The sequence below is a fragment of the Dermacentor albipictus genome, chromosome 1, assembly GCF_038994185.2.
Source record: "Dermacentor albipictus isolate Rhodes 1998 colony chromosome 1, USDA_Dalb.pri_finalv2, whole genome shotgun sequence".
NCBI lineage: Eukaryota > Metazoa > Arthropoda > Arachnida > Ixodida > Ixodidae > Dermacentor > Dermacentor albipictus.
Genome location: NC_091821.1, coordinates 240,115,516 through 240,179,190, shown reverse-complemented (window position 1 = coordinate 240,179,190; position 63,675 = coordinate 240,115,516). Strand labels below are relative to the sequence as shown.

At 44.6% G+C, this 63,675-nt stretch overlaps 1 protein-coding gene, 1 long non-coding RNA gene and 2 pseudogenes across 2 annotated transcripts; 1 reads left to right on the top strand and 3 right to left on the bottom strand.

The window, feature by feature from the left end:
* The first annotated feature begins 10,721 nt into the window (after nucleotides 1-10,721).
* On the top strand, nucleotides 10,722-35,642 carry LOC135901635 (kinetochore protein Spc24-like). Its single transcript, XM_065431489.1, has 4 exons — nucleotides 10,722-11,101; nucleotides 13,523-13,775; nucleotides 15,264-15,340; nucleotides 35,475-35,642. Exons 1-4 carry the CDS (start codon nucleotides 10,990-10,992, stop codon nucleotides 35,588-35,590), a joined length of 558 nt encoding a protein of 185 aa, XP_065287561.1. The 5' UTR covers nucleotides 10,722-10,989; the 3' UTR covers nucleotides 35,591-35,642.
* A 1,502-nt stretch (nucleotides 35,643-37,144) lies between these two features.
* On the bottom strand, nucleotides 37,145-41,439 carry LOC139056433 (uncharacterized; annotated as a pseudogene).
* Nucleotides 41,440-41,478: 39 nt separating this feature from the next.
* Nucleotides 41,479-42,138, bottom strand: LOC139047836 (uncharacterized; annotated as a pseudogene).
* A 14,335-nt stretch (nucleotides 42,139-56,473) lies between these two features.
* On the bottom strand, nucleotides 56,474-58,065 carry LOC135901634 (uncharacterized). The gene is made up of 2 exons (XR_010564203.1): nucleotides 57,747-58,065; nucleotides 56,474-56,680 (listed from the first exon to the last, which is right to left on the bottom strand). It is a non-coding gene; the product is annotated as an uncharacterized lncRNA (long non-coding RNA).
* Nucleotides 58,066-63,675: the final 5,610 nt, after the last annotated feature.

Below are 63,675 nucleotides of genomic sequence, written 5' to 3'. Positions count from 1 at the left end.
CGAAACTCAGGACATGATCCGCGCGCTGTTCGTTGAATTCCATACGGCGCCGGAACGTTTCCTGCGCCGAATGAAATCTACGGTCGCCGCCGATGAAGCTACTCCCCAAAGCTAAAGAAATTTAGGAGCAAGCTGCAAAGTCAGTACGAAGCAGGCCTAAAGTTGACGTGCGGTGAAACAAAGAAACTTTGTTGTTCCTGTGTCCTGTGTTGTGTTGAATTTATACGAGTTCATGAGTGAAAAGAAAAAGCAGAACAAGTGGCCTGTCTGGCTTTCTTGTTTTGAAGAATGCTGCAAACTCGACAGATGTTACGTACGTACAATGCCCAGCGACAGAAACGCGATACTCGGACAACATGGCAGCCGGTGTATATATATATATATATATATATATATATATATATATATATATATATATATATAATCAATATATAAACATGCGGCCGGTATATATATATATATATATATATATATATATATATATATATATATATATATATCGTTGTTTCCGTTTCTATTCTTCGTCTATCTTTCCTTCCTCTTTTCCCTCTTTAGCGTGATGAGTTCCTCATACTTTGTTTGCCCCCGCCTTATGTAATGCCTCCGGGCCTTTAAGGCTTCAATAAATGAAATGAAAAAAAATATATATATACACATTGCCACATGAAATAACGTTTTATGTGTCTTAACTGCATTCTGCCTCAACGATCACCGGTGGCGCAAAAAGCGCCGGCCGCCATGCTGTCTGAATATCGCGTTCCAATGGTTGAGCACTACATACAATGTGTAGGTCCCTTTACAGATTACTAGATCGCTAGGTAGACCCATTGTGTCGGCAGCGGCAGGCAAGTGGGGGGCCCGCGCCCAGCGAACGCGCGGCGAGCGCCCGACGCAGAGAGGGAGACACGGAGCCAACTGCTCCTGATGAAAACTTTTATAAGGCTGCGTTCACAGCCCGTTCGCAGCCCGTTCTAGTGTGCCCATATGTCCGAAAAAAATTCCTGCCTTAGGCACTGTGTCTGCCTCTAACCTCTTTGATGCCAACTTCAAAGCATGTATGTTTCATGGAACAGTGCTGTGGAGAAGGTTACAACCCTTATTTTTAAACTGCATTACGCTCGGGATAGCCAACATTTCGTTAGACAAAGGTAATGGCAGACCGAAAAGTGCCTGAAGTATTCAAAGAATGATAACCGCAATAAAAAGCTAATGTATTTTTTTTCTCACACGGGCTGTCTCTGTTATGAGTGTATGTACATACAAGCGGCCATTTGGTTGATCTCGAAATCGGACATTCAAACCTACTGACACCTGAAAATGGCACTGCACTCATCAAATCCGCGGCACATGTTCCGCTGAAATCCGCAAGCGCTGTAGTACCAAGACGTCTGCTAATGCTCCTGGACATGGTATTATATTTAGTGCGGAGTGAATTGCTCGCCTTCGTCGATGCTCAAGACAGCATTCGTGTAACGAATGTTCAGTTACACTATATTCAATTTGTCATTATCCAGCCTAAGTAAGTAAACCGCATGCATCTAACGGAGATATCTAGTTACGTATTTCTGTGCTGCCTGGACCGAAAAGTTCTAATAGCACTTCATAACGAGGCGCTATATGCCGCGGCGAGGAGTTACGGAGTCGCCACCTATCGGAAGCGCCTCGCTGGCGTAGTATGAGGGATCACGTGGCGCGCTCCTCATAGGTTTTGCTGTTAGCGCTCACTGAAAACACCACGCGCGAGCTCTCCCGGACATTTCTGTAAGTACTTTAGAAATGAGAGAAGTTTTTTACTGCCTAAATAATAATATTGGGCAAACTGAAAGCGCACAATCGTTTACAGACGCTTTCTCTTTACCGAATACGTACAGTGAACGCCACTGCGCGCGGTCGCCGCGATGAAGTATCCCAAACCAGCTTCTTGCGTGAAAGGTAGGTAAACGCTGAGAGAAAACTATGTGAAATATGTTCTTGTAGTGTTTGTGTAACTAAATGGAGCGTAATAGAATGAAGCCTCAATGCAGCGATCGCGCAGATTCGCAGCGACCGACTGCGCGTCTGCATGCTTGTCCGCGCACTGTTTCGCTTTCTCCGCGCGCGCGTTTTCGCACCATGCCATGAGCTTTAGGCCGAAGAATATGAGCATTTGACAGTATGCAAGCAACCATTGTTGCGTGGGCGCTATCAGAGCTGTTCAAAAATAATTTCATTGTACAGACTTCGACGCCTACAAGGACTGTGATGTGCCGTCGCGACGATTCAATATTTTTTTTTCTTCTAAATTCTTTGAACTTTCAATATTATTTCTCGAGTTGCGTCGCACTGTATGTTTATCGGTGTTCACAGCGTGCAATTTCCCGCTGCTCCTTTTTTTGTAATCCAGTGCATTAATTCATAACATAAACATGACCATATGTTATGCTTTCTTTAAATGTGCTTCTTACCGCTGCCTTTCCACTCCACTGAACTTGCCAGTATCTATAGCATCGACAAGTTCGTAGACCAAACCATCATGACATTAGTCGGGCAGCGGACTGGGGCGAGCGTCTCAGTGCGCGTTGTCAGAACATCGCAGACCGGGCGCCGTAGCAGAAATATTCCTCGCGTCTGTGCTTGCTGCATACCCGAGTTGTAGCCGATGGCTGTTTGCCAGTTTTATGTTTCGCGAGCCAAGCTTCACGCAGCTTCTTGTCCTGCGGCTACGTGTGAATAAGGCTGACACCGGCCTCCGTTACGTGCGTACGGCCCCGCGGCATCGAGCAGTAGCCTACCATGTTGCGCGCCTTCAAAGGCAGCCACTACCTATTGTAGTGCTTGCAAGCGTTGTAAAGGAGACACTCGAAGGGGGAAAATTTCGCCACTAAATGAGGACCGCAGCGTACGAGGGAATTTAAACTCGTTTTCAGCTCGCTTCGGCGCTCCCGAAGCAGCCGACGTGGTCGCTATGTCCACGTGATCCCTCCTAGCACGTCACGCCGACGGTGGCGCCAGCTTTTCCAGTGGTGGAGCTCGAGGCCAATAGCTAATGTAGCACAGCAGACCTAGCTATATATGCGCCAACGTACTTCGGGCTGCCTCTCGCTTCAGCGCGTCTCAGAAACGAGGTTCTGCGACCTCCAACACAAGGCACGCGGGAATACGGCGCACACGAAGCCGCCACCCATCTCGGCTCGCCTCCGTTTGCACCCGCAGCAGATTGCCTCCGAGATATGGCGCGCGGGTCACGTGTTCGCGGGCACATCCATGAATTAAGACTGAAGGAGTATCCCGTTCCACTTACATGTAGGCACCAACATCTTGAAAACACATGACAAAAAAAAAGCGAAGGCTTCCACTTCGCGGCGTCTTTCATGTTGCAGGTTTGCGAGAGTAAATTGGTCAAACATATCAACGAAAGTAATCCTCCCAGGATGTTCATTTCCTGGGTGCGACAGAGTGCGCCACCGGCAAGGTCATCGGAGGTTATTTCCACGGCCTATGGATAGAAGCATAGCTGCTTGCACACGTGCGCCTGGTCTTTTGCGACGTGGTTTCGATTCCGCTCAGCATCGGAGAACAGGGATGTTTTTTTCTTTTTTTTCGTCATCGCAGGGCGTCCCATTCCCAGTGACACATACATGTAGCGACCCAAGTCGGCGTCAAACACGTTCGTTGAAGAACGGCACACACATAATGGCACACCTGTTTTTATCCAGCGGCCGTGGTATTTCTATGGTCAGTCGTCCGGCGTTGTTTTGTCGCATGGTTCAGTACGCACTACATATACCTTGCCTCGTCAATGCGCTGGCATCAAGGGTGTGGACAAAGCGATGGCGTAATCGCTAAGGAAGGAAGGAAGGAAAAAGTGGAGAAGGAAAGGCAGGGAGGTTAACCAGTTTAGATTAACCGGTTTGCTACCCTACACATGGGAGAGGGATGGGGGCGATGAAAGATGGGGAAGGGGAAGAGAGAGAGAGCACATAGCACAGCACACACACATCGTCTGTTAAATGGCTAAAATTGGCACGGTAGTATATGAGGCACGCCCTCGCGGTACATGCCTTAATTTGGCATTGTAAGTGAACGATCACAGCGCCTCTATATAGTTCTCTATAGTAACTTTTGATTGATTGATCGATTGGCGTTATGGCGGAAGGGCACAGTTCTGAGCAATATAATAGCTTTTCTAGAAAGCTCTGTGAAGCCAATGCAGTCTCTCCAGGTGGCGTTTGTCAAACGTGCGGTGCTCTTTCTACTCCGCTTTCGTCGACAACAGCCCATTAGAACATCATCGCCGCTTCGCGCGAGACCGCTCAATAACACCCGCACGCTCGCCCGCAAGTCCGGCGTCCTCTTCTTCTTCCCAATTTAGCCTCGCTTGCTCCAGAGCATGATGACGCTAGATTTACGCAACGTTTCCTCCGAGCGAGTCACATGTAGCTGCCTCGGTCTAAATGTTCGCCCGGCGACGCCTTTCACTGGACGAGCGCTCGGCCTGAAGCAGCCCGCCATCGGTGCTGGCCATGTGCTGTGCTCAATTCTTCCCCATTTTACTTTTTAAATCGCACAGATTTTTTGGCTCTTTGTTTATTCTCTTACCTCATAGATTCCCGAAGGACTATTGCATGAGAGGCCCCCGGATGCAAAGGAAAAAAAGAAAAGATGCGTCGTGGAAGTTGGAATCAGTTGGCGCGGGACAAGAGCGGAGGGAGGGACCTTCATCCTGCGGTGGACATAAAAGATGATGATGATGTGTTTTGGCATATTCACCCCTTTCGCGGCTGCGTGCGTCTGTTTGTCTATCCTGTGGGCGCCGCCATGCTGATCATGTGGTGACGCGTCCATTGCTTGCCTCAGCTGCCTCTTTGTTTAAAATGGATGTACTACATGACACCGGTGCGGCTCTGCCAACCTCTGTTCCGGTGGATATCGTATACGGTTATTGGGTGGACGACACGCGAAGGCTTGGCCGCACCTTCAAAGGACACGTGAGCGATTTTGGAGCTCATCACGCTCTGTCCAAACGGCGCGTGAAGCGTACACTGAGCTTGTAATAAAAGCAGAGCTTAAAATCTATTCCTAGCTATCCTAACTTTCCGCTTATGAATCGAATCAGTATCAGGGTGTTAAGCTCTTTCTCCTTTATTTAGCAAACACTCTTAACAACGGCTTGTCACGTTTCTCACGCAGTAAAGTTCTTCTGGCGTCACTATCCGATTGTTCATTTTCTGCCTGATCGCTCGCGTTTGTGCTCAGTTACGATAGATTTGTTCCTGCTGGGCACAATGCTTGTAACGTACATGTCGTGTACGTTGTGATATCTTGTAGCAAATACGCATTATCGCTAGTCACTAGCTTACTTTGTGGACTGTTACGAAACGTTCAGCTTCGAACATTAGTGTTCTGTCGGTGTAGTCTCCGTCACCTATGCTTCGGTGAAATGATTCAAGTGTGCGCCCGTTCACTTATTCTTGATATGCTTCGTGAACTTGGGCACGCACACATTCCATGCCTGAATGTGCCGCTTACAATTTTTGCATTGAACTACTGCGCACGTCTTCACTCCACCGCTCCATATTTTCCAACGCAAACGCAGCACACTGCGTTAGCGAAAAACCCAGTTGTATTTCCGACAGCTGATCGCATAGTAGGAGGGCAGAAGAGGTAGTGGTTTCGTATTGGTGCGCTTTCGCTGAGGCAATTAACGTGCGGCGCGCCGCCGAAAGCACCATCTCGCTTCTCTAGAACAAACTACCCCGCGAAAAGTGTCAATAGGTTATTCCAATGTTGGATGGCCCGTGGCAAAGCTGACGAATGGAATGGATCGGCCAAAGATCCGCGATAAGCGTAAATAATTATGCAGACGCCGAGTTCATACGAGGTAGACGATTGAACGAAAGGGTGGACGGGTGCTTGCTGTGGGGATCGTTTTGAGAAAAAATTGGAAGACGCTTAAGCTTCGCCTTCAAGAGTGGAACGCGATAGCGTTATTGTATGCTTCGCTCGCACCGCCCACTCATTCGCTCGGCATGCTCTTGAGTCACACGAAGACATAGTTTTCATACACAACACTTCTAAGTGCACAGTACAACTTTTTTCTAATTATTTGTTCAAACAAGTGCTTCTCACAATCTACATTATGGCACTGTGTTGTGCACACTACAACGTTTCATGCTCCCCTGTTCCTTTAGCGTTCACACGCACTGAGTATGTCGGTCAGTCAGCACACACATACACACACCACACTGGCATTTTCACTCATCGTAGTGTAAGTCATTGTGGACTCCTTCAAATCGCTCTTCTGACATGACACACCTGGATGAATGTCGTCCCCTGTCTTCAAGAGCACTGTCATCACGCTGTGATTTCGGTAGTGTCAACAGCACCCGTATCAGCATCATCCGCGTTGGCATCCCCTCTGAATTCGTCAATTGGTGCCTCCTCTGGTCTGCGTTCTATTCCTTGTTCTTGCTCCCCTTCGACTTGTCGCTCTTCTGTTGGCTTCTTCCGCCCGACCGCAAGAAGCATCGCCTTATGGTCTGTGAAATGGCAACTGCAGTACTTGACCTCTTTAACCGTGCCCATGGTTATGGAACACGAGATCTATACACGTATTGCGGTTGGTCGAAATTGCGTTCATAGTAGTAGCCATCTGCAAACCAGCCCGCACGTGTAGCAGTAGCACGTCCGGAAATGTTCTAGACATCCGAACGTTCTGATTGAAATCTCCGACAACCAACAACGTCTCCTTCCCAATCCAGGGCTGCAGCTCTCTCACGATAAGGTCTGCCGCTGCCGTCTCACCGGTTCCGGGCGCGATGTATATACACGCAATTACCACACTGCCAAGTCGCACAGCACAAACTTCACCGTACTCGTAGACCCGTTGGACCAGGAAAACGTCCTCCGCCTGCACCTCTCGTTTGACATAAATGGCCACACCGGCAGCGCGGTTGTCGGAGCGCTTCGCCGCGCTGATGCAGCGATACCCACCGATGTCGTAGGGAGGCTTCCGGTACATCCAGGTCTCGGTGAAACACAGTACGGTAGTGTTTGCGAGAACAAAATCCTTGGCGACGTCCAGAGAGTGTGCACCCAGGGAGCGCACGTTGACACAGCCCACGATGACAAAGTACTCTGCCATGCTGGCAGAGTACGTTAGGTCGCAGAAAAGCCGGTGTCGTCGGCGTTGGCCGTGAGCGATAAATCCCGGGAGGCACTTCATGAATAAAACACAACGTGCAAGATGGGGTGGGTGGGAAGAGTGGAAGAGTACTCGGCAGCGATGGTCTGGAGACGATGGTTGCCGAGTCTCCTGAACTCGTCGGCAAGAGCGCGATCAGGGTTGTCCTTGAAATGGTGGAAGCGATGGTCGTTGTCCTTGTTCGTCAGGTACAACCCGTCGATGGAGGTAACCCCGCTAAGAGCGACGTACACGAGCGACGGAGGTCTTTGTGCAGGTTCGACATGCCTCAGTTTGCCTTGTTCACATATTCGACCACGTATGTCGCACACGCGTACACAACTAGGACGATCTGTAGGTCCATAATAGAGTTCAGTACGACGCGTTCAGTACAGACGCTATTCACGGGTTAAAGAAATTGAAGTGAACTTGATCATAATTCCTGTTCAACATCAGAGTCGGGCGGGAAATGCCGGCACGTACAATCGTAATGTACTCTTCGGCATCTGCGACGCTCCTCGATCGATTCACAGACTTGTTTCAAGAGCAGCGTGAATGTTGTATATCTCCTTCAACTTTGTGCGAGACTCCATCTTCAGTATATATTGGCAGGCGGAAGTGGGATGATCACTCGAGTTTCTTCCATCGGCCAGAAAGGCGCTTTAAACCAACATTTTAACGCGGCAGCGTTAAAGAGCTTGTGTCGCAGAAAAGCCGGTGTCGTCGGCGTTGGCCATGAGCGATAAATCCCGGGAGGCACTTCATGAATAAACCACAACTTGCAAGATGGGCTGGGTGGGAATCGAACCAGGGTCTCCGTAGTGTGAGACGGAGACGCTACCACTCAGCCACGAGTTCGATGCTTCAAAGCAGAACAAAAGCGCCTCTAGTGAATGCGGTGTTGCCTTAGAAACGAGCCGTAGAAAGTTATACTGCGGTGTATATCGGTAATTATGAACATGTAACTTATAGAAGTCGCAGTTACACGAGTAGCGAAGTGCGTTATTTCCGCTACATTTCTTCTGCGCTTTCCGCACACGCAGAGCCATCTTGCGGCAAACACAGAAGAGCCCCTCCTCTCAATGTACGGCTCTGCCCCGACAGGAGGCGCGCCACGCGCACATTGGGGCTGTGCGGGGACCGGTGCGAGGCGCGTCGCGGCCCGGACTCCCTCTCCCCTGACGACGCTTCGCCGTGCTCCCTCACGGGTTGCAGAATCAAGCGTCCTTCCTTTCTTTAGATCACTATCTGTCTATCTCTCTGGCCGTGCCGATCACGACGCTTGGCAGCTGTACATCGTTTCCCCCTCCGAGACACCGAGTTCTTTGGTTTGTTCCGCTTGCTCAGGCGCACGTTTCGTTGCCGCGCCGAACGCTGCGTTGCTCGACGCTCACCGCGTGATTGGTGGGTGCAAAGTCCGATGCGGGGCGCCTCGTAAGTGATCGCTGCGCCGTAGCGCATTGTCTTACGCCCCTTGGCGGGTCGACGGGAACGCTGTCGCGTTCTACTCTTGAAGGCGAAGCTTAAGCGTCCTCCAATTTTTGTTCTGCCGTTCTTGTAACACGTCTGTGTGTGCTGGTGCGTCTGACAGCGACGTCTATGAAGGCTTTCGGCGTCCAGAGAGATTAAATGTTCGGCCATACGGACTGTTTCGGGCATTTGCGGGCCAAGCTCCTCGTTGGGCGCATTCTCGAGCCAGAGCAACAGATGAGCGTGAGCACTGCCCCGATGTTGGAATTCAATGCGTTTGAAGTACTCCTTGACCACATGGGGGCGAACGGAGAAAGTGTCTTCTGTTGCAGAATCTGCATTATCACCCGCACTATGTGATCGAAGTACACTGAGCACACTACCGGGTCATCGCTCACGAGCATGGATTTTTCACAGAGGCGGAGCTGTTCGAATGGCACTTGCGGATGGTTTGGATCTATGTGAAGACGTTGTAGGAGCCTCATCAATCCGTCCCAGTGTATTTCAGAGGCAGACAGAGTAAGGAACGCAGTTGGCTTACCGAGCTGGCGGATCATGGCAAACACGTCCTGCTTGCGTCGGTGCCAGTACTGGACCGTGTTTGGCACACCGTTCATGAACGCCATGTCATGATCCACCGCGTTCTCGACAAATTCTCGGTCGTTCAGCTGCGCCTTGGTTACAACGGCCATGACAGATGTATTCCTGAAGAAGACGTTTACCGACGATGCAACTCGCGTGCGCATAACTTTGACTGCCATATAGAGCACGTGGTAAGCTGTCGCACCCCTGCGGTCAGTTCTCCGACATTCGCTCGATGCCATGGTGTAGACACTATAGGCTTGCTGTCTGGGCTGATATTTCGAGGCTCACCGAGGTAGATTTGTGGAAATGACAGCTCCTCCGCGTGTTGATCATAGACAATGCTGACGGGTGTTATTCCTTCCCTTGGCGCCACAACCAGAACATTGCTGTCGTCGATGACGAGTGTCTGTTGACCGAGTGACATGGCCAATGCTGTCTCCATCGGATTATGGTGGTCTATAGGATCGTCTATACGTTCGGCATTCTCGTCGCTTGGCTCTACCAGGTTGTCGCACAATTTGTCTGCCTTCTCTCGACTGATTCGGATGCCATAGTAGCGATACAACGTAGACTTCTCCAGGAACACAAGCCAGGGAAGCAACTCTTGACCATGCCACGAATGTACACACTCTTGTATATCATCCGGCGCTTAATGTGATCACACAACGCTTGATCTTCTTCGACATCTCGAGGCAGTATTTGGACCGTTGTGTCGACGTTGATAGGCACGTTCACAATCGGACCTCTGATGGCGAACTGGCCGCTGTTGCTGTACAGCAACCTCCGAATCTGCATAAAGGAGATCTGCGGTGACACAAGTCGCTCACTCACGAGATCAATGTTTGGTAAATGCGCCGGCTTTGGTGGGTACGCATAGCTATTCGTAGTGGAGTAGTTAGGAATGCGATTTCGCCGGATGGTCTGCATGCAAGTGCGACACACCTCGAACCCAGAAACATCCGTACGAAATGCGTCGGCAACCACTGTGGCATGCGCTTCTGGAAGAGGCTTTAGGTCGTTCTTGTGCCAAAGCCGATCGCACACAGAGCAAGAGTAGCCAAATGGACTCTGTGTGACATAAGTTGCCCACAAAAATTTTTGTAGGTAACTCTATGCTGTGGGAAGCGTTTGTGAAACTTGTTTGTCGCACTTGCGTGCTGGCTTAACCTTTCCCGCGCACGTTGTTCTCCCTCGGCTCGTCGCCTAAGCCGCTTGGCTCGGTCTGCGTTTCTGCACTTGCGCTTGTGCAGCATCAGTTTTCCGTGCCGCATGACATCCGTGACGAATGTGCGCGGAGGTCATGCGTGGAAAAACTAATATGTAGGTATTCTTGCCGAAAATTAATTCTATATGCTTAAGAAATGACTTCACAAAAATACAAAGCCTTTTGGCTACTTTTGGGCTACCGAAAAGTTTTGCTTTTGGCTACATTTGGGCTACTGCGAAGGCCAATTTGGCGACCTGTGGTTGGAGCGATCTGGCAACCCTGCCCCACCGCCAAATAGACGCACTATAAAGGCTAGAAGGCAAGAACATAGAGTTTCCTACAATTGTAGGAAATTCTATGGGCTAGAAGACTAGAAAACCTTCTAGCCTCTGTAGACGCACGCAGACGCACGCTATGGCACGCTTCCCAAAGGGGGCGCTCATGGCGTACGGCGCTCGCTAGCATATATATATCGGCGCTCGCTACGCGTGCGACCGCGCGACAATTCGAACTCTTCGAGCAGCTTATGTAACCTTCTTCAGCAGGCGTTGATTCAGTTTATTCTATGGCTTCCGAGGAAGACCTTAAAGCTCAGCAAACTTTACTACGGGAACAGTTTGCAAAGTCTGAAAAAGTTATGGAACGTTATAGGCAAACATGGACAAGTCTGCATAACGGTGAGGATTGTTTACGCCACTTGTTTATTTTGGGGAAAAACATGCCTCGTGCACTGCACTGAGTTTTGGTGAAACGGCATAGAATAATTAAAAACCCTCGCAAAACGTTCACAAATTGCAATTATTCTGGTTCTTTTGCTTGGGACGGTCAGATGCTTTCTTGCGTGCGACAAGCGTCATGCATGGAGTAGTGAAATGTCCTGGACCTCCGCGCATTGGAATGAGTGCGAATAACCGCTGCAGAGTGCTAGTATATCCTTCGTGTACCAAGAAAAAAAATTTAGCAACCCGCAAGGCTGTATCTACGAATGCAGGCACAGCACAGCCGCTACTCTCTGCACATGTTTGTGCGACGCAGTGGGAAAGTGACGCGCAGGAGGCGAAAGAAGCATACAAAAATAACCCCTAGCCATGTATTGTGTACATATCTTACATACTACATTATTTTAGCTTCTAGTAATTAGTAATCAATGCACACACTGCCTTGAAAGGGCAGAGGTTGCACAGCATGAGCAGAATTATTTGGTTTTTCACTCGTCTAGTGATGTCAGACAAGCAACTGTTCAACTGCTGACTCCAACGTGCTGAAGTTCTTCTAGATAGCCGTCTCTGTTCCCATTCTGAGAAATTTGACACTGAATTGCTAAGTAGTGCAAGGTGTAAAGGAGAGAATATTCAGGAGTAAATGTTTCAAACTGTCATCCTGAGTTAATTACTATATTCAGCTGGGCTTCTTGGACAGCATTCATGTTTCCAGCCTGAAGAAGAAACAGTGTTTCCTAATCCTGGCTTTGTTCTGCCTCATTTATGCCGGAAACATGAATGAAAATGTAGCTGTCATGTTTCGGACATCCAATTTTGAGGTCGCAGCTTAATTTTCTAGGGGTGTCAGCTGTATTATACCTGAAGGAGAGCGGGTAACGCTCATGTACCAAGCATTGAATACATAACAAACTCCAGGGGGTCAGAAGTAATTCAGAGCCCTCCACAATGGTATTTCTTGTAGCCACTGTGTAGCATTGGAATGTTAGACCCTCTTCACCGAACACTCAGTTTGTGTATGGTTCCGGCCTTTGAAATTCAACTGAGCAGCAAAAGGCACTTGTTACAAATAGTACACACCCAAAATGGCAGTATATGCTTTTTTTTAGACACACATGCAATAAAGGGAAGTTAGACAGCCGCCCTAATATAGCACAGTACTATTATCTCATACGAGTTTAATAAAAGACAGCTGCACTGTTGAATAAAAATTATGCAGATCCCATGCACTGTGGGAGTCAGTCTAAGTAAAACTGTGGTGAGCCAGCAAGACAAAATGGCGCATCTCAACAAGAGAAATGCACCAGACTTTAGCGATGTGTTCCCTGCAACTGTCGGGCCAGGCAATGGAGAAACGCAACACAGCGACAGCATAAACATCACAAACACCTAAAGTGAGTGTTCACTGATGACTGCACCTCGCAACTTGGCTGTGCAAGAGCATATGCCTTCAGTGAAGTAAGTGCAACTACGAAAACAGACAAAAGAGCCAGAGAAATCAGTTTGCTTTATTAAAGGAGGGAATCACTTGAAGACATGTATTTGTTTCAGTTGAAATATTTATGTAGCATTTATTGTTGTATAATTCCATAAAGAAGAGAGCCGGTGACCGGCATCTCTCTAACGATAGTGCAGATAGCTATAAGCATACACCAACTCATCACATGTGTGCTGACCTCTGTTGAGTTAATCGACAAGGTAGCAGCAGTATCCAGGTTCTGTAATGTCCATGTGGGTTTGGTAGAAAGCTTCACTTAAATATTTGTCCTTGCCCAGGGGATTGAAACTCTGTCCAGGTCATTAGGCATGATCCTGCTGTTCAAGTTGATTCATTCACCTGCATGTGCTGTCAACTTCTAGCATTCTGGTTGGCTGAATTGCTGGAATGAATAATTGCTGGTTCAATTTCCTTGACCCTTTCATGAATCTACCACCACCATGCAGGTTTTCACTGAATTCATTCATGAAACATGCATTTATTGGTTGCAAATTTTTAGGTGCCTCAGTGCAATTCTGTGGGACAGTTCTTCCTGCCTGAGAGTTCAGATGTGCCATGCACAATTTTCAATGAGTCTTTTATTCAGCAACTCACTACTATATTTCTAACAAAGAAAAAGATGTGACAAATAGCAATCCTGGATAAGCTCTAAAGTTTTAGTGCAGTATCACAACAATCAGCCACAGAAAAACAAACAAAAAAAAACATGATCATATCACCATTTGTAGCAGCACTTTATCAGGTGTGGTCACTGCATATACCTGTAGCTTGAGGATCATCTGGGAATGATTGCTTACTCTGTCTTACTATTGCCTTACCTTGTTGCCAAAGTTTGTCATGTTGTTCTTATTCTTTCCTTTTAATTTTCTTTCTGTCTACAGAGCTTCAGCAATCACTCAAGGATGAGGCAGATGAACGCAGGAAAGTGGCATGCAAGCAAATGAACATGGCAATTGAAAAGAGAAGAATGGAGGCTGAAACTGCTGCAAGCAGCAAGCACAAACTGGTTGCCGAGCAGGAGATGGACAGAAACATCCGTGGCCTGGAGGAGCTCCAGATTGCCGACGTTGCAGCAGTTGATGCATTGAAGCCCTTGTGTAGTGACAAAACCACCGCAGAGAGAGAGGCACTAAGGTTGGTAGTGCCACAGCACATTGGATGTCATTATGTTGCCTGGTGTGGGCCAAGGTAATCTTTCCTGGGTGAGACTAATTTACTGAGTAGTACTGAACAGTGTAGTCTGTCCAGCTCAGCCAAGAGACACAGAGGAACGCTTGGATAGGTGAGCATGAGACCCGTGCAGACTTATTGTTCACGTGAGCATTGGTTAGTTCATGTTAGCTGTTCAAAGACTGTGTAGAAGATCTCCAAAGCACCAAAAGAAAGGGTAGGCCAGGAGAACATGTTTCATTCATTTGAGTTGCCTACAGTTTATGAACTAGCTCAGGGGGTACTGCTCTTGGCTGCTCGTTTGACCAGTGCAACATGGTAGCACCTGACCATTATGGTTTTACGTAGTGGAGGCTACGTGGCAGAATCCTGTGCCCTTGAAGAAGGTGTAGTTAGTGGCTTAGGGTGCTAGGTCAATACTGCATGAGCTTGGAACTGACACTCAACTGGTGTAAATGAGCTCACTGAGTGGTGGAGTAAATTGAATGGACCTACACTAGCGTACGTATGCAGCATGCATATCGTGTCCCACCTAGTGTTAGCCAAGCCATTCAACATAATATATATATATATATATATTTAAAGGACACCATGCAAGATATACTTGCTACAAGACCTACGGTGTTTGGTTGTTAAAGGTCTGGTGACCGAACACGGCAGGTCTTGAAATTATATATTGCAATGTTTTTTTTTTTTCGTTTTTTCTTCATTGAATAGCTTGGCTAAAGTTACTTGGGACGCCATATATATATATATACAGGGAAGGGATTGAGGTCATGCAGAAAGTCAACTAAAAAACCCCAGATATTCAAAACACACCGTCTAGGTGACACACAGGCAAAGTTTCTAGAAACCAACTGTAGAGGTCACTTTGCTTGCACTTGAGCGCAAACAAAGCAAGTAAGAGGCGATTGGAGGATTGGTGGAAAAAAAGTAGGGAAACGACAAAAATTGGAGACATACAAAAGCACAGTTCGCAATAGGGGATTAGAAAATTTGGTTGTGGGAGTTCATCGTGTTCTTTTTTTTCTCTTTTTTTAAATTGTTTAACCTAGATAGGACATCAGGCAGTATAATAGCAAGAGCTTGGTGGCGCAACCCACTGCCCCATTCCAAAGGGGACGCTCATAACATCCATCCATCCAGTGCAGTGAATTTGCCCTTTTTCTTTGTTGTGTGCATGTACATAACCTGTCATATACACAGTGGCACTCTGCCACTGAGCATTGTGCCACTTAGCTCAAGGTCCCCATTTCAACTTCCTTCTAATCAAGCAGCCACATACAAATACCCATACACAAGATATTTTTCATGACAGTTTTATTACTAGCCATTATGCTTCTTTCAGACTCTGCTTGTTAGCATTGTAGTGTATTTTATGGAATACATTGTGTATGTGCATTACAAAGCTAACTTTGCTAACTGAGTTACTTTGTTTTAATCTACTCTCAGGAAAGAAGCGAAGCTTGTGTCAAAATTCCTAAGCCTGGACCTTCAACACTGCCCGACATCGGGGATCCTTTCTGCAGGTACTGTGATATGACTAACTTACGTACAAGATTATGTGGTCACATCTGCAGTAAAGCAAAATTGAGCAGCCTCCAAACAAAACTGCTTTTAAGTGGGCAGAACATTTTTATGAGCTGAACGTTGGGATCACTCTTCCATGCATAAATCTGTGTTTTTGTACCTTTGAAAACTATTCATTATGATGGCAGTGCGGAATGGACGGCAACATAGAGATAAGTACTCAGGACAAGCATTGAACTGACAACTGTCCTGTGTAGCACTTGTCTTGTATACTTTTCTCTGTGCTGCCATCATAATGAACCTGAGCCAACCTGCCTAATTGTACATTCTTTTGAAAACTAGTCCGTGTTTTAAGTCAGAATTGCTGGCTCTGTGTGGTTTTCTGTTGATGGATGAAAGCAGTTTGACTATTGAGTTCTAGAATTGAGAAGTGCACACGTTTTTAATCGAGCATCTCAACTGCATTGAGGTTTGACTTAAAGCAGCAGTTTTATACAGTAGACTTCCGTTAATTTGACTCCGGTTAATTCTGAAGGCCCTGACCGGTGCCTATAAATTTTTGTGAGCCCAAGCTTTCATTATTTTGATCCAAAAATTAGCCTTCGCCAGATAATTCGAATGTGAAGAGTTAGAATCCACGTGCCTCACCTCTGTTGTGACCACAGTAGTGACCCCTTTATTGGCAGCATGTCTCAGCAGAGCGTAGGGCCCAGTGAATATGTAAAACATGCATAAAATCTCCTGTCGAAAACACCTACCTGCTGTACCAAATGCACTGTCTCTTCTGTTTTCTGTTTCACAGAGAGGTAAAGAGTGTCTCTGTGGAATTAAATGTCAGCATAACAACACCTACAGACTCGCCCGTACATAGCGGATGCGACCGGCAGCCTTCGGGAAAGATGGTGGACAGATGTTAGCACTGCGTTGTGCCCCTGCTTGCCCCTGCGGTGCTAACAGATACGAAACCAAAACAGTTTGCAGCAATTATATGCTTTACCGCATAACATAGCTGCATTGCAGCAAAGTAAACCGGTTGCCATTGTGCAATGTAAATTTGACCCTTGCCTATCTTTTTCGATAAAAAATTGGGTGCACGTGAGATTTTTACTTCCTTTAGGAGCTTTAATGTCATTTCTACTTTAGTTTTCTACTTTTGACAAATAAAGAGCGGGAGCACATTTCATTCGGGAGGCCTGTTAGAGTCCGCCTTTTTCATGTTTCTGTGCTGCCCTCTTCCACACGCCGCTGGAAACGTTTTGGAAGGGGCTGGGCCTTTCGCCGGCTGTTTTGTGTATCTCTGTCCATGTTGATTATGCATCGGTTATGCATTTCGTGGACCTCAAATAATTATTAATGGCTTCTCCGGGGCAGCATGTCATTGCTGGAAGTCTTGTAGCGCGCATCGACTACTGCGTGAGCAGGCCTGAGTGCGCTGTGGTGCTAATAGTGCTGCCCATAAGCGCATGTTGAGTTTCGTCTGCCGATGCGTCTGCCTTGTAATTTGTTGTTGCTAATGTCTGATCTTGTACCTCGCTTTTTGTATTCTTTTTACGCATTCTTTACACATTTTGCATATTCATGAAGTCTTTGAGTGCAGCCTTCTAGGTTGGATTTGCTGGAGGGGTGCATTTGTCGACTTCTACAGCCACACATCGTTGTTAGCTTCAAATATTGTGGAAACGGCGCATTGTGATATGAAATAATGTTAAAATGTAGCAAAACATATATATATGGGCATATGAGTTCCCTGGCACGAGTCATTATGAGCGGCCGAGCAACTTAAACTACGGCAACTGTGATTCAGACACATATATTACAGGCTGTTATTACTGATTCTTGTTTTTCTTTAACTTCATCATACTTGCAGTTTGCGCTTGCCATAAAGTGTTAGAGAAAACTGTGCTCGGCATAAGCGCTCATTTATAAATTGTGTAATTCTCTCGCAAAAACGCCGATGCTATCGATGACCATGTTCCTATGGGTGGGCAGCGCAACCCGGACGAAGGACGAGAAGAAGTACACAACACGAGCGCAGACTAACAACTGGTTTATTATTTCACGCAATGGACTATAATATACAGAAAATGTAAACACGAGTAAAATGACGTTTACAAGGGTGTTAGCCTATCCTGCCATTCAAAAAATCAGCTTCTTTATCCTGTAGAGTGATAGAAGGCTGGCTGACGCATGCGCCCCAGTTCACATGCATGAAGTAGGCCTCTACAATCTCGCGGTTCATTTGATGCATATTTTTATACAGTATTTCCGTTTGTTCAAACATGGGTTTGCATGAGCAAACTCTACAATGTGCGGCCAGATTCGAACCTGCTTCATTCCTGATCGCGCCTTGGTGCTCCCTAAAGCGGATGTTAAGGCAGCGTCCCGTCTGCCCAAAGTACATTTTGCTGCACAAAAGTGGGATGACGTAGACCACTTCCGCCGAGCATGCCACAAGCTGCCCCGAGTGTTTGACGCGGCATGTAGCTTTGGACGCCTGTTTAGGTCTATTGACAAGATTGCAAATCTTGTTTAAGGAGTTCTTTGCTGAAAAGATTACTTGAACACCATATTTCATGGCTGTCTTTTTTAACCCATGCCCCATCTGATGTACATAAGGGATGACTGCGTACTTTTTAACTTTTTCGATCTGTCTTTGGGGTGCATCCCCTTTCTTTATTTTCTTCACTAGCCCTTCGCATATTGACACAATAATGGATTTAGGAAAACCGGCCTTCTCTAGACGATTGAGTTGTTGCGAAAAGCTCAGATTGGCGAGGTGGTGGCATGACTTTCTAAGTGCGGAACCCAAACACGTCATAGCAATTCCTCTTTTCACAAGTTTTGAGTGTGCCGAGGCGTAGTTTAGAATTGCTTTGCTAGTCCTGGGGTTATAATGCCAACAAATATGTTGCGCTGTTAATCTTGACTGCAAATCCAAAAATTGAATTTCATTATTGCTGGGTAGTTCATGAGTAAATCTGAGACCCATTCCTTCTTTATCAAAAGCAGTGAGAATATCTCCAATAATTTTGGAACTGTTTTGGGAGCGGATAACTACCAGGTAGTCGTCAACGAACCTGAAGCACTTGATCAAAGTTCCTGCCAAGACGCTCTTGAGTGCCCGGTCAACAGTGCCGAGAAAGGTCTCGCTAAGAATGGGTGTGACCTGAGAGCCGATGCAGACCCCCCGCTTCTGAATCATTATTTGATCATCCCAGATAACGAACGTAAAATTTAAATAGAAAACCAAGAGTTCGAGAAAATACTCAACCGGGACGCCACTATCATTTCTAAACTTTAACTCGTCGTTTTCCATAATGCAATCTTTGATTGTCTTGATCACCTGATTTCTAGGAAGGGAATAGTATAAATCTGTGACGTTGATGCTATGGTTGCGCTGCCCACCTATAGAAACATGTTCAATCACCAACTCGCCCAGCTTGCCGTCTTAATTCAGCTATCGATGACACTGTTGTGGAGTGTTTATGCTGCTGTACCAAATGCACTGTCTCTTTTGTTTTCTGTTTCACAGAGAGGTAAAGAGTGTCTCTGTGGAATTAAGAAATGTCAGCATAACAACACCTACAGACTCGGCCGTACATAGCGGATGCCACCGGCAGCCTCCGGGAAAGGTGGTGGACAGATGTTAGCACTGCGTTGTGTAACTGCTTGCCGCTTATTGTGTATGCACCGTGTGAAGTACAGAGTAGTTATCAAATCACTATTGCGCCACAACTGAACTACAATAGCAGTCTCCTTTGCCATAGAAGCTTGTCTTTAAGTTCAGGTCTACCAGTAGCGGGTGCACAAACTCAACGAGGCCAGGCCTAATCCAACTTTCGCTAAGCAGGATTAACACTGGCTCAAACTTCATGTGCAGAGATTGAGAGGACTGAAGCTTCTAAATTTCAATGTTGAAGCCATGTCTCGACATTTTCAGTGCAAATAGTCATAGTATACAAGTGAAGGGGCAGTGGTTATTGCGTTATCGGTTCGACTGCCGATTGCGTGTGGCTCGGTCAAATGATCACGGTCGGTACGCTGATTTTGTCGGTGCCGTTGACAAGCAAGCCCTTCGTGCTACAACTCGTGCCTGTCGGTTGCGTCATAGTTGGCCTGTTATGATAAAATGGTCTCAATGACATGCTGTGCTGAATAGTAGTTGGCTTGGTGTCAGCGTCTTTTTGGTCTGGTTGGTCTCATATTGACCCAATGTTGCCTACGTACATGATGTCAGGCACGCGCTGCCACCACTAGCAGAGAGGGCCTACGCTGCAAGAAGACTTCGCCAGCAACTTGATGTTTTTTAAATGTTGCTCAAGCGTAATGCAGTGGTTTTTCGATAAATTTGCTAGCCATCAGTGCAAGATGGCAATTACATGGTTCATGGTGCAGTCCGGATGAAGCCCTGGCCGCTTTCTGTTCTAAAGTGTAGTTAGTCTCTCGCTACACGTTTTCAGCACTGAACTGACATAGAGCTACCAGTGGAGCTCCAACGTGGTACACGTCATGAGTGCTTGCTGCTGTGCGCGTCCGCCTTTTCATTTATTTATTTGTTTATTATTTTTTTCTGGAACTTCCCGCTGATTTCAGGCTGTGTGGCTGCAAGCGCGTGCTTTCCAAAACGTTTCGCGACTAATCCGCTAGGGCAGGGTGCATGCGCCGTCAAGCCATGAAAAAGGTGGATTGGACAAATACTGTCAAATGAATCGGCGGTGTGTGTTTTGGCAATCTTCCCGCACATTGTTTAATTCGACCCACCAGATAATTTGATAAATTTAGCTGGTCTTATCAGGATCAAATTGGTGGAAGTTGACTGTATTAGCACGTGGCATCGTAATGAACTTGTTAGGCATAAGTTGGCAGAATAAGCGAATACACACTCGTATTCATGCTCACCAGCACTTACTTGCATTCATAGTCACTTCAATTTGCACTCAACGGCACCAACTCATGCTCATACTTGTTTCATGTTCCACTCACTGGCACTCACTCTCATACATACTCGCACCTACTCACACTCGCGACAGCCACTCGTGTTGATACTAATGTCCACTCATACTGACCGTCCCTGAATTTTGTTTGTACTCGCATCAACTCTTTCGCAACCAGGCCTATTCTGATCTATCACCGGTGATCTATGATTTCTGTAGCCGATTTTAGAGTGTTGAAGGACCTTTCAGAAAGAAATGCACAGCCGACCATTGTCTTACAAAGTTAAATTGCTTCACTGCATGGCATGGGCAATGGAAAGGCTGACCTTCTTGTGTTGTAACCAAGGAACAGTTGTGCCCCGATCACAGAAAGTGCAGTTTCTTTGCATCATCCCCCCACATTGCAGGTACTTGCAGCTGGCTGACTATATGATTGGGCCACTAGTTATGTGGCACTAGGTATATGCATAGGTTGCCATACTCACTCACAACTGATTCATACATTCCATGCTCTTTTCACAGGCGTGAGTAGAGCGTTAGCCATTGACAAATGGTGGGGACGTATCAATGGGCGCGAGTGCTGGTGAGTTTGAGTGGATGCCAATATGAACAGGAGTGAGTGCCTGTTATAGTAAGTACATGGTGGTCCTTTATAAAAGGGAACACACGAGCATGTGGCCTGTGCTCTGCACAGGCTGCTTAAAGCACCAGCAAGTGGCAGCAAGGGGAAGCGCGTCCACTTGTGGTGTCATCTATTGGGTGCTAGAATAACCAGTTGGGCCGATAGGCAAGCGCCTGCTAGTATTGTACCCGTCACACCAAACATTTTAATGTCCTTAGGTTCTAATGACATTCGGTGCAATGAATGCCATTTGACCCGTGGTGGTGCTATACAGGAAAAATCTATGTCATTCGGTCGTGATATCAATGGCGATCATTGCAAAAAGAGTTGGCGAAGAAAGTAAACAAGGTATGTGTAGAATGTCTGAAAAGTTAATCTACTGATTTTAGTATAAATATGGGGCATCACTTCACTGAAATCACATGCATGTAGTATATATAGCATATAGAATGGGAAGCGTGACGAGCAGCATGTAGCGCCTATGGGGCGCATTGAAACCGCCGACAGGGGAGCTGCGAGGGGGCGCGCGTTGACGTTTACATGTCGCATGTCGAATGAAACGAATGGTCATTGCACTACGAAAGGACATACTTAACTTTCTCCTACCCCCTGAAAGTTAACTCAGATGTTAAACATCCTTGTCATTCTGCTATATGCAACTTGTCCACTGCTAGGCTATTTCGTAACCGCCCAGCCACTAGGCCTCCTCTGTCCCTCCAGTTGGAAGCACTCTCAGAAAAAACAAGGGTCCTTCTTTTAGAGAATATCTTAATGGCCCCCACTCGGCTTCCACCGCCTTGGGAGTGGCAAACTATCAAATGTGACATCTCTTTCTTAGAATTATCGAAACAAGCACCTGAGGCTCACATACAATCACATTTTCTTGAACTTAAAGAGAAGTATTCCTGTGACGAATTTTACACAGATGCTTCGAAGTCTCCTGCTGGTGTTGTTTATGCAGCTCTCGGACCCTCATTTTCAATAGCTGGGGCACTAAACCCACACACCAGTATCATTACGGCAGAAGCATACGCTATACTTTCGGCTATTAAACACATAAGGCGTAGAAATGTCGCAAAGGCTGTCGTCTTTACAGACTCATTAAGTGTCGTGAGAGCGCTAATTAGCTTACGAAAGCAAAAGAATCCCGTTCTGAATGAGCTGTATAGCTTGCTGTGCTCCGTATATATGTGCAACCAAGTGATTATACTATGCTGGGTACCTGGCCATAAAGGTATAAAAGAGAATGTAGCTGCTGACGAAAACGCTACGTAAGTGAGTTTTAGCGACACAGATGGAAATATCCCCATTCCTGCCACAGACCTAAAGCTCTTTGTGCGCCGTAAATTAAGAAATCATTGGCAAGCAGAGTGGGATACAGAAACATTGAATAAGTTAAACATTATAAAACTAAAACTGCGGAATTGGATAAATGAGAAAACAGCACGGTACAAGGAAGTACTTCTTTGCCGATTAAGAATAGGACACACTTGCAGTACTCACTCCTACCTGTTGACTGGCGGGGACTCTCCTACTTGTAGTAGGTGCGGCGATAGTTTGACAGTCGTCCATGTTCTTATCCAGTGCCATGCAATAGAAACAGAGAGGAAAAAGTATTTCCTTTCTGCATATCGGGAAAATATACCTCTTCATCTTGCATTTTTTTAAAGTGATGAACCGCTTTTTAAACTGCAAATAGTCCTAGATTTCTTAGCCGAAACCGACACTCTAAAAAGAATTTGGCCAGGAAATTCTAACACGTGATTACCAGCCCAGTGATTGAACAGTGATTACCAGGGCTGTCTTGATGCTCTAGTGTAACTGTTGTTTCATCTTCGTATGTTCTTTATCAAAACACAATTGCCATCGTCCACGTCCATAACTAATCAGTGTCATTATTTTAGTAACTACATATTTACGCCATTTACAGCGAAAATTTTTAGGCCCTTATACAGCCATGTCACACCTACCATAATAAATTCACAGTCCACGCCATTCACAATAAATCCTTTAAATTACCATTTGTCATGGTGCTCTTTGGCCATAAGTGGCCCTTGCGCCATTAAAAACCACATATCATCATCACTTTGAGAAGATGAGCGAACCGCGGCTAGTCTTCTACATGGCAGGGTAAGTTGCACGCTAGACAGTCCTGAAGACTGCGTGCAAGGAATGCTTCGACGAGCTCCTTGTTTCCGCCAACGAAGCCAACAAACAGCTGGCGATGTTCACCAAGTTCTGCAGGGCCTCATATACCCTTCTGAGAAGCTCTTCTCATATGTAGATGCCATTGAAATTACTTTATCGATGTGGTTCAGTTACAACGAGCTGCACAGTGGCAGCTTGGAAAAGCTTGTCTCCTGCCTGCAAAAAAATGACGCCATGCTAGACTGTGCACAGTGTGTCCCCAACCTCACCAACCAGGTTACAAAATTTTTTCTGGTCACCCGTTTGCACTTCTACGCGAAGGCACTCAACTAAGAGAGAGCGCCTTCTCGTGAAAAGAAACGCCTTAAGCTCAGACACGTCACTTAGCAGAGGCTGACAATGTTCTGTTTGAACTGCTTGTGAACTATTTAAACAAAATGTTTTTTGTTCTCGTGAAAAAAAGAAGTACCAGCTCAGGTGCGTCGTGTAGCAAAACATTATCGAAGGCTGAGAATGGTTCGTTTCAAACGGATTCTAAGCCCCTATTCAAAAAAAGAAGTTGTTTGTGTAAGCAGTGTCTTGAAAATAAAATGTTTGCTTCTGAGCTACCACTGGGAGTTTTCTTACTTGGCGTTCAATAACCGGATAAAGCAAGCTGCAGTCTACCATTGGCGCGCGCTCAATCGGATGGTTACCTTGGTGCCGTTTAATTCATAAGGGGTTATGCTACTGTATAACAATTTGCAGCCACGAACAGGGAAGTATATATATATTGCAAAGTTTTCTTATTTGTTATTGCATGTTGGACTGTGCGTGCGGATGATCGCATTCCAAGCAGTGCCCCTGCGCTACGGCTGGTAGCCGCCAACGTGGATGGATATATGGATGGGTGTTATGAGCGTCCCCCTTTGGAATGGGGTGGTGCGTTGCGCCACCAAACAATTGCTGTTATACTGCCTAAGGTCCTACCTAGGTTAAAAAAAAAGAAAAACACAACCAAACTTTCGACGTGTATGCGTGTGGCAGTGCCCCTTGGCAGTTTCCTCCCAAAGCGCCATGCACGAGCCGGCGCGTTCATCACACTTCCCAATTCTAGCCGCTGTACCATAGCCGATCAGTTGAAGACAAACAGTGGCTGTGTTCCAATACTCACTGTAGACAGCAAAGTAAGTGGCTAAGTAGACAGTGGCCATCTTAAGTCTCGTTCCAATTCTCATGAAGACGTCAATTTAGACAGCTTCCCGAAGACAGCATCAAACTCAATAACAATGCAGGCTACTTTCCTGTCAAAACAAGATAGGGGCTGAGCAGGACACTTTGAAAACTGACAGGAAGGTCGTATGCACACAAGAAAATGTAGACATGCTTTCCTGCGCCCTTTTTGTAAGTCGCATCATGTTTTTCATAGATTTGCAGGCACAAAGACATAAAATACAGAAATAATGCGTGCTTTTCGAAACTTTTTCTTGTCGCTGTGAGATGGCGTCATGTCGCAGAAGCATCTTTAATCCGTCTTCCAGACAGATCGGAACACATTCCATTACATGGCCTGGAAGCTGCCGTGGCTGCTTTCTTAGCTGTCTATGTAGACTGTCCGACGCTGGCCAGAATTGGAACACACCCAATATGACTGACATGGCAGCACTGAACGACAACGCTCAATTGCAGTAGGTGAAGCAGGTAATTGATGTGTGCTTTGCATCACGACCAAAGCATACTAATCGGAGGAAGAGGCTCAATCGTCACATAGATGCAGATGCCTTTCGAGACGCCGAAAACATGTGCATACAGGTGCCCGATTGTTTACATTATGGGCAACTAGTGAAGCGACGGCCGCTGAGGTAGAGAGTAAAAACATTTTGTGACAGCCTGCCATACAGCTTTTCTCTAATTAAAATGACAGATGCCTTAAACCACATAAAATTAATTACCATTTTACATGAATGCTTCTCAAATTAGAAATGCTCAATGTCATAGTTTGCCTTGTCTCTGGGGTAGAGAATACACATTCACTTCAAAGCTGAATGAGTTTCTCGAGCTCATTCGATTCAGCAAGTCATTCGATTCTAATGGCATTAAATATAGCTGTGTAGCAACCGAATAATGTCATTTGATGCTAATGCTATTTGGTTTGAATGAGATTAAAACGTCCAGTGTAACAGGGGTATTATACTCGTGGACAACTTTTCTTGGCTATGAAGCGAAAGCTACGGGACTATGCAATGTAGTCCGGGCGCGCTCGGCAGCAGTTTCAGTTTTGCCAACCTCTTTACTTTAGTCAAGGCAGATACAATTACCTCGGCGTTAATAAATGTTTATTCGCATACCAAGTTCTGAACAGCGAGCATCGCAGCCTGTGTCGGAGCTCCGAAGCAGCCGTATGACGTCGATTAGGACTTGGACGCACAACCAACGCTGGCTTCAGTAGAGCCGGCGCAGCAGTCAGCTCGCTCACTCGTTTGTACATGCCGATGGTTGCGATTCCCATATGGGTTTGCTTGGTTTCTGCGCAGACGCTGGACAAACTTTTTGTGTGCTTCAACAGTCTTTTGTTGCTAAAGTTGACCACCAGCCTTTCAGGGGAGTTGATTAGCTGGACAGCAAGTAACGAACACTCGCAAGAAGACACGGATGGCATTTTGTGTTTGATGAATGTGCAAAACGTGCGGCAGTCTCGGGTGTGCGAAAACTCGAAAAAGCTAACTAAAAATACAATAAAATACCAATAGGCTGGCTGGTGAATGTTACGTACCATTTCAAATTAGGTGCTGTAAAAAACAAAAAAAAGTATTTTTTTAAAATTTCCCACATAAGAAAACGAAAGCAAAACTGCAGGCCTACTTCCAGCAGCGGTGAAAGAGGCGCACTTAGTTTCCGTAGCCTTCACTTCATAGCTAAGAAAAGTTGTCCGCGAGTATAGCCTTACACTCTAAGAAAAGTGTACACCCTTTGGGTTGTGTTTTGTCCCCAAACAATAATCGTCATTTGTCTTGCCCGCCCGCATTTCCTTTCATTAACACTGCAAGCCCGGTACTTTTTAGTCACAAACGGCTTGCACGTTATCAGCTTGACACAGCCTTCTCGACAGGAAAGTAGCGTGCGCCAAGTTTGCAAGAGAGGAAACGCAAGCAAGGCAGATGATGATTATTGCTTGGGGACAAGATAAGCCCCAAAGGGTGTAAACTTTTTTTAGAGTGCATGACTACGTATGACTACTGAGACTTGTGACTATGTATAGTGAGTACTGAAGAGGTATATAAGTGTAATTAAGGTTAATAAAGACTAATAAAATGAATTACAATAAAATTAGTTAAGTGTAATGAGAATTGATTGAGGATAATTTATTTATTTATACATACTGCAGTGCATACAGACCAAGCAGGTTAGCATATTTCTGCAAATACTCATTTAAGACAAGAATAATGTGTGCTCTTATGCTAGACATATGGAACAGAAAATGGAAGAGAGCAAAAAAAGAACAAGTTGGCCTTTTTGTACTGTAAAGGACGATATTCACACCATCAGAAGAATGCACTGGGATAGTCAATATCATATAAAAATAACAAGTTGGGGTTTCTGCTGACCTTCACACTAGAATAAAATGCACTTGCACGGGCGATAGTAAAAATAACATGAAAAAAAAAGGGGGGAAAAAACATTCCATATGACTGTGCAAAATACATGAGTAGTGCCTGCTCAAAATTATCAGGAGAGAAAATTTCTGAAGGTAGATCATTCCACTGAACAACAGTATGAGGAAAGAATGAATTTTTAAACAGGTTAGTGCTTGCGCGGAAAGGGAGCAAGTTGTGAACGTGATGGTGTCGAGATGCGCGTGACAGGTAAGGTTGAATGTATGTTCGTCCATTAAATTCAAGTGACTTGTCGTACATCGTGAAAATAAATTTTAGTCGTGCCACAGTTCTTCGTGCTTCTAAGGTAGGGATATGGTTTTCGGTCATTCGTTGTGACAGCGAATCGGTGGGCCTAAACTTGTTGAAAATGAACCGTACTGCTCGTCTCTGAACTATTTCACACAATTCACAATTTGTTTCGACTACGATAGAGTGTTTGTAATCGTTATGCTTAGGTATTTAATACCTATTTATATAGGTATTTATTTGTATTTATATTCGGAGACTTCCTTTATTTGTGTACTATTGATGCAATATGTAAATGCCATAGGTTGCTTTTTGTTTGTGACACGAAGTAAGACAGTGTTGTCAGTATTTAAGGTCATAGACCAGGTGGTGCACCATGCATTAAGTCTGGCTAAGCTAGTGCTTAACTGAACTCATGACAAGTAATCTCGTTTTTAAAGACAAGACAGTCATCTGCAAACAATCTAATAACGTGTGGATGAATGGTGCTAGTTATATCATTAACATAGATTAGGAAAAGAATCTGGCCGAGTATGCTTCCTTGAGGTACTCCGGACTGAACTGGTAATGCAGTAGAAGCATGGCCCTTAACGTCTACGAACCGACTACAGTTTGAAAGGTAGGTTCTTATCCAATGTATGATAAATGTAGGAAGGCCGAGCTTAGTAAGTTTTCTGAGAAGTTTACCATGAGGGACGCGATCAAACGCTTTACTGAAATCAAGGAAGATCAACTTGTCCGGAAGAATGAAGCGTTAGAGCGATTTTGTGAACAGTTAAAAAGTTGCGTACATGTCAATAGTTGCTGTTGAGAGCCATGCTGAAATGGAGAGAGCAAGTTGTTACTTTCAAGAAAATTAGTTATGTAATGTCATGTAATGAGCGATGATGTGTTCTAGTGTTTTACAGCACGTGAATGTCAACGAAATGGGACAATAGTTTTCAATGCTTAGGCAGTCACCCTTCTTGTGGACTGTAATGACACAAGCCACACGCCAGTCATTAGGAAAAGTTGCTGTGCTCATAGATAAAGAAAAGACAGCTGTTAAGATGTGTGCTTGAACGAAAAAACCAGTCAAAAATACAAAGGACAAGAGAAGAAGTTCACGACACAACGACTGGTCTAAACTAATAAACCACAGTTGATAGACCAGTCGTTGTGTCGTGAACTTCTTCTCTTGTCCTTTGTGTTTTTGACTGGTTTTTTCGTTCAAGTATGTACCAACTGGCCCAGATTTCAACCCTTCTGCAAAGATGTGTGCAACAGGCGCGGCATAACGGCGAAGAAAAGAATTTGGTATGCCATCAGCACCCCCCCCCCGAGAAGATTTTTCTTTAACATTAAGCAATAAGGAAAACACACCTTCAAAAGATGTAAAGTCTGACACTTGGCACGGAGAAGAAGTCTCCATGACTCTGTCAACGCGGGTGAACACAGAATGGAAATATTCGTTGTTTATGTTAGATATTTCCTGAGGATCGGTGATCACAATTTCGTGTTGCCTTATTTAAGAATAGTGAGGCTAATTAAAATTTATGTTAAATTATTAGACTAATCAAGTTACTAAGGTTAAATCAATGGACTTATCAAGAATAATCAAGGGTACTTTTAGATTAGTTTGACTTAATTAACTAATCTTAATTATAATTAATTATACAGATGGTCCGACATACCTTTATTAAGGCTAATTAATTGATTAAGCAAATGTCATTATAAAATTAACCAAACATTAACAAGTAATGAATGAAATAATTACATTTTATTACCTAAGCTAAAGTTTGATCTGACTGCACTTGTCTCTCCTGAACTGCTCCTAATCAGGTGAGATTTAGTCACACTATGCGGGGAAGTGGGGAGCCAGAGCTGCGTACTGCAAAACATGCAGAAACTCTGCTGGAGGGTGAGTGCCAATTTTTATCTTTCATGGAGTTGTGTAAGTATGCATAAGCCTGCCCCCAAATTTCAAGTTGGCCCACCTCCAAATTGCAGTTGGCCACCCCCATAGACTTTCATACAAGAATTACTAGAGAAAACTATAGCGCTAGTGTCTACGGGACCTGCAAAGGGAGTGGTTGTACCAGCATGGGAATTATGGGAAGCACATGGATTTGCCTAAACTTCGTCCTTGTGGCTTCAAACGGCTTTGTTACTTTGTGAACTCGTCATTTTCAACACTGTACTGTGTAATGAGTAATTAAACATTATTAAAATTGTCCGACGGCATGATTCGAACACAGAACCTCTAGTACAGGAGCCGGATATTGTAACCATTAAGCCATGGAGGCACGTATCGACAAGTGATGCGAAACGCCCTGATAAATTTACCGTGGGCATGGCAGTGCCTCGAGACGCTTGGCGCGTTTCGATTTGGCCACCTCGACAAATTCAATCGTTGCAATTTGTAGCTATTGTGTTTGTTCACGGCATCTTCTGCGCTTTGAAGAGTATAGATTGCTCTGAAATTTACGACAATAATATTTATATAGCGTTATATACAAAGCCACAAAAACATTTGAATCCAAAAGCACGACAATCAGACAAATCCATGTACTTCCCATCATTGCCATGGTAGGACAACGACTTCAGCGCCAGTAAAGCCTCTAGTATATTGTAGGAAAATATGGCTACCCTCAAATTTGAAGTTCACCCACCCCCAAATATAAGTTGCCCCCCCCCCCCCCCTACTATTATAGGCTTCCCCATGCATATTCTACGGACCCTATGTATCCCAATGGGTATTCTCTCTGATCAATTATTTTTTAAATTATTCCTTATCACTTACAAAGCTACTAACATCATGTACATTTACACAATTATATAATGATTAAATGTCGTAACTTCACACATTACGCATTTTGTGCAGATACAAGGCATTACACTTTTCATGTGTCAGACAGATCTTGCTGGGCTAGTCGCCAAAGAATGCTTGCGCATTAATATACGCTGGGAGTGCCTATTAACTAATGGGCATATGTTGGCACTTCCACATTTCCAGTTCACTAGCATACCGAGCGTGGTTTGCTAGCAGCAGACGCTGCACTGCAGGCCCTGCCCGTAGTGCATTCACCTGGTGTGGGAGGGAGTCCAGCAATCGCTTGCCTATCAGCCTCTTCATATTATTCTGGACGCCAATAGATGACACTATAAGCGGACGTGCTTCCCCTTGCTGCCTGTTAATGATGCTCTAAGCAGCCTCCGCAAAGCACAAGCCATGCGCTTGTGCGTTCCCTTTCATAAAGGACCACCCTGTACATAGCAAAGTCAGTGACACGGACAACGTGCAAACTTTAGTGCGAATGGGAGTGACTGTCAGCAAGTGTGAATGGACATGAGTATGCAAGTGTGTGCTGGTGAGTGAGAATGAATGCAAGTATAAGCGTCTGTAGGTGCCAGTAAGTGTGAATGGAAGAGACTATGACTGCAAGTGAGTGTTGGTGAGTATGAGTGGGTACAAGTAGGAATGTCAGTGAGTACAAACGAGTATGAGTACATAACCTGTGAAAGATATTTCTAGTTTAAAATATTTCTTATTCTGCTGGCCTGTGGGTACACGACCAAATAGACAACTTGGGTGTATAGGTATGTGCAACTGGGCATGTGCCACTGGGTATGTGAACATTCTTGGACAATCCCCCAAAATGAGTACATTCCATCGAGTATGTACCCAAATAGACAAGCAGAACAAGACACAAGAAGTGAAGTTTGCAAAAGACGCATCCAAGTCTGAAGTGAACAAAATAAGATTGGAATATGCATTGAACAAGGAGCCCAATTTTGGCCAGCTGTAGTGCTAATTTTTACACGAGAGAGTATATTGTTTTGATTTGGCTGTCATTGACGCTATACAGTCTGCGCTTGTTACAACAGACTCACATACAACAGACTTTCGGATATAATGCACCATATTTCAACCCTAGTTTTCTCTACCTATTTTACTAATGCAACAAAGTTCTCTTTTAACAGACCACGCTGCAACGGACTATCGGCTGCAGCGGACAAAATTAGCGGCAATCTTTGTCAAAATCGGGCATATAAAACGGATTTTTGCCATGTCAACACGGGCTGACAACTGATTTGCGAGGGTCAGCCAACTATCGCGGCTCAATAATGCGCGCCCACATGAGGGCAGAAGTCATGGCGGAAGCGCACAGTCTTTTTTTGCGTGCGAGGCATGGGGGGGGGGGGGGAGGCGAGGGAGAGGGGGGTTCTACTCCGGCGGCAGCTGCGTAGGGTGTGGCCGTGTGGGCACCATGTCTTGAAAGCGATCTGCGATGTGGACAAAGTGTGCCCAGTGCCAGTAACTTCGTATGCAATGTGCTTTCGATGTTTAGTTCATGTTGAAGCGAGAGACAGCACAAAGGTCAATTTTCTGGCTGCTGCTACCGCACTTCCTCACTCCAATGTTTTGACAGCAACTTTCCGCGGTCATTGAGATGTTTTCATGTTTACCTGTGCCATCAATAATTGCTCTGCATTACTTACAATGTAACCCCCCTTACTCAATGACCATTCATGTACCTGCAAGGTATTACAAATTATGGTGTGCAGCCAGAGGGTCAAATTGACTTTTTCTCGGGTTATATAATATGTGTTTTAATCTATAGCCCTTTGAAGGTTGTACAGACGAGCCTACAAGCATCACAGTCACACAGGATGCATTTTTTTTATAAAAGTGGTGGAACAGCTGTGCCAAATTGTGCAACTACTGCTTGCTGCCTCTTCCTGGTGAGGGCGATCTCGAGCCCTGCGAAGAAGTCAAATCCCTTCAGTGCATATCTACATTTGCAGCACAAGGCTAATGAGAAGTGTCTCTAATGTATGCAACATATTTGAAACATTTTCATGTGTGCTTTTGCTTTTCATGGGCTATTTTGGCATGCACATTTGTGTACACTGTACTTTAAGGGGATAATTCTGGATGAACTTTCGCTCGCTTTGTCGGTGTATAATTTCACGTTGAATTTACTGTTTTAGAGCTCACCTCTTAAGTGCCCATTCCTGTGACGAGCGCCAGTGTCAGCGTAACCAAGTGAACGCGGAGTGCAGCAGGTGATGAAAAATGCGAGGAGGAGGGTGTAGCAAAAGCGTGAGAAGAAAAGCGTTGTGCGGCGATGATGGCTATAATGGCGCCAGAGTAGTGGACTTCGTCTGGGAGGTCTGTCTGCGGCGGCTGCTGTGAATCTCGCCCATGCGCTGCCTCTCGTGATCTCCAGATTAGCGAGGTTCGTTGCGCCACATATCGCTCCATTTGCAACGTGCTGCACGAGACAGATTGTCTGCAAAAGCCAGCATATCGCGAAATGAAAACACATGTAGAGCTGCACTCAAGTTTCGCATTAGGGAGTATCGTAATCGTTGGTGAATTTTTTTTCCCCGGTGAATACCTGGCTTACAAATTTTCTTGAAGATTAAGCATGCTTTATAGTAGCAGATCCCTTAACACAATAGTTGTGCCCAATACAAAGCATAACAAAGTTTTTGAGGCTCAGTCTATCAAGGGCATGTTGTGTAGTGGTGTGACAGTTCAGGAATTAAGAAATTGAAAGTGCATTTGATATTCGAACAGAGGCCTTATTCATAATAATACCAGGTGTGCAAGATATTTGAGGACATGATGATGACTTCAGAAATAGGAACAATATTATTGAGCAAGAATCAAAATATTTGTCCCAAAATTTTTACAATGTTTCTTGTACTGCTGTTTTCTAGGTCTGATGAATAAAACCATCTTTGGCTTCAATTAGTTACTGAATTCAGCTTTGATAATGGCTGCAGGCTCGAGTGAGGTAGTGCATGTTGATGTTTAGCAGCAGTTCCACAATAGCAGCCTTTAGCATGTTGTGGCTCATTGTTAGTCTCCTACTCAGGGACGCTACGCATATGTAGCAGCATAGCATGTTTGTATTGGGGGATGACGACACCACATCAAGGGTGGCAGGGTTACAGAAGTTCATAGCCAGCCACTCTTGGTATGTGCAGGCCTTGTGGGAGCAATCAGGTCCATTACTTAGGAGTGGCACCTAATGATATTCTGCACAGAAAGCTTGGCTGCTGAAGCTGTGTTATGAGCCTGCTCCACAATGGCCATAATTGGCTTTTCTGGGTTCTCACTCGCCATGGCCTCGATTTTCTGGTAGAAATGCCTCCGCCTGTATGGCATCTGCCCATTGGCAGCCATTATATTTTTGTCACAGGTGATAATTTGCCTCTTGTCTCACCCTAAAAACAAAGTATTTCATGGCATTCATAAAGGTGACAATCACGAAGTTGCTGCAGTCTGTGTGTAAGGCGGCTAGGACAGCATGCGGCTTTACCTCCTGTGTTCAACAAGGAAGCTTGCTGGCTTCCTTGTTGGGAAAGGGTGTTGGAAAGGCTTCCTTGTTGGGCTAGGTGACGGGAGGCTGGGGAAGACCAACACTGAGACTGATAGAATCAGAATGTTAATTACTGCCTATGACAATTTGAAGCTGTGTTCTTAAAGGGGCCCTCAAACACTTTTCAAGCCACCGTCCTTATGTTGCAGGTTGCTTAGACTGGCAGTTGGAGAAGTATCATTGACATCACCACTCGCTCCTCCGTGATTGGTTAAACACAAAGTTGCAGATAAACACTGCACTGCAGCAAAAATATGATAAATAACCATTTTTAACTTACTTTTGTTTGCTGTACTTTTTATACTAACGTAAATGGACGCAATCGTAAAGAAAAGAAGAAAAAATATCACAACTACAAAACACTGTAGGGGCGCTGGCTGTTCTGCCTCTGGCTTCTGAGCACAAAAGCTTCGCTTCTCACTTGTGGTGCAGGTTTTTTCCCATGGTGCATAGTAGTTGACACACTCCTCCCTCCCCCTCCCCCTTGTTATGAAGTAAAAAGAGGTGCACTCCAAGTTTCCTTGATCAGTAATGGCAAACATGAAGTGGGGTAGAATGCGCAAAGGTAGTTGTTTGCCCTGGCAATGGAGGACACCGGAGTAACTGGAGTCTGTGAACATAGAACATACAGGTAACCATGGAGTGCAAACTTCCGCTACGTAGGTGCTTCGAGCTCTTACCATTGGCAATGAGGGGGCTACATCAGCAGTTGAGAAAAATTGGTACAGAAAACCACGCAAAACTTGAGTTCAGGGCATGAATTTTTATCTTGTATTTTGAAATTTCTCACTCGAGTAACTGCGGACTGCGTACCCCTACTGCTGCCATTCTTGTTGCATTTAGCTCACCAACCATCATCTGCCCAACCCACGACCGAATAACAGTGGCTTGAAAAGTGTTGAGGGCCTCTTTAAATACCTCGCACACTCAGTATGTAGGTATAGAGCTCCTAGTAACACAGAAAAAAAATTATGCACACAAATGCTTGTTACCATGTGTGAACCTTCCCAGTTCATTGACCTTGCTGGCTGCAGCACAAGGACTGCAGGAATGAGACCAGCGATCCTCCATCCCCACTTCTCATTTTTGTCACAGCAGTAGTCAAAACAAACGCAAAAAAAAAAATGCAACAGTTGTGTGGATGGCAAGCTGATGTTTGACCTTGCCAGGCTCATTATATCTGAGCGCAAGTAGGGTTGCAGCTTAGTGCCGATTGCCTTCTTAGATATCTAGTCAGTTTGCTTTCACTGACCCTTTTCGTTTGAAAGCTAATTTTGGGGCAACAAACTTGTTATCTCTTCAGTTTCATTCAGATTAAACTGAAAACACTGAAACCTTATTATGAAACAATGATTGTTTTGCACTAGCAAGCGTGCAGAGGTGCATGAAGAGTAGTGTCTGGCTGACAAACCAGGTCTTCAAGAATTTCAGAGGGTGGCACACTTGGATGGAGAGCCTACATGTGTAAAGTGGTATCAAGAGCTGCAAATCTCATCCAATAATCTGCTAAGTCGAGCTGTGTAGCAGTATTTTCTCAAAAATTACATGCTTACATGCCTAAAGGACAAAATATTTGTTCTACAAGAAAGGACATTGAATTACGTAATTTGTAAGCAAATTACAGCTGTGCTTGCATTGAAGGTTGTGGTGTAATTTAGGTGTCTCTGAACAAGATACAATCCTAAGCATATTTATCAGGCACTAATTTTTAAGTGCGCACATCTTTACCTACATCTGAGATAAAATTTTGATGCATTTTTGCCAGCCCTGAATTGCATGCATACTGCAGTTGAATAGCATACTTTAGCTTTCACAGCTGTTGCACAAGCACCTATTGTGAAACTGGCATGATTTTGTATTCACAATTTTGCTGTGTTTTCCCCATGTGGCATTACACAGCAATGTATCCTTTTGCCAAGTTTATTTGCAACTCAAAAAAATTTTCCCCTAACAGCACATTGTTTTCTGATGTTAGAATGTGTCTGAGTGTTGTGAAATAAGAGATGATGCAAGAAATTTTATTCTAGTAGGCAGCCTGCACGCAATGAATAATATTACCATAGCATTAGTAGCCTTATACTGTATGGCTTGACCAAGTTTACATGTGACACTTGGGCTTTTGAATTCCTCTTTGAATGCTTATTCCCATTTATTTCTCTCTCTTTCTCTCCCAGTTTACACGAGGGATGGCAAGTCAATACCATACCATGTTGTCACAACTGGCAGAGACCCATGTGACATTGCCGATGAATTGTGGAAGTTTGATGAAGAGTGCAGTACCAAGAAGTGACTATTAATGTACACACGTACTGAACAAAGCTGCTTGCCTTTTTTTCTTGCCATGTGCTGTACATGTCTGCAGAGTGTCATGAGCTTTCCCGTTTCTGAGCACAGCTGTCTGTGGATTTGTAGCTAAATTGCACTTATTACTATACTCTTGACTACGGGAAGCATTCCTCTTTTATTACTTGTGGAATGTATGCATTTTCATCATTTAGCATGGCTCAGTTACAAGAAAATCTTGTTGAAAAACTAGAAGGCTGTTGTCCTGGTGCTGTTCTGACCATACAGATACTTGATTGCCACAGTACAGTCTTGAACATGGTTGCACACTCTGAACTTTACTTGTGTGCGGTGTTCGCAAGTTTGAAAATTGGTTTCCTATATTCAGTATTTTTGTACATACGAAACTGAGCATAAGAACTTTTATCATAAATCGGAGGCTGATGCAGGTGTGTCATAAAACAGACAAAAAAAATTTGCGTCAATGCCAAACTGAATACAAGTAGATTTATTGCAGCACCAATCCTTTTAAATGTAGTGACACCCATTGCTCAGAACTCTGTATCTATCCATTAGCTTCATGCATATCATCTTCCAAGAGAGCATACCATTCCTACATGCCTCAGCATCCGTGAGTACTGGTTGTACCTCTAGGTCACTTAAACAAGCTACCCAAAAGTTTCTCTTCTAGAAAATACATTCTCTGAACTGCTAAGCAGGCATTCCTTATTCTCAGGTCCACATATGTCTGAGAATTTGCTTTAAATCTGTACACTTTAGAAACAAAACCGCCCGTAACAAAAAAACCTTGTATACCGAGTGTCCGAACTAATGTTGCTCTAACTTTGAAAAAAAAAAAGAATATCGTGCAGTACTGTACAATTGAAATCTATGCAGTGCTCAGCTGTCAATCCTCTTCCCTCACCAGGACAGCTTTTATGTGCTGATTACCTGGATAATTAAGAAGAATAAACAAGTTAATTTTACAATGAAGGGCATGACTTCCTATGGGAAGAGCCATGCATTAGTTTTCATGAGCTAAATTGAATAGGGTGATACAACATAAATTCTTAGGTGTTTGGATCAGCGTGGAGTTGGAACTGCCGCAATCATTTGTGCAGTAAATTATCCCAAGTTGCAGTTGTAGAAATCGTACACAAAGTGTCACATTTAATAAAACTCGATAAAAATGCTGCTTTACAACTGGATATTTTATTGTAAACTTTGCTACAGAGTAACAGCATGAGGACCAGTGAGCAGGTATAATGATGCACGAACTGTTACATTACAGAAAGAAAATGATCTACCTTGTATATTAACTATAAAGGTCGATCGATAAATAACAACTGTACCTTTTTTCATGGCATTTGTTATATTGCCTGCAGATCAGGTATATTATTTAAAGGTATTAAACTATATAGGGCATTTTATTAGCTGCAACAAATTTTTAAAAATGACCTGTGGCAGATAGCACAATTCTAACCCTGCTGCACAAATCCTGAGGAGCACTGGTTCCTACCACAGCTGGTGCAGCTTTAAAAAAATAGTTTCTAACAGCTAAAATCTGTCCCATTTGACCCCTCCCTTTGGGTGGAGTAGGACATCATTTGGGAGGAATGGGACATCTGTAATGCATTGGTTCCAATGTCTTCAGCGAACAGTATAAGCCGATAGGTCAACATAAAACTTCATGCAAGATTGCAGACGCTTTGTGCCCCCGATAGTTTTTGGAACTGGCAGCTTCATCACTATGTCCGTGACTGGTACAATCCCTATATCCTTATGAGGAGAAAAGTAAAATTTTGAGCTCTCTCTTTTCTTTCATAGAAAGTGGACACACATGTCAATGTTGTCACTGCTCTTGACTTTACCCGTGTAATAGATGTCAGTTTTTTTTTTTTTTTTTTTACTAAACCTGACAAGAACGAAGTCACCCTTTGTCACTTGAACAGCTTCATTCGGCCAATCAGCTTCAGAAATTTCCTGCCTCTCATTATCGAAATCTGACATGTCACTGTCAGAATCGTCGAATGCAACGGCAACAGTCTCTTCTTCGCTTAAAGAACTGAAATCCTTCTGAAGTCGTCGTTTCTTTTTTGGATGGGCAGTGGTGGCAGTCTTAACTCTCTTAAGCGTTCTGTTTTTTTTTTTTCAGGCTCTGTCGTGAAAACCTCTGTGCAGCTTCTTGTTCAAGCGCATGCTTCTCTGGTGCATCTGTAAGGACTTTTGTCCTACCTTTCTTCCTTCCTCTTTGCCCTGTCTTATGTGGACCATATTCACACTATCAATCAGGTGATAGAGAAATGTGCGGGATATAACCAACCCTAATATATAGCTTTCATTGATTACGAGAAAGCGTTTGATTCAATCGAAACCTCAGCAGTCATGGAGGCATTATGAAATCAGGGTGTAGACGAGCCGTATGTAAAAATACTGAAAGACATCTATAGTGGCTCCACAGCCACCTTAGTCCTCCATAAAGAAAGCAACAAAATCCCAATAAAGAAAGGCGTCAGGCAGGGAGATACGATCTCTCCAATGCTATTCACAGCATGTTTACAGGAGGTATTCAGAGACCTGGATTGGGAAGAATTGGGGATAAGATTTAATGGAGAATACCTTAGTAACTTGCGATTCGCTGATGATATTGCCTTGCTTAGTAACTCAGGGGACCAATTGCAATGCATGCTCACTGACTTGGAGAGGCAAAGCAGAAGGGTGGGTCTAAAAATTAATCTGCGGAAAACTAAAGTAATGTTTAACAGTCTCGGGAGAGAACAGCAATTTACAATAGGTAGCAAGGCACTGGAAATGGTAAGGGAATACATCTACTTAGGGAAGGTAGTGACCGTGGATCCGGATCATGAGACTGAAATAATAAGAATAAGAATGGACTGGGGTGTGTTTGGCAGGCATTCTCAGATCATGAATAGCAGGTTGCATTTATCCCTCAAGAGAAAAGTGTATAACAGCTGTGTCTTACCAGTACTCATATATGGGGCAGAAACCTGGAGGCTTACGAAGGGGGTTCTACTTAAATTGAGGACGCAACGAGCTATGGAAAGAAGAATGATCGGTGTAACGTTAAGGGAAAATAAAAGAGCAGATTGGGTGAGGGAGCAAACGCGAGATAATGACATCTTAATTGAAATCAAGAAAAAGAAATGGACATGCGCAGGAAATGTAATGAGGAGGGAAGGTAACCGATGGTCATTAAGGGTTATGGACTGGATTTCAAGAGAAGGGAAGCATAGCAGGGGGCGGCAGAAAGTTAGGTGGGCGGATGAAATTAAGAAGTTTTCAGGGACGACATGGCCACAATTAGTACATGACCGGGGTAGTTGAAGTATGAGAGAGGCCTTTGCCCCACAGTGGGCGTAACCAGGCTGCTGCTGATGATGATGATGATGCGGTGCAGCCTTAGGGTAGGGTCTAAGATCGCTTGGAACAATTCGACTTGAAGATGTTGGAATCGAGGCTGCTTTATTGACAGTGGACGTGAAGACATCTGTAGGGACGTTTCGAGCTGCATCGCTGTTTGTCTTGGAGTTCGAAACATTTTCCAGAAGGCTTGAGTTGTTCGTTTCGCTGATGACGGTGGCTGTCTGCCATGACACCTCTCCACTTGGGGATGTTACAGGTCAGTCAGTTACTGATGACATCAAGTAGTCATCCGAAGTGAAGGGTTCACTATTGAAAGGCCAAATGCCTGTTTTGGAAAGCCCTAGATAATGTTCTTTTGTGTCACCGTTAATACGTAGGAGGATCCCACTAGTTCTCCAACATTATAGGAGAGCTTTAGTTTAGGGGACGCAAGGCGTTGGGGCCCCTAGCGCTTATGTGCGTTTGCGTTTGCGTACGCAAGCAGAAACACGTTATATGTTAGCGGCCCCAAATGCAAGCCGCAGCGAGGTCGCATGCGCTCGCAATGCTATCAACGTCTGATCTTTGCTGTCTTATCATTTGTTAAAATATGAAATCAAGCATATGAAGTAAAGCACATAAGCGTGTCCGGTATTCGGGTGAACGGAGGCGGACGGGCCATTGGGGCGAGGGAGTAAACGGGAGCGTCCTCCATGGTGCAGCCACCTGGTGGCGCAGTGCTCAAACAGACAGAAATAGCTAATATTGCAGTAACCAAGTGCATTTTACTTTGCTGCGGGTGTAAATTTTTGGCAGCAACACGATTATGCCAGTGCCAAAAATTTACACCCGCAGCGAAGTAGAATAGAGTTGGTTGCAGCAATATTAGCTGTTTTTGTCCGTTTGAGTTTTGCGTCACCAGGTGGATGCACCATGCAGGTCGCTCCCGTTTACTCCCCCACCCCAACGCCCCGTTAAAATGACAGTGCTAAGGCCAAATCAACCAGTGAAAAACACCATAAAACTCTATAGATGGAGATGGCCTTCCCTGGGTTATTTGTGAGCCAATCATTTCAAGCAGCATTGCACGAGATTTGAATGGTCCATACACGGACACATCAAGTGGCTGCAGGCGGTGGCTACAGTGTAGGGGAATGTCAGCAGGATTACGCCACTCTCTTTGGCTTTGTTGATGGTGCTGATGCTGACATGGCTTTCATGATTGTCATGAATTAGAAGAATGGGTGCTTCCTTCATGCACTTTGTATGTCTCACAATGATGATGGCCTTCCCTGGGTCCGCCTCCGTTTACCCGAATATCGAACATGCTAAACCTCTGTAATATATTTAAAAACGACGTCTGTCGACACTTGGCGGAAGATTTATAAGATTATCTACCCGCTAGCTACTAGTAAGTTCTCGTACACCGTGAGAGTCACGTGGGTAACGTGACCGCTTAGGGGAAGCAATGTTTTCGGCCGCACCAACAACCCAAGGACGCAAGTAGACGTAGCGGTCTGCGCATGCACACTACTGTCGCCCCTAGTTGCGTCCCCTAAACTAATGGCGTTTTTCACTGGTCGATCTGGAGCGGCCGCCGAAATCCTCGAGCGAGCGCTCGGGTTTCACAAATCCGAATCGCCCAGCGGAGCGCAAAAACGCTCCGCGGTGGATCAGACAGGCTGCGTACACGTCGCACGAACCGGTTCCGAAAACCATGCCCTACTTCCGTTCTTTACGTTTCCACGGCAACCAAACTCGCCGTCCCCCATGTGTAATTTGACCGTGGCAGTCGCATAGTCCGTCATTTCCATGTCGCGCCCGCAAGGATTGTGCATGGACAACGTGCATAAAAGTTTTCGTACAGCACGTGGTTCGCTTCGTAATCGCTGTCGTCCGCGCTCTCATCGCTAAACGCGAGCGCTGCAGCAGCACCGAACGCAGCCATATTGCGAAGCAACACAATGTTGTGCGTACCAACCGGTACCGATTTCGCTTGAATACGGAAGTGACGCGAGCTATTTCCGCCCGAATCCGCGCCTCGGCGGCGGAGCAAGTGAGAGCGATCCGGCGCGGAGCTAGTTGATCCGAAACGACCAAGAGAACGCGCGAACCCGCTCCAGATCGACCAGTGAAATTCGGATTCGTTGCCGCGGAGCAAGAAATCCTGCTCCGAATCAACCAGTGAAAAACGCCATAAAACTCTATAGATGGAGATGGCCTTCCCTGGGTTATTTGTGAGCCAATCATTTCAAGCAGCATTGCACTGAGATTTGAATGGTCCATACACGGACACATCAAGTGGCTGCAGGCGGTGGCTACAGTGTAGGGGAATGTCAGCAGGATTACGCCACTCTCTTTGGCTTTGTTGATGGTGCTGATGCTGACATGGCTTTCATGATTGTCATGAATTAGAAGAATGGGTGCTTCCTTCATGCACTTTGTATGTCTCACAATGTGCTCTAATGCCAGTAAAAGCAGTTTGCCGGACATCCAACCCGACCTGTTTGCCAAACCAAGACTTCCGGTTGGGGCCACCAATTCGCCGTGATCTGCTGATGTGACTTGACCAATTTGCTTCTTATCACGTGCTGCTACTATCATTGGTCGATTGTGTGCAGTTGTGAAGCCCGTTTCATCACAATTGTAGGTGTGGTCCAGAGTTAGCTTGTATTGGTCGTAGACGCCTTTCAGATTTGAAAGGAAAGCATCGGCGTTTTTCATGAAGCTTGTTGCCCTACCAAAACTGGTCACTTCCGGCGATCAAAGTGATAGCTCTGGATGTCGGTCCATAAAGCCCATAAACCAGCCTCTTCCAGCTATCAATTGTTGACTTCCCATAATGCCGTGCAATTCCAGTTTAAGGCTGTTGCAAATTGGTACGCCAATGAACGAACCTGCATTCTCGTAAGCCCATAATGCATCTTGCTTGCCTTCAGCAAGTACTCTTTCAAGAGAATTTCATCTGCTGAGAAGACCATTCTGCAGAACAAATTGGACTTGAACAAGATGCTGCATCTGTCATCACATTCCTTGTACTTCACTGCTCGACCAAGCGATGATTTTGATATTTGAAAAGCTTCTGCTATGTCTCTTATACTTTTCATCCCACACCAATCTCGCAGCATCCAGCGTCAAACTGTTCAATGTTTGCGCTCTGTTGGAATGCTTTCTGTTGTATACCTTTGGCATCTACCTGAAAATTATAATGGATCAATAATTTGCAAACGTAAATATTCATGCATACAAAACGCACTTAAGTTCATTGCATGCACTTAACAACACTCCTGCTGCAGCGTACTATTCATGGCTTATGCCAGGCTGCTCCAAATGTGCAGAGTAGTCATAGGTTTTCAAGTGGAGCGACATCGCGTTTTATAATGCCCCTTTCGTTTAGCGTGCCAATGTGATTTGTCATGTAGTCAGCCTGTCTGTTATTTATTCGAATTTTCGCTGCACCCAATATTTATAAGCTTAAAATATGAAACAAACATAAATGACAGCTTTTGGAGCTAATGCAGCTCAACGATGAAGCTGATTCGCTAGACACAGCACCAGCCTTACTGTGGGGAGGAATGGGACAGGGTCCCATTCCATCCTAAACTCAACTGTCCAATTCCTCCCGAGCTACGTCACCCAAAGAATAAAAACATTCAACAGCAAAAATTTTCTTGTTAGGGCTAAACATGTTATTGCTTCAAGTATGAGGCTGTGTGTTTTCGGAGACACAGCGGTATAAGCCTCCACAGAGCAGTTTAAACCAGAGAGACGTGTAATTGAGACAGCAGATACTTACTTTTGACACGTAAAAAGGAGATTTCTAGTCACAGAAAAATCAATCCGCGGAAGACGTCCACTGTTACAACCAGGCTCTCTGTGTGCAAACGCCATCTCGTGAGTAGTCGGTGAACGTATTTGAACTAACTGGAGGAGAGATACACGAATTTTCCCGTTCCTCCAACTGTCCCAAACCTCCAGACTCTCCTCTACTGATGCACTGTCTTATATGTTATCGTCCGCATATAAATTACTATGTTGATATATTTGTGTACACATACTGTATGGTTAGATTGTCATTCTTTTTTTTGCATTTTTCTATATCTGTGAGTAGAACAGTATTATAATTAGTAATATGTGATAACCATTGTCTGAACTGTATGACCTTTGTCAGGCATGCACGCCTTTAGTCCTCGCTTCCCCTTGAACTTCCGAGAATATAAAATGCTCAATCAGTAAAAAAAAATTGTTATATTTTGTTATATTGCATCCTAAAGCAATCCATTTAGTTTCTGCGCACTGTGCACTAAGTAATTCTTTTTTCCTGCGCTTTAATCGTAGCGTGCAAAAGACGAAAAGGGCTGCATCATTACGTGCACCTCCTTGACACCATGCAGTGGCCTCCCATTCACGGCCTACAAGATCGCGCGCCCACGTTTTGCAAACTCGAAGGTTTGCGAACTCAAAGGGCACTGCTCGACAACGGCACATTAAAGAAAAATTAAATTGTGGGGTTTTACGTGCCAAAACCACTTTCTGATTGTGAGGCACGCCGTAGTGGAGGACTCCGGAAATTTTTACCGCCTGGGGTTCTTTAACGTGCACCTAAATCTAAGTACATGGGTGTTTTTGCATTTCGCCTCCATCGGAATGCGGCCGCCGGGGCCGGGATTCAATCCCGCGACCTCGTGCTCAGCAGCCCAACATCATAGCCACTGAGCAACCACGGCGGGTGAGTTGCCATTGACATTTCACTTTTGACTATAAAAGTTCAAAATGGACCTGTAAACAAGCTTTGGGGTCGGCGAAGCTGTGCATGCTGTACATTGCTCAGCAAATGCGAAGAATGCGAAGTTGAAATACATTGCAATACTCATTTCGGCCGACGTACGTGCGATCACCGCGGGAATTGGTGGAAAGGCTAGTTTTCGTGCGAGAGAAAACTGCTTTCGCGACTAGCTCCACGGCTCAAGTGTTACATCATTGTATTGTTTTAATCTGACGCCACTTCGATTCGCCGCACCCAACCACGCAGCTGAGAACTGCGACCGCCTTAGAAATCAGTAAGGGACATACATGCTTCCTGCATATTTATGCGTAGCGTACTTGTGTATATGCCTGAGGTATGTTCTCCGCACGGCATGAGCCAGCCGGAGCTCACGCTAAGATTCTGAGACAGCGGAAAGATGTAAAGGCCGCGGCTAACGTTATTCGCGGTAAACGTGTCGCGTGAAAAATAAATGTATTCGGCGGTGTGCGTGCATCCCACGTTAGAGGACTGAATATCGGAAATTTATGTCGAGCCGTGTGCGCCACTTGGGCCAGATTGGGCACAGTAGTTGGCACAACGTGGGCGCACAGGCACTCGGTCGACGTGAGGCAGATGTCAATCTCCGAGCTCGGCCCATGTTACGTTGCCAAACACGGCCCAACCAATCCTTGGGCTGACTACAATACATGGCCAAAATTGGGCTGGAAGGGCTTTTCTCCATTGGCTCGACATTTTGCTGATCTTCTAGGCCACGTCTCCGCAATGGACGGTGCACATGCTTAAGACCTAAACGGCCCCCATACGTTGGGCCCCTATACGGTCACTATTCGTCGATGGACTACGACGATTGCTCGCAGCTCGATGGTTCCATTAGCTGCGCGCGTTCAGGTGACTACATGCTGTCCAGGCCAACTAAAGCTTCAGAAATGACTTTGACTAAATATGAAACTAATTTTCGCCACTCCTAACTAAGCCAGTACCCGTAACCTGGCGCGGACAGCAGCTAAATGCTGCCAGCCCTAAGCACAGAACGCCGCGCTCCCTCATTAAGTGGTTAGATCAGGATTGGTAGGCACTCGAAGAACGTGAGAGATAATATCATCCGGACAATTCTTTTCCTTGAGCTGGATTACTCAAAGAGGGGAACATTACCTGCACGATAAATCTAAATCCATAAATGACTAATTCACAACATTTCACTACCCTTTTCTCTAACAACTTTGCAATTAACGAAATGAAGCGGGTGAGTTCTCAAGACGCCCACCCGGCTTATAAATCTAGCTCGAGTACCGAGTTAAGCACCGCCAAACTTTCGGCAGAATGTGCTCTTTTAGCACATACTAATCTAACAAAAGGCCTTCTTAAGCAGTTCAGGGTAAATTTAACTGCAACACCAAAGCATTTCGTAACACAACTTGGGAACGCATGCAGATGTACAAAAAATTGTGCCACCTTCAAAATTTCTGTTAAAAGGATATTTACTGTGAACTCACCGGCTCCAATTCGTAAATTTATACATGTGTCCTAAGATGATTGCTAAAAGATAATAAAAATATGATAAATGAAACTTGGTTACTTAATCAATTATGTATTTTGATTTCTCGTGCAAGCAATGCCCGCCTCTTCGAGTAATCTGCCACAAGCGAGCGTTAACAAAAATATCTGTTACGGTAAAACCACAAGCCATACAGGTATGCTCCAGTTGCTGCATCATGAAAAGGTGCACAATTTAACTGTGTTTTAGAGCACGTTGCTCACTCGTAATGTTTGCACTGTCGTCTTCAAAAATTAGGCTGTAGCCGCAAGAAGTGCTGCAACACGCACTCGCGTTTACAGTTTCAGCCCACCACAAGCATTGTATGCAGTACAAGTGCAGAGCACTGCTATATATCGTCAAAAACTGAAGCGGTGCCGCTAAAAGACCCCCGGGAGCAAACTACAGACTCAAATGTTGCAGCAAAGCGAGAGTCTCTTGACGCGTTGTCACTATGCGGCGAAACCTCCGGGCACACCTGTCATCCAGAGATGAATTCAGGCAGCAGTTAGTGATAGGAAATTAAAGCACTATATAGCGCAGAAAAAAAAATTGGGGAGACCTGCGCAACATTAAGCAGCTACTAGACACAGAAACATCTGTAACGCTGCGGGCTATGAGCTAAATGTCAACGGCACGGCAGCGATTACGACATGACTATTACAGCTGAAGACACGACAGTAACCTTGAAGACGCCTTTGCGAACGAAAAGCAACAAAAATGGCGGTGTGGAGATGGGGGAAGGACGGCGCGACTGAGGAGGGTTTGGGGCACCAGACTAACCAGTCAAGCTCAGTCAGGCCTCTAAATTGTTCGATGCAAAAATGTCGGGCTTGTGCCGTTAAAGAAACACTAAATAGCAAGAAGAAGCCGGTTTAGTTTTGTGAAGTATTTTGTCAAGGCTCTATTTGTATTAACTTCGCGGAGAAGTGCTGGTTATTAGCGCAGAATAAATTAAAAGCAAAGGTCTTTCTTGAATTTAGCGCCTGTACCTCAGCGCCAATACGTCAGTACGAGCTCGCGGATTTTAAGATATTTTCCCATGTCTGAGAGCAGTTTTTGTCCTGAGCAAAATATCAAAGCTCACTAGGATATCTTTTGTTCGTTTAGAATGCAGTGTAGTCCACCTTTACAGAGAGAGTCCAAATCTGATGACGTCGTGAAAGAGTTAGCGCGGGAACTTCTAACCCGCCTTTCGTTTCTCTCTTTTCTCTCGCTTAGCAAAACTCTCTTCACAATTTTCGTATTCCAGAAGGAACGATTGATCCACAGGTGCGAAGTCCTTGGGCTAAAGCATGCTCAGCGTGTGGTTGTGTGCCAAGATGTACAATCGCAGTTGCGTATAGTTACACGTTAGGGGTGCTCTAGTCTTCACGCACCCGTGATCAAAAGTACGACGCGGATCAAGTAATCTGCGAAAAAGCCGGATTTCTCGGCGATTCATAGTGACAACCTGAAACTGACAAATGCGTCGCTGTGCTCACAATGCCAAGACTGAAGTCAAACCTTCGGTTTTGGATTACAAGCAAAGCGTCGAGCAAATTCAATTTTTCCGCAGCCCCCAATTGTCCTCGCAATTTTGATCATTTGTGTACATGTTATTTACCCTTGGAAGACGGTGACAGACTTGGCCTCATTGGATTATGAAACCTAGTATGGTTCCCCGTTCTCGCTTTCGTACAAGCAACTCAAACCATTTGCTCCTCTTTCCTCCCACCAAGAGACCCGTTGGAATCGTTTTCGGGCCCATAACGAACTGCATCGGACGAATAAGCGCGGCTTCGCATGGGGAAAAAGGAGTATGGTATACCTTCAGTTAATTTGGGTTACCATATAGTGATATACCGGCTGTCTCTATCATTCCTGACAGATTAATAAACAAGTCGCTGTTTTCGACCAGCGTTTTAGCGAAATTCCACCAATTAACTTTGAAGTTATTATGCTTTTGTGCGCATGTTGTAATTACGAAATCAAAGTAATATTCGCGAAGTTTCGTTACTTCATAAGATACTGAAGACTTACCTCTGACTGAGCAACACAATTTGTGCATTGTCGACTTATGCTTCACCGGTTATGAAGAAAGTGCAAGTACTCGCCGCGTAATGGAGAACACTTTTAAAAGAAAATGTCACGTCAGTTCATAACTAAAATAACGTTCACAACGAAATTAGTAACCGTAACCGCATTTACTACTCAAACATTAGGGTGCATAATATTTGCGCTCGTAGCAGGAACGCTTAATATTTTAGTAACCATAGGTGCTAATGACACCACTAGTAGCATCAACTGCCAAAAGAAGTTAGCAGTGTGGCCTGTTTGGTTTACTAGTGGCACTTACATGGTTAACAAGTAATTAGCTCCCTGTAAATTGTCCGGGCTCTGTGACACGAGTCCCTGGCGGGTAATCTACTATAGCGGCTGACGCCGCTCCCCGAGATCACATTCTCCGGGCTATCCCGCCGGGTTCCTGTTTTCGACCCACACGAAGGCGTCCCGAAATGATATGCAGACATCCTAAGCCACTATAGACTGCGTAGAAGGACCTATACTTACTCCCGTACCCAAAGCTGACCAGAGAAGAGGGGGTGATGTTCGGGAAACTTGCCCGGCACATTCCCGCGCGGCACCTTGCTGCACGCCATACATCCCACGAGGGACAACTGCACCTTCTGCACGGCGCCCAATACCCTCTACCATATAGTATGGGCGTGTAAGCGCAACCCATCTATACCATCCATCACCGGACCAACCATCGAGCAGTGAGGCCCAGCTGACGAGCTCGAGCCCTGAAGACGAGCATCGTTTGGTTACCGAAGCCAAGCTATCGGCTCAGGACCACCGCATCCTGGACTAGAAACGCCGCCCATGATTCTACCGTCGGCTGACTTTTATAATGTTTATTCCTCCTTCTCGCTTCTATTCTAAAAGCAAAATCAGGTAGAAAAGAAGGAAGAATACAAAGTAGCAAAGCAGCGCCGGCGAAGCAGCTGTTAAGCCCTCGCCTAGTCACGTGGTACACAGCGGCGAGGGTCGAGCGAGCGCACCTGCGACGCCTCTCCGCAGCGGATCACGTGACCTGATGTCGCACATTCACACTTGCGTGCCGACGGCTGGAGGTAAAACGCGTGCCGAGATTGACCTTGGGGGTTGTGCCTCGAGGAGTAGAGTCTAAAAAAACGCATTGCCAAGCTGTTTAGTCATATTACAGCAGTATCAAATACTGGTACGCGAAAGACAAGCTTGCTAGGAAAATTAAGCAGCGGGTATAACTACTAGATGTTGCGCAATCCAACACCTAGTATCCTATACCAACACGCCCAGACAAAGAATCCTGAAGATAGTGCAATGCCGGGCCGACCCGCGGCGGAGTTGATGTAGGCGTTAAACACTTTCCATACGTGGGCCGATCCCGAAGATGGTCCAATCCAGGGCCGATCCACGGCGGCAGTTGAAGCAGGCGTTAAGAATACGTGGGCCGATCCCGATGATAGTACAATACCGGGCCTACCCACGGCGGAGGTGAAGAAGGCGTTAAGCACCCCCCCCCCCCCCCCATACGTTAGCCGATCGCGAAGAGAATGCAATGCCGGGCCGACCCGCGACGGAGGTGCAGTTCGTCATTAAAGAGACCCTGAAACGATTTTGACGATTTTGTACAAACGTACTGAGTCGTTAGAGTAGGTCCTTCTGATCATTACTTGACGCATCTAAGTGCTCCACGTAAAGCGTGTAATTTATTATAAGGTGTTAAAAATGTACATCGCTGCCGGTCGCAGCACACTGCTCGGCGGAATTTTCAGCCGCCCCTACCCATATGACGTCAATCACCCAATTGACGTCGGTAGGGCGAGCTATCCGATTGGCTGCCCAGGGCGCGTCATCAATAATTTTTCCACCTTTATGGTGAACAAATGATGTTCGTAATAGTTGGAATGCTAGTTAATTTGTTTCTATAAAAAGAAAGCAATAGAAAGAGAATGCACAACAATTTTTCACTACACTTAAGCACTTCCGGCACACAGACAGCGTCGTCAGCTTGTGCTACAACGTGCTCCATTTTGACCAGAGCTCCGCGGTCAGAGTCGGTCTCAGTCTTTTCGCGAGCACTATGATTCGACTTTTTTGCATTGTGGACTGCAATCGTAGCGACTGGCAATATGTCAAGCTGTGACACCGGGTCCCTCTGCAAGGCATCACACGAGCGGACTGTCTGAAGCGCATCGGACTGCCGCTATTCGATCGGCACCAGGATTTGCGCGTTTGCGGCCGTCATTTTACACCGGAAGATTACTAACGCATTAGCGTTTCGCGAGTCCGGTATTAGGGTAAACGCAAGCGCAAGGGGACAGGGCCTGGCCGTTTGACTATGTCGTTGCACGGGATGAGCAGAAGCGCGAATGTGAATGGTCTGCATGGTGCAGCCACCTTTTTGTGGCACAGAGCTCAACCACACACAGCAGCAGTAACGAAATGTATTCTTCTTTGCTGCTGGTGTAAATTTCTCGCAGGAGTGTAATCGTCAACATGTTGTTTTTATAAATGTTTAAAATGTTTTCTACTTGGTTAGAGCAATATTAGCTCTTTGTTAGGCTGGTTAAGCTCTGCCCCAATGGGTGACTGGATCGCGGAGACCGATCAGGCAGCTCGCGTACGTCTACGCTAAAGTTCCTTCATCAGCTTGAGTTTATGCCTCCACCGTCCCGTCGAAACCCCCAGTTCGCCTTTGGTTACCGGAATACCAGATACGTTCGGCGTTGCGACAGAATGCACGCAACGCACGCTTGCCAAACAGCTGGCGGAGAGTTTGGAGAGGCTTCGCGCGCTCGCTCCTTGAGAACCGGGAGTCGACTACACGACGTGCCATCATGCATGACGCAGAGCCAGTGAAGGCGGAGCATAGCCCCGATGACTCGGCGAACGAGTTGGAGAAAATGCATGACTATGGAAGAGGGTAACTTGTAATCGTCCGTAGCTCTCTTAATATGAGACGTTTCACACAAAGTGGTGCAAATGATTAACTTTAGCTGTACCCTACGTGTCTGCAAAATTTGTCCGAACCGTTTCAGGGGCCCTTTAAGGGGCCCACATACACAGCTTCGCTGGTCATCTTTCCTCACAGAGTGGAAGGGCACTGAGTTTTTTGTTTTGTTTATTTAAAATACCCTAAGGGCCATACGGCATTAAATAGGGGAGTGGTTACAGAGTAGTAGTGTAAAGCAAACAAAGAATTGTAGTGAGTTCTGGTAATATAATGAGTCTCCTGATTATACAATGTTAGCTAATGTTTCGCGGAGAAGTTTGTTATCAGTGATGGCTACACTACTCGAAGGAAGGTGGTTCCATTCCTGAGACGTACGGGGGATGAGAGATTGAAAGAAAGACTTCATATGGTATGAATCAATGCCTACCTTACTGCGGTAATCAACGCGCTTTGAAATGTACTGAGGCCGCAGGGTGAAGTCGTCGTGAAGTGCGGTGTGAGTAAAAAATTTTATGACATAGCGAAAGACGGGTGATTTTGCGGCAGTTAGCTAGTGGAATAAGTGCTAGGTTAGTTTTCATTAAGGCTATAGAAAGAATGAAACGGGTAGAGTTATTTTGTACTAGTTCAAGTGAAGTAATGAGGTTAACGTGACTGGGATCCCTTATTGCAGATGCATATTCAAGTTTCGAGCGTATTAGAGTGTTGTAAAGCTGTAACTTTAATGTAGTCCGTGATTTGGAAAAGATGCGCCGTAAGTACCCGAGCATGCGATTAGCATGCTCGGGTACGTTATCGACGTACAGTACGTTAATGACGTACTGTACATGAATGGTCCAATTTAAGTTATTTGTAATGTGTATACCAAGATATTTGTATGACACGACGAAATCTAAGGAAACGTTGTTCAGATGTTAGGTGCTAGGAGTAAAATTAGATCTGGATATGCGCATTGTTTTGCATTTGTTAATATTTAATTCCATTAGCCACTTCCCGCACCAGTCATCTATATTATCCAGATGAGCTTGGAATGTTATAATGTCATCAGTGTTGTTAATTTTCCTGAAGATAACAGAATAATCTGCGGACAGATGTATGCTAGAAGATATTTACCAGTTTAGAACTAAGAAATAATAGTGGTCCCCGCACAGACCCTTGCGGGGTCTACTTACTTTTTTAACAGAATGTCGTTTTCTGCATTGCAGCTAAAAAAGTTACTGGAACAGCAACCCATTTCGTCACAAGCTTTGGCCACGCGCATCTCGAAACTAGTTTGATCCACAGAATTCATTATAAGTAAATATGACTTCCGAAGTCACCGGCTACAATTCGTAAATCGCAATGTGCTATAAAGTAATCAGTTTAAAAATGAATTAGCGTCCTTTAGTAATTAGGGGATTTGCAGCCGGCTGTTCGCAGCTCACGCATTTTTGTTTCACGTATCATAGGCTCCGACACTTTCGAGAAGCAAGCGACGACACGGAGATTGTGGCGCTCCAAGTTGATAGCCGGTCATCGGGCCACCTGCCGAGCTGCCTCGTGGCTACAGCCTGATCGCCTTCCATCGCGCAGCCGATCTGCGCCCCAACCCACCCAGAATCGGCTGACATCGCACGCAGCGCGCTCCACTCGGTCGCCTACAAGAGGGATCGTCCACAAGCACCGAACGGGATTTGCAGCCGGCTGTTCGCAGCTCACGCATTTTTGTTTCATGTATCATAGGTGCGAGAGCTTCTTCAACTTCGGTACTCTTTAGGCTGCAAATCCCGATTGTCGTTTGATTCACCATGGATCTGTGTACCGACCGTGCACGGATAGGCCGCTTTGTGGCGCATGGCCATTTTGCCAGCGGTTGTTCGCCAGTATGGCTTAGGCCTGCGTTGGTTACTATAGTTGCTGGCGCTTGGGTGGACGGTGTTCCTTGGTTTTGTTTTTCATTGCCCATTTGATACTCTGCGCTGGCGACGTAGAGACCAACACAGGCCCTGATAAGCTAGACCAAGTTCTCGCGCTGGTTAAAGAGTTAACGTTGTCAAACGAAAAAATTCAGAAAGACGCTTCAAAGAAGCTAAAGGATATTCAAACGAGCGTCACTGACATCAAAAGGCGACTCAGCGGTGTCGAAGAGCGACTAAAAGCAGTTGATAACTTGTGCCATGACGTCACTACCGTTAACTCAGTGGTCCAGGAATCGCAAGAGCAGCCGAAGACCATAGAAACTGAGCAGTTGGAGCAGGCCAATCTAGTTGTTCATGACCTAAATAACCGTATGCGCAGAAATAACCTAATATTTAAGGGAATTCCGGGAGAACCAAAAGAAAAATGGGTTGATACTGAACGCATCATCATCCAGTTCGTGTTAACTAAGCTAGGCTTCAATGCAGGCAAAATAGAGCGAGCCCACAGAATAGGTCGACCTAAAGCAGGTCACATCCGACCAATTGCCGGGAAATTTCTGAATTTTAAAGACAAGTGCATCATTTTAAGAAATGCTTCCAAACTAAAGGACCTGCAGAAGCCACGCGTGTGGATTGAAGAAGACTTCTCGGCCCGAATGCAGCTCATCAGGAAAAATGTCGGAGATTTCGCCCGCAAAGAACGTAATACTAACAAAAAATATACTGTGGTCTACGATAAACTTCTTCTCTGAAGCAAATGTTACACCTTTGATTCATCAAAAAACAAAGTAACCTATCTTTCAACGCGCAATGAAGCGGAAGTATGTCGGCTGAGTGAGCAACCTACTGTTCGTGCACAAGATGACGAAACTAACCAGAATGATTGACACAGTCATGCTAATCAAGGTGATTCGTGGTCACTCCTGGCGTGCAACTTTCGAAGCATGTTTCACAAACAAGACCAGCTATGCGCATTTATTGAGGATTGTTCTGTAGATATTGTTCTTGGGACAGAAACTTGGCTTACACCCGATATTGGGGACCAACGAGCTGTCGCTCTCTAAAAACTTTACTATATTTAGAAATGATAGGGTGGGCGCACTGGGAGGCGGTGTTGTAGCTGCAGTGAAACCTAATCTATGTGCTCGCGTTGTTGACACGCACTCAAATATTGAAATTTTGTGGATTTCACTTCAGTTCTGTCCCTCTGTGACTTGTGCAGTCGGGGTCTGTTACCGTCCGTCTGATTCTACCGCTGAATTCATCGAGAGTCTTAATCATTCCCTGACTTTAATCCAATACAAGTATCCAACTTCACCTATAATTCTTGCTGGCGATTTCAACTACCCCACAATAAATTGGCAGACGTGTACGCCCCTAGGTTGCGCAAGGAAGACCGAATGCAAGGAATTTCTCGATGTTCTTTGTACATTTGATCTGCATCAAAAAGTTTGCAAGCCAACACGTGGAAACTCAATTCTAGATCTAGTCTTCACAACCGAACCGGAAAATATGCTTGTTCACGTCCTTGAATGTATTAGCGACCACAACGTAGTACACTGTGAATATCTTTTACAAAGTAGTAAACCAGAAAAAGCAACTAAATTTATTTACGATTACTCCCGCGCAAATATCGACGCGATTCTTACAGAGCTGACATCTTTTTCTGTGTGGTTCTTGGAAAAGCACGTTCCCAAAATTGAAATCACCTCATCAACACAGAGCACATGGTTCACGTCCCAAGTGAAGAGAGCAATAAATAAAAAGAAACGTCTTTACTCTAAAGCTAAGTTTGCGACTCGGATGGTGATTGGCAGCGATACCGAGAACAATCAAATAAATGTAAAGCGGAAATTGAAGCATCTAACAACAAGTTTTTTAACGGTGACATCGTCAGCATGTTAATTAACAATCCAAAAAAGTTTTGGGAAGTAATTAACCCTAAACACTCTTCTCAATCCACTATACAAATCGTTAATAACGGCGTGCTACTCACACCATCTGAAGCTGCGACTGAATTAAACTCGTTTTTCAGCTCTTCACAAACGAAAATCCAATACCACCTGATCTTACGTTTCCTTCAAATAACTCATCTATGAATGACCTTATAATTACACTGGAGGGAATAGAATCGGCCATCGATCGACTTTCGAATAACTCCGCGCCAGGTCCAGACGGCATCTGCACAAAGATGCTTAAAATGATTAAACCTATATCTCCCGTGTTAACCGCCCTTTTCCAGCAATCAATAGATACAGGAATTGTACCAGATGACTGGAAGATCGGTCGTATCACTCCCATTTACAAATCAGGTGACCGATCAGTGCCCTCAAACTATATACCTATATCCTTGACTAGTATTCCAGGTAAATTACTTGAGTATATGATATCTTTCGCAGTTATGAAATATTTATCTGAACATAACTTTTTTCTAATAATCAGCATGGATTTAAGTAAGAACGCTCTTGTGAAACACAACTATTTGAACTTATAACTGATCTTCATCATGCTGTTCACAATTCCATAAAAATCGATGCCATATTTATTGACTTCAAGAAAGCATTCGATAAAGTTCCCCATTCTCGCGTAATGATGAAACTTAGCCGGCTTCGCATACATGGTAAAATTGTTAATTGGATCTCAATTTTTTTAACCAATCGCTACCAATTTGTTTCCGTAAATGATCAGTTTTCCGCTTTGGCACAAGTTAAATCTGGCGTTCCTCAGGACTCCGTACTTGGACCCGTCTTATTCTTAATTTACATTAATGACATCAGTAACAACCTGACCTCAACAGTTCGATTGTTTGCAGATGATTGCGTTCTTTGCAGACAAATTATCACCTCTGAAGATACTAATATTTTACAGGCCGACCTAAACAAACTTTCACTTTGGTGCGAGCAATGGCAAATGGAAATTAATGTTTCTAAAACAAAAACGATGACATTTACCAGAGCCAGTAACGTTCACTTAAGTTGATATTTTATGAACAGCATATGCATAGAGAATGTGTCTACGTTAAAATACTTGGGCGTCCATTTAACTTCAAACCTTACATCGAATGATCACATTGATGAAATAATTTCGAAAGCAAATACAAAACTTGGATTCATCAGGCGAAATTTGTATTTAGCAAATCAGTCAACTAAATTATTAGCTTACACAGCTCTAGTTCGCTCAAAGATTGAATACGCTTCCATAATATGGAATCCAAATTAGACTTAGCTAATAAACAAGCTTGAATCTTTACAAAATACAGCTGCACGTTTCATCACTAAAACCTACTCTAGAGCATCCAGCATCAACGGCTATCAAAGAGCCCCTCCAATTACCCTCTTTAGAAACACGACGACAGTTAGCACTGCTTTCCCACTTCCACAGATTGTATCATACCTCGTCATCCTTTACGGTATCCCATATCAAACCCCCGCAAAAAAATCCCTTATAAAAATTTCTAGCAACATTTTTTAGACAGTCTATAGACTTTTGTTACTAGAACCTACCAACAGTCAACTGAAATTCTACCAAATGTCTTTATACAATCCTACCAACTCTCTGGTAACATCCTAGAAACAATTAGCCACCAACTCCCAATAGAAACATGTTCATAGGATGTCTTTAAACTTCCTACCAATTTCCTATGAACATTTGTCTTTATACACCCTAGTAAAATTCTTTCAAAATAGAAATGTTCATATATTTTCTGTTAAATTCCTACCAATCCCCTATTAACAAACTTTCTTTATACACAACATTAACATTCCTTCAAAAGAAAAATGTTAATATATTTTCTGTTAACTTCCTACCAAACCCCTATTAACAAACTTTCTTTATACACCATATTAACATTCTTTCAAAAAAAATGTTCATATATTTTCTGTTGACTTCCTACCGATCCCCTATTAGCAAGCTTTCTTTATACGCCGTATTAACATTCTTCCAATTGAACAATGTTTGTAAACGTTCTGCCAGCTTCCTACCAATCACCTATTAACATGTCTTTATACACCCTAGTAACATCTTATCAAGAATTGGATTCTATCAAGAATTGGACCCTATCAAGAATTGGCTACCGTACTTCAATTGAAGCATGTTCATAGATGGTCTGTAAAAATTCTACTAACCGCCAACCAAGACAAGTCTTTTGGCTGTTTAGTAACACTCTGGCAATATTTTACTTCCATGTGCTTATGTACTTGCTATTGACGTCTTACTATCCCCCTAGTAACATTTGTCCCACATACGACCTAGTAGCATAGTGTAAAAATGTGTCAGTATGCGTGAACATGTTGGTAAAAGGCAGTATGAAACCCAGAAGGTGCATGTACAAGGAAAACAAATGCAAGTTTGCACTGAAAGAAGTTTATTCACACAAAAAATATTCACACAGAATTGTGAAAGAAGTAGTAGACAAATCAATAAAATTAATAAATTAATGATGACTTAGTTGATTACGGCATGGCAGCTGTCGCATAATCTCTAGGAAGCATCGATTATAATGTATTCTTTACATTCAGAGCTGATGTCCAGAATGTTTGCAGAATGAACCAACCCTGCACAGAAACAAGATGGTCAGTGTTAACATCATGTTCAGGTTAGCATATCACATACACAGAACAGCTTTTTAACAAGGTTCAGATGAATCCTAAAATTGTAACCGTCATCCCTGTTTACTTGCAGAGGAGTTGGCAAGGATTGGGAACATTTTGCATATCATTTGCTGCGTTGTATTTACTACATGTTATTAAAATTAGGAAAGTGTCCAGAATGTTTTCTCTACCAATTATCTGCATAAATGAGTTACTCACTCAAAAAGTTAATTAAATGTTTTATTCATGGTGAAACTTGTAGCGCGCACAATAGACACGGACGCAGAGACGGTGGACACGCGAGCGCTTACTCACAGCTGGTTATTTTTGGAAGGACTGAACGTAACAGCGCCAGCTAGCTGCACCGAGCATGTGCAAAACGTGTCATTCATTTTTATATAAACAGTTACAGAGCTTCAAGCAGTATTCAAGAATACAAATGCTTTGTCAGTGATAGCAACCAATGGCTGACTGACGCATTTTTAAGCACGCCTTATTATATGGAACGCTTCTGTAATTTGACGTAATGGTTTATTTTTACTCGAAAACAAAATATCAGTGTCAAAATATACCGGTTCACAATGACATTGGTTGCAACGGTTAACAAGCGCGAATGATTTTCTTTCACATTCGTACTTGTCTAACCAGTGCAACCTACGTCATTGTGAACCGTTTCGCTGAAACATATGTAATTGTGAACCATGAAACTATACGCTCAATATTTTACTATCTCTCATCCTGTGCAGCCAGAGTACGAAAGAGCAAAGAATGATTTCATGATCAGACAATATTTAACACACATTAAGTCAATGCGAACACTGTGAAAACGAAGTATTTGTACGCTTCTTGTTTGTAGCAACTTCAAGCGAACCGCATGACGCGGGGCAGCTGACAAATGTAAGACAATCATTCTTAAAACATTTCACGTCGTTACAGTTCGCGCTATAATAACCTGCCAGAATGCGGCGTAGGAAGAAATAAAATAACATCAAAATAAAATGTTTATGAAAAATGATGGAAAAGAACATACCTTTTATTATAGTCTGGAGATAGAGAAAACGTCGGTGCATAGCAGTCTTGAGGAACAGCTATTCGCTACTTGTGCAGTTTAAAACACGGACAGTGCCAATATTGAATCACTTCACACGACACTGCATCGCAGCTGGCAGAGAAGTTCCAGAAACGCTCACATCACGGAACGAAGAAAGCACCGTGAGCTTCGCAAACACCTTGCTAGTTGGCTTGCATCGATGAATTAGCCACAACACATCATAAGAATAAAAAGCAGCAAAAACAGCTAGATTGCTGCTACAATACGCCACGAAACACCTACATCGTTCGACCGTACCATGCCGGCGTCGCAAAAGAACTGATGGCGATTAGTCACCCTCTTTGCCTCGACTCGGCCAACTGTCAAATTATTGCGCATGCGCGGGAGAGGCATGCTACATTCTTTCCATCCACCTGCTTCGCCTTGACCGCCGCGGAACTAAAGCCCCTCTTTAAGCCGAAACATGCCCCCCCCCCCCACCCCTTCCCCACTACTTTGCGATGGTTGACTCACACCTAGACATTCGTCGCCTCTCAGTGAAAGTTGTGGCCGGCCTTTTGTACGCACCCCTTTCTGGGAACTGCACTTAGAGGGAGGAATGTACCTCATGGCCAACGCGGCGTTGACAAAGAAAAAAAAAACTGACAAGACAGCCGGCTCAATTTGTTGGGCATTTAGGGGCTGTATAGTTTTATCTTTCTAGACAATCATTGTTCTGAAAACCGACTTTTTTCTCGAGTTGTAATAAACATAGAAAAATATCATATTCGGTAAATTATGTGGTTATTCTATTTTGCGCAAGAGCATCCTTTAGCACTTGCTGCTTTCAAAGACAAAGCTTTGCTCCCTAGCGCCCAGCGGTGAAGCACATTGTAGTACTATTTTTATAGTCAAATACATGTCCGAAGCGTGGCGGCTATGACGTTAGCAGTTTTAAGACGCCCGAAGCACGGCAAAAGCATGGCCTTTGATATCCTGGCTCTTGGTATACGGAATGCCATTATTACGGATGTCATGATGACCCGTTGTCGGAACTCAAAATTTTGTCGCCGTGTTGTGGAGCCAGATCACTGAATGTTAAGAGTGCATAATTATTTCTTTTCTATCTGTTTTCACACACAGCAAGCTACCATCGCCATCAAGCACATCAGTTGACACAGTTACTTTGCCTTCACTTTGATGCAATGTCTTGCAGCAGCCGTCAGTAGGAGGCAGGGACGAAAGCGTGCGAATAGCAACGCGTAGAAAGCTACATTTTTTATACAGTAAGGGTAATTTAATTACTTTTTCACAGAAAGGTGTTACTTGCACAGAGTTCAGCTTTTCTTTCTATTCGAACTGTGCGCTTCTCGGGTCAATACTCGCTCTCACTCAGCAGCAGCTGTATTTTGCAGCCTTTTGGACATTTGAGCGGCAACGTTCCAGCGCCGTGTTACCCTGAGTTTCGGCTCTTTTTATTCTTTTTAACTAATATCTTTAACCTGACCCGTTCGAGCTTAGGGCGTACTATTTATATCGCAGAATGCACTGACCTGATTATCTCGTTGCAAAGCTAATTGGTGGCATTGCAATAGCAGTGTGTGCTAAGGGCAAATTTGCGCTCCAGCCCCATGCCACACCACCCGCCTGCCCGCACGCGTGTGGTCGGGTGAAAATTTGCACATTTCGTAGACTGGTACAGACATTTCGGTTTACACTGCATGTGCGAGCCCAGTGTATGCCAAAATTTGTGAACCAGTGGGCGAAATGTACAGTTTTCTGCACGACCACACGCGTCACGGCTCAAGCGTAAATCGGCCTTTAATTAACCAGCCCGAAGGTCGGTATAAAGCTCTGCAACTGGTGCGCGGCCTGCACAGTAGTCCGCTATCACACCGGTCAGGTGGTGTAGCGCAAGCAAATTTTCTCGGAGTGTTCTGACGTCACCGCACGCTCACGTAGTCCAGTAGAACCTATAGAAAGATTAGTTCTAACAGTTTACGAAGATATTTCTTTAAACATTTTAGTAACACTCCGTCAACAATTCGCTACCGACTTGGATTGGGACTATGATTTAAAACAAAGAGCTTGGCTCCTGAGTATGTCATATGTAGGCATTAATGTTTGTTAGAAAAATTTATCAAAAACTCTCAAGTTACTTCCCATTCTAAATATTTTTCGGCAAACAGTACGAGCTGCGGACCTACTGAGGATACATGTCCTTCAAACAAAAAAATATAGTTCGATGACGTATAGTAAAACATTCTTTACACAAAAGTAACGAGCCTTGTGACGCACTACTAAAGTGGTTATAGAGACAAAAGCTAGAAAAATACATGTTGACGGGGACCTTAAAATATTCTATGTGCAAAAGTAAGAAGGAAGCCTTTTACGGTGTATTAAAAATATTCTTTATACAAAAATAAGAAGGAAGTCTATTAACGGTGTATTTAAAACCTTCTGTATACAAAAGTAAGAAGAAAGTCCGTTAACAGTGTATTGAAAATATTCTTTATACAAAAGTAAGAAGGAAGTCTTTTAACGGTGTATTTAAAACTTTCTTTATACAAATGTAAGAAGAAAGTCTGTTAACAGTGTATTGAAAATATTCTTAATACAAAAGTAAGAAGGAAGTCTTTTAACGGTGTATTTAAAACATTCTTTATACAAAAGTAAGAAGGAAGTCTGTTAACAGTGTATTGAAAATATTCTTTATACAAAAGTAAGAAGAAAGTCTGTTAACGGTGTATTGAAAATATTCTTTATACAAAAGTAAGAAGGAAGTCTGTTAACAGTGTATTGAAAATATTCTTTATACAAAAGTAATAAGAAAGTCTGTTAACGGTGTATTGAAAATATTCTTTATACAAAAGTAAGAAGGAAGTCTTTTGACTGTGTATGAACAAATGTTACTAGAATGTAAATGTAAATAGACTGTCAATAAAGTAAATAGAAAGTTGGTAGGAGTTCTAAAGAATGTTAACGTTAATTTTTATAAGGGATTTCCCCCGTCTCGACCATCCCTTCAAAGTGCGTCCCATGTTTGTGCGTACGAATCTCCTTCGACAATCACCGCTCTTTCTTGCTATTTATCACAGGAACAAGCTGCCAAAAGAAATTGCTTCTATATATGATCATGACTCATTTGTAATTCATTTCAAGCGCAGTTTTACGCATGTTGAGTAAAAATTGAATTTTGTGCCTTTGACGCATTGTAAGTGCATCTACATGCTTTGTACCGAGTGTCTTTTTTTTTTCCATCATGTATGCATTTCTTTCCTTTTTTTTCATTTTTATATTTCTTGTTGTATTCGGCGATCTTTACCACGGCGTTCTATATTGCTTTTCCCCCTAATTGTGTTTGAAATATCTTGTTGTATCACTGTGCAGCGACCAGTGCCCATGGTCACATCTCCGCCACACGAGCAACCTCCAGAGGTGCACCTATTCCTGGATGGAGCATCAAAGCGCCGGACGCCAGCAGCAGCACTACAACAGGCTGCTACTGGCAAACTCCCGGAAGAGCTGGACGGCAGGCTGCTCGTGTTCACGGATGGCTCCGTGCTCTCCAACAGCTCCGCAGCGGTGGCCTGTACCATCCCATCTGAGGGCAGGAGCATGCAGTGCTGACTACCTTTTCGCGCTAGCTCCGCAGCAGCTGTGCTGGCGGGACTCCACCTGGCTGCAGACCTCCTGGCTGAGGACACCGCGAGAAAACCAGTGGCGGTGCTAAGTGACCTGCGACCGGCTCTCCAGGCACTCACCGATCTCCATCGGCCCGGAGTCGCTGAGACCCTACCCAAGCACACCTACCCACCCCCGAAAAAAATGTCCTGGCTTCGCCACTGAACATGTCACTAACTGCCGCCGTCGCGTGGTCGTATTGCGCGCGACATCGCTCGAATGCTAGGTGTGCATTTGCGCGATGTCGCGCGTATCGGCATCGCTAGGTGTAGCGCGACATCGCTATGTGCGCCTAGTGCGTGCGTAATTGGGCACGTGACAGCGCAGCCAACGAGGAGGAGTTGGCGCCACGGCATGAGTGTATAAAATAAAAGCACTTCATCAAAGGGACTGTGATGCTTTCGCATTCCCACACGTAAGTAGTCTTAAGTGTTTCTGCCGAATGCTTTATTGCAATAGAAATGGGGCTCCTTAGCCTGTTTTGGGGGAAGGGAATAAACTGGGGCCACTGGAACTTGGCAGCGGTCACAGAGCCTTGGCCGCGGACAGGGCTAGAGTCTTGAGTACGGGGCTGCTCTCCCTGGAAAAGGCCATGCAAGAGGGACGCTCGAGCACGGGCCGCCAGTTGCGAGCCGCTGGTGGGATCCAGCTCTCGTAGTCGTTGATCGTGGATGCGTCGACATGTTTGGCTCGTACCACTGCATGCGTCGGATAGTCCCAAATTAGGTGTCAAGTAAAAATGCATCTAGATCCCAACTGCTCAAACTAAGTGCACACTGCCTGCGCCTATACGCATAATGATGTTAAGTTACAAACACAAAAGCCGCATCTGTCGTCGCTCCGTACGCTATAGATTATGGTCAGCGTTTTCATCTTAAACCAGGGAAGAAACAGTATAACAAAAAAAAGTAAAAAATTTTTTTTTAATTTTCCGAAAGCTGTCAGAAAAAGAAATCGTACCAGAGAGCTAAGACAGCGACCGGGTTGCAGCTGGGAGCCTACATGTACTTCTATGCAAGGAGCGTAGCTATACGTTACCCGTCATAATGTTACATATAAACTCTCGCTCTATTTGTGGCCAAATATCAAATACACGCATTTTCTTAATTAATACTCGCATCACTACAAGGCTGCCCTTGCTATAGATATAGACTGCGAGTGGTAAGATAGGCGCAAAAAAGATATTAACCGACAAATGTTAGCGATACCTTATCTAGAAAAATATATGCACCGAAAACAATTAGGCCAAATTTCAGGCGAATAAAACTGGTAACGCTGAAACCTATAGCGTTACATGCTAAAGCAACGCGCCCGCTGTCATGGCGCCTGACTGTGCAACATGCAAGAAGGTATCGAGGACGTCAAAAGGAAATATATATATATATATATATATATATATATATATATATATATATATATATATATATATATATATATATATATATATATATATATATATATATATATATATATCATTTGTCCTATCTTAGAATACACTTATAAATACCTACCTGTCCCTGAATGAATGATCGCGTTCAACTTTTGCTCATGGCCGCTTTGGGTGAAGACTCCGGGGCAAACACGTACTGCGCGCCACCGTTGCAACGAGACCGTGAACCGAAGCTTCCTGCAGGGCTGAAGCTGTCATCCTGCGTCAGATGCACACGAAATAAAAACATGTCTCAAACGTATGTTGACCACTGCTAATTTTGAGGAGGATGCATACGAGGGGGCGCCATGCGTTGCGGCAGCACCTCGCTAAGGGGGCGAGTTCTCCCCTGAATCTTCCCGGAAAAAATAGAGCCACCCCCGCCCCCTTCAGTCCAACCATCCATCCCCCGCACCCCAAGCTATCATTGCCAGGCTTCTGTCGCGCACATCTGAGGTTTAAGTTGTCCCTAACTTTTCACTCAACTCGTTCAATGGAGTAAAAGCTTGTTATAGTGCTGTTGGTGCGAGCATGCTCCGGGCTCTTTATAAATTCAAATTGTCTCTTAGTTTCTGTGAATGCTAATAATAGAGGTAAACGCGCATTAAAGAGGAATTTAGCAAACTAACCTTCATTTCAAATTCTATAATAATAATAATATTTGGGGTTTTACGTGCCAAAACCACTTTCTGATTATGAGGCACGCCGTAGTGGAGGACTCCGGAAATTTTGACCACCTGGGGTTCTTTAACGTGCACATAAATCTAAGCACACGGGTGTTTTCGCATTTCGCCCCCATCGAAATGCGGCCGCCGT

Coding starts and splice junctions, on each gene's coding strand:
- LOC135901635 (XM_065431489.1), top strand. CDS start 10,990: ATGGCTTCCGAGGAAGACCTTAAAGCTCAGCAAACTTTACTACGGGAA. Junction 13,776..15,263: donor GCAGAGAGAGAGGCACTAAG/GTTGGTAGTGCC, acceptor ATCTACTCTCAG/GAAAGAAGCGAAGCTTGTGT. Junction 15,341..35,474: donor ATCGGGGATCCTTTCTGCAG/GTACTGTGATAT, acceptor TTTCTCTCCCAG/TTTACACGAGGGATGGCAAG.